This window comes from Hibiscus syriacus, unplaced genomic scaffold (assembly GCF_006381635.1).
Source record: "Hibiscus syriacus cultivar Baekdansim isolate YM2019G1 unplaced genomic scaffold, ASM638163v2 tig00008916_pilon, whole genome shotgun sequence".
In the NCBI taxonomy this organism is placed as follows: Eukaryota; Viridiplantae; Streptophyta; class Magnoliopsida; order Malvales; family Malvaceae; genus Hibiscus; species Hibiscus syriacus.
Window position 1 is genome coordinate 18,534 of NW_024062177.1, and position 64,645 is coordinate 83,178.

At 34.8% G+C, this 64,645-nt stretch overlaps 4 protein-coding genes, 1 non-coding gene and 2 pseudogenes across 5 annotated transcripts; 3 read left to right on the forward strand and 4 right to left on the reverse strand.

Moving 5' to 3' along the window:
• Window positions 1-22,387: 22,387 nt before the first annotated feature.
• On the reverse strand, window positions 22,388-24,368 carry LOC120202546 (probable receptor-like protein kinase At5g38990). Its single transcript, XM_039202969.1, has 7 exons — window positions 23,942-24,368; window positions 23,633-23,865; window positions 23,423-23,549; window positions 23,282-23,353; window positions 23,022-23,205; window positions 22,810-22,945; window positions 22,388-22,706 (listed from the first exon to the last, which is right to left on the reverse strand). The coding sequence occupies exons 1-7, from the start codon at window positions 24,087-24,089 to the stop codon at window positions 22,455-22,457; spliced, it is 1,152 nt and encodes a 383-aa protein (XP_039058900.1). The 5' UTR covers window positions 24,090-24,368; the 3' UTR covers window positions 22,388-22,454.
• Window positions 24,369-27,905: 3,537 nt separating this feature from the next.
• LOC120202548 (serine/threonine-protein kinase PBL27-like) lies at window positions 27,906-46,784 on the forward strand. The gene is given in 7 exon segments (XM_039202970.1): window positions 27,906-27,917; window positions 43,634-43,857; window positions 43,860-43,916; window positions 44,532-44,731; window positions 44,900-45,089; window positions 45,551-45,942; window positions 46,010-46,784. Coding segments are annotated over 6 exon segments (1,542 nt in total). The 5' UTR covers window positions 27,906-27,917; window positions 43,634-43,772; the 3' UTR covers window positions 46,628-46,784.
• Window positions 28,145-32,323, forward strand: LOC120202549 (probable serine/threonine-protein phosphatase 2A regulatory subunit B'' subunit TON2). The gene is made up of 12 exons (XM_039202971.1): window positions 28,145-28,323; window positions 28,895-28,986; window positions 29,087-29,149; window positions 29,246-29,344; window positions 29,499-29,657; window positions 29,882-29,953; window positions 30,092-30,224; window positions 30,329-30,393; window positions 30,504-30,579; window positions 30,795-30,896; window positions 31,495-31,687; window positions 32,068-32,323. Exons 1-12 carry the CDS (start codon window positions 28,182-28,184, stop codon window positions 32,306-32,308), a joined length of 1,437 nt encoding a protein of 478 aa, XP_039058902.1. The 5' UTR covers window positions 28,145-28,181; the 3' UTR covers window positions 32,309-32,323.
• LOC120202551 lies at window positions 31,833-31,943 on the forward strand. The gene has a single exon (XR_005523741.1). It is a non-coding gene; the product is annotated as a small nucleolar RNA snoR104 (small nucleolar RNA).
• Window positions 35,303-37,354, reverse strand: LOC120202550 (annotated as a pseudogene).
• On the reverse strand, window positions 37,460-38,544 carry LOC120202542 (26S proteasome non-ATPase regulatory subunit 12 homolog A-like). The gene is made up of 2 exons (XM_039202964.1): window positions 38,458-38,544; window positions 37,460-37,942 (listed from the first exon to the last, which is right to left on the reverse strand). The coding sequence occupies exons 1-2, from the start codon at window positions 38,542-38,544 to the stop codon at window positions 37,460-37,462; spliced, it is 570 nt and encodes a 189-aa protein (XP_039058895.1).
• Window positions 46,785-47,160: 376 nt separating the features above from the next.
• LOC120202547 lies at window positions 47,161-53,366 on the reverse strand (annotated as a pseudogene).
• Between the last annotated feature and the right edge of the window lie 11,279 nt (window positions 53,367-64,645).

The window sequence follows — 64,645 nt, forward strand, 5'->3', positions numbered from 1 at the left end:
AGATTAGGGTTCGAGTCTTGTGTCATTCATCCCCTCCTCCAAATTTGTAATTAAAAAAAATAGAGGGATTAAATTTCAAAAGTTCGAAGAGTATAAGTGACATAGGCATAATTAGACCCATATGCATATATTTTTCAATGTATGTTAATTTTTGTATTTAATACAAAATTAGTACTTTAAATAGAAAATTAATTAAATTTAAAACCCCCTTGGAATTTTGTGAACAAAATTCAAAGGTCAAATTTTGTCATTAGTCCATGTACCATGTATAAGTTATAGATTTAGTCTATATATTTTAATTTAATCAATTTTAGTTCCTAAACATTTTGAATGTTGAAATTTCAGTCATGACCCAAAAAAAACAAGGACATTATGACTAGGTTATAAGGACTTAAAATAATTAAATTGGAGTAGAAATCAAATCTACAACATACGCATAATATGAGGATTGATTGTAGAATTATATCATTGAAGAAAAGACAAATAAAGATGGCCTCGAGAAATATCGGGAAACTTTTCAATCTTGTCTTTGTTCTTTCTACAAAAGCGAGAAAAATTAGGGTTTAGTCAAAAGGGTAATCAAATTAGGGCTTTAAAGAACAAATTATAAAAAGCAAAGGTTTTATCATATCCCCTTTAATTTCAATTAAACTTGGGTTTCACATACGTTGGGAAGGGGGGGAGAGTAGTCATAATCAAATGGATCAACCCTAAACTTGATTGAATAATGGATCAAATAATATGTTTTAAGTTACAAGTATAAGAGATCGTTATTCTCTTTAGAGGACCCAAATTTAAATAGATGTCTATGCAGGTCGCGTGTGCTTTGTCAATAGACTAAAAATATGAACATATATTATCTTATAACAATCTCATACTATTCAAAAAGATTTGAATAAATTAACAAATAAACATGAGATCAAAATATTTAATTATGAAATAAATGATGATCGGTTTAAATAGGGATGAACCGATAGAGTGTTGAAGGAAGCAATTGTACTATTTGAAATGTAAATTCTCATAGTATTTTATTTTTGTTCTATATAGAGGATTTTTTTTTCGCACCCTCTAAAATTTTAATATAACCTCGTAAAAGTCCGTACCCTCTATTATTTAGATATATTCTTTGAATTTAAACCTATTTAAGCATGTTCAATGTTAGATTTAAGAGCTTGAGAGATTAGAAACATTACATAAAAATATTCAAACATTTTCTAAAAATGAAAAGGATCATAATATTTAGTGAAATATATTCAAGTTTGTGAGGTTGGTCCAAGGAAAACATCTTCTTTTCCTCATATTCTGGTTAGACCAAGAAAAAGAAATGTTTGGTTTCCATGGAAATGCCACATGCAAAACAAGACATTGGAAAAGCATTGTCTTTTTTTTTTTTTTTAATAAATGAAGTCCTTTTAGCCTGGCTTTGCATGAAAGTTCACTCATGGAAGTTACCATTTGAAGAGAAGGGAAAAGCTTGGTCAAGCCTCTTTTCTGAAAAGATGTGAGTCCAGTTAGACTATATATATGGAGAAGTGTAATGATTTGACACTGACTAAATTGATTTAATAAAATAAAATAAAATATAATTTTATATAATTAACCAGGACAAAATTTTAATGATCAGAAGAGCAATAAATAAATATATTTCAATAAATTTAATTTTTAAATTTTATGATGATATATATGATCTAGTTAGCTGACTATGCATATAATTATATCTTGTTAATTGGTTAAATATCAATATGAAATTTTCAGGATAAAATTTGTACTCAACCCTATGTAAATATATATTTTTTGTTTATATTAAGTAAAATAATGAAGAAATATGAAGTGAATCTTATTATAATTATCTTTAAATATATAAATCTTTATAATATTTGATTTAAATTAATCAATTAATAAATAAAATATTAATAATTAATAAAATAAAATAAAAAATTATGCACATTCTAAAAAAACCCATCAATTTTTTATTATTATTTCTCTAGTACTAAAGGTAACCCGAATTTAGGGGAAAAGATGATTGTCTTTCATAGAACTTTGGACTTTGACTTAAAAATTGAAAATTAATTTAATTTAATTTTTATCGTGAAATATTTCCATTTTTGCTGTGATTTTATTTTACTTTTAATACCTTTTTGGTTTAGTTTAGTTTTGGCTCCCTCTTAATTAGTCAATCAGTCAACACACACTCGCGGCCTTCCACAGAACTAATCAATTTGCTTTTATTATTTTAGTCCCTAAACAAATATAAGAACTTCATCTTGTCCCCCACCTAATTAGGTTACAAAAGAGGTGCATTGGATTAATTAAGTTGAGTTTAATTTTAGAATTGAGATAAAATAAGACATAGTTAGCCACATAAATGCAATTTATAGAAAAAGTATTTGAGGTTTTTTATTAAAAAAATTATATATGTTAATTATATATGATCTAATAGATTAAGACGTTAGTCCTTTAAATAATATCTTAGATTCAAATTTAAGTATTATAAATAAGGGTAAAGTACACAAATGATCCTCCAACAATAGGAAATTGCTTTATTGAATCCCTCGACTATTAAAAGCTACAAAATTATCCCCTGACTATAGGGAATTCCTTTGTTGAGATACTCGACTATTAAAAGTTACAAAATAGTCACCCGGCTATTCATTATGTTCCAATTTTGTCATTTTTCGTTAAAAAATTAACGGTCATCTGGACTGAAAGTTAACATGTTGATTAAGATATGATAGTCGTTTGAGATTATGAGATCATATTTTTTTTCATGTCTGAGTAAATAGGTTAACCTTCAGCTCAGACTGTCGTTATTTTTTTTAACGGAAAAGGACGAGTTTGGAACATAATAAATAATCGGGTGACCATTTTGTAGCTTTTAATAGTTAAGGGACTCAACAAAGCAACTTCCTATAGTTGGAGGACTATTTTGTAACTTTTAATAGTCGAGAGACTCAACAAAGTAATATCCTATAGTCGGTGACTATTTATGTATTTTTCCCTATAAATAAAATAAATTGGATTCAGAATGTCGTTCTTGAAGACACCAAATTTTATCCTTTAACATTATATAATATATTTACATTATAATTTATATATATATATATATATATATATATATATTTTACATATGGTGCATACATATTTACACACAAATCTGTTACATTTGCAGGCCTGCTACACGAGGCCCAACTGTACACAACCCAAACGTAGGAGTCCAAACGTGTGGGGTTTTCAGAAACCCTAAACATATGCTCTCAAACCCTAGCCTCGTCAGCGCCGCTTCAGCTACCTTTTCACGCGGCCAACACCGAGTTTCACGGCAAGACTCCCATCACCGCACGTCTCGCCTTCAACGACCGGGACTCTCGGCCACGCAAAGAAATAAACAACAACAACATCAGTGTTTTACTTTAATTTAAACTCTAAAATAGCCATTGTTTTGGGCTATAAATATTATGTAAAGCACACAAGTTTAGGGGGAGAGATTACTGCGAATACACACAGAAAGTCACCATAGCAAGCACAAAGAAAGTCAGAACACTTGTACAACATTTCGAAACAAGAAATAAAAGCGAGGTATATTAGTTGTTTACCTTTTGGTTCGCTTGATCCTTTGCACGTCAAATTTATCGTCCATCGTGTTGTTTTAAAAAAAAAAAAAATCTTTTGGCCGATGAAAAGGTGTTTTCGTTCGAGATCGTTTGTATAGATCTACGAAAACCCGAGGCCTATTTCAAAAAAAAGGTTTGAGATTTGAGTCAAAGGAGAGAAAGGCTTTCAGAAAAACCAATTTTTTATGGGTTTGCCGCCGATGATCGGTGGCCGGCGCCGACCAACGGCGGCCGGCGAGGCGGCGTGTGGCCATGTCTGGGATTTTACGGCGGCGTGTTCTTCATTTCTGAAGAACACGCATGAACAGATGAAGGAAACGAGAGAAAGAGAGGAGAGCTCTCGGGCGAGGAAGGGAGAAATGAAGATAAAAAAAAGGTTTTTGGGCTTTATACATAGCCCGTGCGGTGACCCGCGCGTCAACCCGACCCGGGGAAGGATCCGCGTGTTTTGTTAAAAGGGGTAAACTTCATTTTGGCTCCCTCTGTTTTGAAAAACATTCAATTTGGTCCCCAAACCGGTTGGGTAAACTTCATTTTGGCTCCCTCTGTTTTAAAAAACGTTTAATTTGGTCCCCAAATCGGTTTAATTCCCTTGGTTATATTCTGATTCTGCCATCTAACTTTATTTTGTTTCATTTACCCCTTTATACTCATATATTTTATTATATCTCGTATTTACTCTTTTATACATAGATATTTGGATTTTTATTTATTTACACTATAATATATTATATTCCTATTAGTTTATATATATACATTACTTATTTTTCTTTTATTACATGCTATTTATTATATATATATATTACTCATATTTGCTTTTTTTTTATATTTTTTATGGATGTATATTTTTTACCTATCTATTTATATTTTTATATTTTTTTTCTTTTCTATTAATACTTTTTGTTGAGTTTCACAAATTATTATATTCGTATATATTATTTTTAATTTAACTATTACTATTATCTTCTTTTTACTAATTTATATATATATATATTTACGTTATTATTATTATATATGTATACTTTTTTTTCTTCATTGATTATTTTTGCTTAATGTTATATTTTAATATATATGTATATATATATATATATCTATGTATATACTTGTAATAGTTTATTTATATATCTATTATTATTATGTGTACATTTCAAACATTTTATTCGATTACCTTTTTCTTTACTTTGTTTTTATTTCTTTGATGATTATCTTTTTATTCATTGTAATTTATTTATTCGTTGGTTGTATGTAGATTATCAATGTTTCATTTATTTATTTTACTCTGCTTATTAACCCTTTTTTTTTCACTATTTTCATCTTCACTCTCGTTTCCCTTACTTTTCATTTTTTTATTTTCGTTCTTTAACGTCTGTATTGTTAAGGGAATTTCAATCAATCAAGGGTAAGTAGTTCAAATCGATGTTTTACCTTTTTAGTTTAACTTTCAATTCTCTTAATTAAAGACAACTGGAAATTACATAGTACCGAAAGGGCAGTTCAAGGGTGCTAATCCTTCCTTGGCTGTAATCGATTCCCGAGCCCGACATATTTCCGGTAAGACGCAGATCAGGTAAGATGGTGTCCGACCCACCTAAATTCGTTTTAAAGTGGTCGGTGGCGACTCCAATCCACATTTTTCAAGTCGAAGCCCAATTCCGGGGCCCAACCGAAAGACGGCTACGACAGCTTGGCGACTCCGCTGGGGACGAGGTAAGCGAGTCAGGCTAAGGTAATTTCCAGTTGTCTTTTTAACGAAAAGGGTAAGTTTAAATTTTAAGGTAAAATTTCGATCCTTATTGCTTACTTTTGATTATATTTTTCGAGTAAATAGTTGTACTAATCGTTTTCTCATGATTTCAGCTTTCCAAACATTTTTCATCTAAGGCTCTAAACCCGAGCTCCGAACCCGTTTTAAGTGGGGGTGAAAGCGACGCCTTCGTGTGAATTTATTCACCGTATGGGCCTAGCAAGTAGCCTTCGGGATTCATATACCTTATGCCTTCGTGTGAATTTATTCTCCGTATGGGCATAAGGGAATGTGTCCCCTCGAGTTTAACTTAGTCCACACAAGCCTGTGATGGGTTTCGGACTAAGGGTCTGGTCGGTCCAAGGGGACGCCAGCAAGGAGAACTCGAGTACCGTTTTTAGAACCCAAACCGGGAGGCTTTGAATATATAGAGCCTACCCCAGAACCACATTCCAAAACCTAGGACATTTCTTTCCTAACCTTTTTTTTTTATATGTTTTTCATTTACCATTTATTTTTATTTATTTTACTAACGTTTTTTGCCTTTGCGTTTGTTTTCTAGCATTTGCATCATTACAAGAGGCTATTGATCCCTAAAAAACGTTTGTTATACACAAAATAATTCGAGTTAATGGACAAAGGTGTTGTAATACAAGAGATTGAAAACGCTGAGGCACGACTATGGTCCGAGAAGGCTCAGAAAGAGAAGGGAGACAGTCTTCAGGGAAACTATGTGTCAGAACTGGTTAGTTATGCCGCTGTCAGCCTGAAACAGAATAATGTCCAGGAGCTGCGAAACATTTGGGACAGTTGGAAAAATGACAGAAAGCAGAAGTTCAGCCAACGATATGGTGATATCGCCCTCTTGCTCCATGTCAAGACTGATGAGCCCTTACTTCGAGCATTAATTCAATTCTGGAATCCGGGATATAGTTGTTTCACCTTTAACCAGGAAGACATGGTGCCTACTATCGAAGAGTATACTACTCTACTACACTGCGAAAGCATCAAGCTTGAGCGAGCCTACATTAAACACATCAAAAGTCAGCCCTTCAAGAATGCACTGGCCAAAGTTGCAGGAGTAGATGAGAAATGGGTAATCGATCGGACTCAGCGTAGAGGCAGTGGAGAAGGAATTGAATGGATACATAAAGCAACTAATGAAAACCACCCTGATGAGTGGAAGACTATAGACCTTTTTGCACTAGGTCTGTACGGTTTGATTATCTTTCCGAAAGCTTTGGGGTGCATTGACGTTGCCGTGGTGGAACTATTTGAGCAACTTTCTAAACGAGTTAACCCAGCACCGGCCATCTTGGCCGAGACCTTTCGATCGCTCAACCATTGCCGAAGAACTGGCGGAGGAAGATTTACCGGGTGTATTCAGCTCCTTCAGGTCTGGATTCACAGCCACTTCTGGAAGACTAACGGAGTTGCCTACCGCCGTTTCAGCACCACCTATTCACCTCTAGGTGAATTTATTACCTTAAAATGGCATGAAGGCGCCTCGAAAGAAAAATGGATGAAGGTCTTTACGCATCTTCAAGACCGAGATATTGTTTGGAGAGCCCCTTGGTTATTCCTCAGTGATGTTCTTTTTCGGTGTGGTGACTCCGACACTGTGACCTTACTTGGACTTTGGGGAGCAGTCGGGTATGCTCCGCTATTAGCACTTAGACAGTATGGAGCACGTCAGTTTGTCCCAGTAACATGCGGGTTAGCTAGGTCAGAGTTTGAGTATCACGGCGACAGCTATAAGAAGATGATCAAAGAGGCAGCCGAATCATGGAGGAAAGTATTCCGGATGGATGTTGTAGCTGCCAGAAGCATGCTCACTCCGGATTATATGGAGTGGCGAAGATTGAGAAAGAATGACAACATCCCTGTGCCCGACCGTGATGACACCCGGACCATGGAAGAACACCTCATGCATGTCCCTTCTGAACTCGAGATAGCCAAGACCGAGTTTGAAGCCGTGAATAATGAGCTGAAGCAAAGAATAAAGGAACTTGAAGCTGAACGTTATCAGTGGAAGCTCGATGCTGACTCTCAGAAAGATCGGGCAGAGAAACTGGAAAAAGAACAAAAAAGAGTCCGTTTTGAGCTCGAAGACTTGAGAAAAGGGTATCAGGATAAGGTCAAGGATAATTCCAAGTTGAAGGTAACCTCTGAATACTGGAAAGACGAAGCTCATAGCCTGAAAAGGAAGTTTGAGGGGCCTGATGAGAAAGCTTGGAAGGAACAGATGAAGAATGCCCAAAGACGCTTGGCAGATAGTCAATATCAGAACCAACGCTTAAGAGTTCGGGTAGCTGACTTAGAAAAACAACATGAGAAAGATGGCAAGACAATAGCTGAGTTAGAAGCTATTATAGAGGGGTTCAAGAGGCAAGTAAACGAGCTTCAGATAGTGCCTTTCGACGGAGGATTACAATGGCGTTTCCGTTGGGAACAAGCACAGCGGAGGGTGAGGGCCCGAGACGCAACCATCCGAGATTTCCTAGATCAAGTGCAAAAAGCAGCCCGTCATCTTCACGGCCTAGCAAGGGAAGCGGGTGTGGTTCGACAGGGCATTCAACCAGTGACAGATGAAGGCAGAAGACTTGTCAACCTACTGGAAGCTGTTCGGGGTCTAGAGGATTTAGTCCAAATGTACCTTTAATCTGTTTTTATGTCTCTTAAAAGATAAGACATTTTTGTCTGAACAAGGGTTATTTATAATAATGGACACTTTTCTGGATCAATGCCTCCAATTGCGTACATCATGCATTGCATTTCTTGCATTTTATATTTCATGTTTGTTTATTTTATGTTTTTTCCATGTTTTTACATTCGTATTAACTAACAGAACATGTCTCAGACACCGAGCTTACCACCACAAGCGTCAGATACACATCACCCGCACAACACTCGAGCAAAAAAGAGACAAATGGAAGCCAGAATGGAGAAGATCGAAGAACACATGGCAAGACTTCAAAAGGAGCTAGAAGATAAGATGGCTCAGAACAGTGAAAGTACTCTTGAGTCCATCAAGAAAAATCAGGAGTCCTTGGTCGACCAAATCGTAGCCAAGTTGTCAGGTCTACAGCAAGCTAGTGCATCAGGGGGCATCTCTTCCGAGGGGGTGGCCATACCACCAACCCCGCAAGTGGTTCTCTCACCCGGAATATTACCCGGGGACGCATCTGCTACTAAAGGGAAAGCAGCACTACCCGGGGACTCATTCGCTACCAAAGCAAAAGTTGCACCTGCTGTGAAGATACAAACTTCTACAATCATCCCTGATGATCATCCGGATGATTATAATGTCCCAGACTTTGACGAGGAAGATAAAGCCAAAAAGATGGAAGAAAAGATAAAAATATTAGAAGATCAAATAAAGATGGTCCAGGGAGACCATGATTATTATGGAGTGGACGCAATGGAGCTAAGCCTAGTTCCAGACTTGGTGCTTCCACCAAAGTTTAAAATTCCTGAGTTTGAGAAGTTCGACGGGAACAGTTGCCCTTCAGCCCATATTACTATGTTCTGTCGAAAGATGACAGGATATGGCGGGAATGACCAACTCCTTATCCATTGTTTTCAAGAGAGCCTGTCCGGTTCAGCTATTCGGTGGTACAACCAGCTTAGCCGGACTCATATCAAGACGTGGAAAGACTTAGCCAAATCTTTCTTGGAACAGTATAAGCATATCAATGATATGAGACCAGACCGGGTCATGTTACAAAGCCTAGAGAAGAAACACAATGAGAGTTTCCGACAGTACGCACAGAGATGGAGGGATTTATCTGTGCAAGTTCATCCACCTTTGGATGAAAAGGAAACTAGAAAGCTGTTTGTACAGACCCTGAGGGCACCTTACTTCGGGCATTTGGTAGCAATCACGTCGGGGAGTTTTTCAGATTTAGTCATGGCCGGCGAAATGATCGAGTTGGCCATTAAACAAGGAAAGATTGAGGGAGGAGACTCCAGTAAAAGGCCTCCCACGAAAAACAAGGAGCGAGAGATCAACAATGTGAACACCTATAACGTCAACAAGGGGGTTACAATCTCAAGCTCAAATTCCACAGCAGCTGTACCATCCGGTACTTCTAGACAGAACCAGAGAGAACCGAGAAGAGAAAGGGAAAGGGAGCAGTTTGACCCCATTCCCATGACGTATAAAGAATTATACCAACAGCTCTTCGACACTCATGCAGTGTCGCCTTATCCTATGAATCCAATAAATCCCCCTTACCCGAAATGGTATGACGAGAGCGCTCACTGCGAATACCATGGCGGTGTGCAGGGGCATTCGATTGAAAGTTGTCTTGCATTCAAGAGACTTGTGCAAAGAATGAGAAACAAGAATTGGATCACTTTCAACTCCGGAGCACCAAACGTCGCTCAGAATCCCTTGCCCAATCATCAGGAGACAGGAATCAACGCCATTACTACTGAAAGGGGAAGGAGAATTAAATCAAGTGTTTCAGAGATCAAGTCTCCTTTGGCTTGGGTATGGAGCCAAATGGTGAAGGCAGGGCTTCTTGCACAATATCCAGATACGACAGAAAATGAAGATGGTAACCATTGTTGTTACCACAACAAAGAAGGGCATAAAGTGCAAGATTGCCCAGAGTTCAAATTGTTAGTCCAGCTCATGATGGATCGAAAGGAGTTGGAATTTTACGAAGAAATTCAAGATTCTTGGGAAGCAGATGTTTGTGCCACCGGAGAATCATCAGATAGAAAATTTGGTAGGGGTAGTCCTTTGATAATCACCCCTAAGGCAAGCATGACAGTGACAACACCAGCCAAGGTGGTAATCTCCGCACCGCGGCCTTTTCAATATAAGGACAATCGGCAAGTGCCATGGAAGTACGAGTGTCAGGTGAGCACTTCCGGAGGAGGTAATAGTAAAGTGGGGCAAAGACCACTGGAGCCATTCAAAGAAGATGTGCTAGTCGTCAATGAACCTATAAAGGAGAAAGAAGCTAAAGAGTTCCTCAAGATCTTGAAGCACAGCGAGTACAACATTGTAGAACAGCTCCACAACTTACCTACACGTACTTCAATGCTAGCACTATTTTTAAGCTCGGAAGCACACCGAGAAGCGTTGTTGAATGTCCTTAATCAAACGTTCGTGCCACAAGACATACCAGTCAGCAAGATGGATCGACTGGTGAACAATATTCAAGCTGATAATCTCATCTCGTTTTCAGATGATGAGATTCCATCCGGAGGAAGAGGCCGAACGAAGGCGTTACATATTACTACCTATTGTAAGGGGCACGCTTTACCAAGTGTCTTAATCGATAATGGTTCAGCCCTGAACGTGATGCCTTCGACTACATTGAAGAGGCTACCAGTAGATACCTCTCATATGAGGACTTGTCAGAATGTGGTCCGAGCATTTGATGGGACCAAAAGAGAGGTAATTGGAAAGATTGAGGTACCATTGACCATCGGACCAGCCACCTATGATGTTGAGTTCCTTGTGATGGATATCATGCCGTCCTATAGCTGTCTTTTGGGAAGGCCGTGGATTCATCAAGCAGGTGCAGTACCCTCCACGTTGCACCAGAAAGTTAAATTTGTCATTGATGGGGCCTTAGTAATTGTCAACGCTGAGGAAGATATCGTAGCAAGCGTGACCACAGAGGCTCCATACATCGAAGTAGGCGAGGAAGCGGTAGAATGTTCGTTCCGTTCCCTGGAATTTGTGAATGCCACATTCGTGGCAGAAGGAAAAAGAATCCCAAGACCTCGACTCTCCAAATGCACAAGGATGGAGATCAAGCAAACCCTAGGCCGAGGCGCAAGAACCGGGAGAGGTTTTGGAAAATATTTGCAAGGAATGATCAACCTTGTACGTCCTATCCCAAAATTAGACCAATTTGGGCTCGGTTTTCAGCCCTGTTATCATGAAAAGAGAAAGGAGATCCAGAAGAACCGGGAGAGAAGGATAGCCAGATTGACTGGAAACGAACTCCAATGGAAGCCTATGACATTCCCGCCGCTCTTCAGAACATTTAAGTCAGGTGGTTATGTGTTTGAGACCACCATGTCCGAGTTACAAACGGCTCTAGAAGATCTGAGCGTTAATGCCGTGACCACAGAAGATGTTGACAACGGAGATAGATCCGGGATATGCCTTCTGCCACATGGGTTCGTGCCTAGCAGTTGGTCGGTGGAAGAACTACCTGTGGTTTACAAGAATCTTTCAGAGTAATATTCGAACTATCCCTATTTGCCTATACCCGGGGCAATAGGTGATCTTTTGTAAGGGTGAATAAATGTTTTGTTTAAGTTTAATAAAGGATGCATTTTTCTTTTCCATGGCAAACAAATTTTTCTTTTATTTATTATCTATCTCCCTCATTCCAGTACTTCATTTCCAGTTACTCTCAAAGTTAGTTCTTGACCATTCCGTGTGGGATATTATCCTCTCACACATACACATCTTCCTCCTTTCAGGTTCCCAGATAACGATAATGTGGGCACTAATGACCCTGATCCGGAGGTGGATTTTGAATCAACCATTTGTCTTGGGGAATTTGACGAAGGCGATAATGAAGAAGAGTATAACTTGCCTACCGAATTGTTGAGAATGATAGAAAAAGAAGAAAAGCAAATACTGCCGCATGAGGAGGCGATCGAAATCTTAAATTTGGGCACTGAGGAAGATCGAAAGGAGGTTAAAATCGGCACAACTCTTTCGACTGAAGCAAGTAAAAACCTGATAGCCTTACTTCAGGAGTACGAAGATGTGTTTGCTTGGTCGTATCAAGACATGCCGGGACTAAACACAGATATGGTAGTTCATAAACTGCCAATCAAACCAGAATTCAAACCTGTGCAGCAAAAACTGAGAAGAATGCGACCAGAAATGCTCCTTAAGATCAAGGAGGAAGTCAAGAAGCAATTTGATGCCGGTTTTCTCCAAGTGGCTAAATACCCTGAGTGGGTGGCCAACATAGTGCCTGTGCCGAAGAAGGACGGGAAAGTACGCATGTGTGTCGATTACCGGGACCTTAATAAAGCCAGTCCCAAGGACAACTTTCCTCTGCCACACATAGACACTCTGGTGGACAATACGGCCGGGAACGCCTACTTTTCATTCATGGATGGATTCTCGGGGTACAATCAGATCAAGATGAACCCCGAAGACATGGAAAAGACCACTTTCGTCACAATGTGGGGAACTTTCTGTTACAAAGTGATGCCTTTCGGATTAAAGAATGCTGGGGCAACATATCAGAGAGCTATGGTGACCCTATTCCACGACATGATGCACAAAGAGATCGAAGTTTATGTTGACGACATGATTGTTAAGGCACAAACCGAGAATGAACATGTCAAGAATCTGAAGAAGCTCTTCCAGAGATTGAGAAAGTTCCAACTGCGATTAAACCCTAGCAAATGTACCTTCGGGGTAACATCTGGCAAACTATTAGGCTTTATAGTCAGCAGGAGAGGCATACAGGTCGATCCTGATAAGGTTAAGGCTATCCAGAATCTACCTCCACCACGAACCCAAAAAGAAGTCCGAGGTTTTCTGGGCAGACTAAACTACATAGCTCGATTTATATCTCAGTTAACCGACAAATGTGACCCCATCTTTCGTCTCCTCCGAAAGAATAGCCCTGGAGCATGGGATAAAAACTGTCATATTGCATTTGAGAAGGTAAAAGAGTACTTGTCTCACACTCCTGTCCTGATGTCCCCTATCCCAGGAAAACCTCTGTTTTTGTATCTCTCCATATTCGAGAACTCCATGGGGTGTGTTCTGGGTCAACACGATGAGTCTGGGAAGAAGGAAAGAGCCATCTACTACTTAAGCAAGAAGTTCACCGATTGCGAGGTCCGATATCCTCCTATTGAGAAGGTTTGTTGTGCCCTGGTATGGGCTACAAAAAGACTTCGACAATACATGTTGTATCACACCACTTGGCTGATTTCCAAGTTGGACCCACTAAAATACATGATGGGTGTACCTGCTCTATCCGGAAGGTTAGCCCGATGGCAGATGCTTTTGTCTGAATTTGACATCGAATACGTGAGCCAAAAAGCGGTAAAAGGCAGCGCCATATCCGATTTTTTGGCAAGCAGAACTGATGAGAGCTATGAGCTGCTGGACTTTGATTTCCCAGACGAGGACTTAATGGCCATATCTTTAGAGGAAGCAAGCATCTCAACGGACGGTTCCTGGAGAATGCACTTCGATGGGGCATCAAATGCACTAGGACATGGCATCGGGGCAATTCTAGTCTCCCCAGAAGGGAGTCACTACCCATTTACCAGCAGACTGAACTTTGATTGTACCAATAACATGGCAGAATATGAAGCCTGTGTCTTGGGAATTCGGGCTGCACTGGGGCAAAATATAAAGACTTTACGGGTGTATGGAGACTCAGCCTTAGTAATCTATCAGCTCCGAGGAGAGTGGGAAACCAAGGATATAAAGCTGTTAGAATACCGAAAGCTAGTGTTAGATTTGCTCGAAGAGTTCGACGAAGTTACCTTCCACTACGTGCCTAGAGAAGAAAATCAGATGGCTGACGCTTTAGCTACCTTGGCAGCCGCATTCAGGGCTGGTGGGGAGTCTGAAATGATGCCAATCAACATGCAGTCGTATGAGTACCCAGCTCATTGTTACCAAATTGAAGAAGTAAAAGATACTAAGCCTTGGTATTACGACATTCTGCAGTATATCAAGCATCGGAGTTATCCAGAAAAAGCCACTGAAATCGAGAAGAGAACCCTTAGAAGGTTGGCAGCTGGATACGTCCTTGACGGAGAGGTTTTATACAAGAAAAGCCATAACCAAGTTCTGTTAAGGTGCGTCGATGCTGAAGAGGCAAAAATGATAGTGGAAGAAGTACATGATGGAGTTTGTGGAGCACATGCAAATGGGCATATGATGTCAAGACAAATAATGAGATGCGGATATTTTTGGTCCACACTGGAAAGTGATTGCATCAACTATGCTAGAAGATGTCATAAATGTCAGATTTATGGAGACAAGATAAATGTTCCACCCTATCCACTTCATGTAATGACGTCACCATGGCCTTTTTCTGTGTGGGGCATGGACGTTATCGGGCAAATCCATCCAAAGGCTTCGAATGGTCACCGTTTCATTCTCGTAGCAATTGATTATTTCACGAAATGGGTAGAGGCTGCGTCATACGCCAGTGTCACTCAATCCACTATTTGCAAGTTTCTGAAGAAAGAAATTATATGTCGGTATGGTCTACCTGAAAGGATTATCACCGATAACGCAACAAACTTGAACAACAAGATGATGAGTGCTGCTTGCGAACAGTTCAACATAAAACATCACAATTCCACTGCTTACAGACCAAAGATGAACGGAGCAGTAGAAGCAGCAAACAAAAATATCAAGAAGATAGTGGAGAAAACAACTGAAACCTACAAAGACTGGCATGAGAAATTGCCTTTTGCTTTGTTCGCTTATCGAACCTCGGTACGTACATCGACTGGGGCAACTCCATTTTCACTAGCCTACGGAATGGAAGCAGTGCTACCCATTGAAGTCGAGATTCCGTCTCTCAGGGTCTTGTCAGAAGTCAAACTAGATGATGCAGAGTGGGCACAATCCAGATATGATCAGCTTAATCTGATAGATGAAAAAAGACTGAAAGCCATTCATCATGGTCAAATCTATCAGAAACGAATGATCAGAGCACACGACAAAAAGGTGCGCCCGAGAATATTCCGTGTAGGGGATCTAGTGCTAAAAAGAATTTGGCCAGTCCAGAAAGATTTCCGAGGAAAATGGACGCCAAATTGGGAAGGTCCTTATGTCGTGAAAAAGGCTTTCTCCGGAGGAGCCCTTATCCTGGCTGAAATGGACGGACCTGAGCTGCCACATCCCATTAACTCGGACGCAGTCAAGAAATACTTCGCTTAGGATGAAAACCCGAGAGGGCGTCCTAAGTTGAAAAAAAAAAAAAAAAACGTTTAGGGTGAAAACCCGAAAGGGCGCCCTAAATCAAAAAAAAGAAAAGAGGAAAAAGAAGAGAAAATAAGGTGGGTTCAAGATGAAAACCCGCAAAGGGCGTCTTGCAACTAAGGATGGGTCCAAGTTGAAAACCCGGAAAGGGCAATTTGGATATCAACGGTGGAAACATCCCGGCACATGAATCTTCTACGAACCCAACAAATCGGAGAAATGTCGCACCCTCCCAAACGTTGTCGCATTTTCAAAGATCCTTTGGCAAAGGCTGCATTCAAAGTCACCAAACGGCTTTTCAACTCAGAAGTGCCCACGTTATCAAGATCTAAGACATTCATTTACACATCATTGTGTATTCGTTTTCTAGAATGTTTGCCATGTATTATTTGTTCTTCTCCTCCCTTATGAATAAAGACCATCTTTCCTCCAATTCCTTTTGAGCATCTTGAATTAGATTTAAACCTAATGATTTATTTATTTTTATGAAAGATAATCGCATATTACTGTACAAAGATTCATTGAAAAGTACAGGTACCCAGAAGCCGATCAAGGCTCATGCACATGCTTGAGATGGTTGAGGAGCATCTTCAAAAAAAAAAAAAAAAAAATCATCACCAAATATTTGAAGAATTCAAGATCAGAGATCGGAACTTCAAGCTTTCAAAGTCAAGAGTCAACAACGACAGGCCACCGGAAATCAAGATTTCTCTCCAGAGCCCGTAATAACATATGTTGCCCATACATTTTAGGCATACCTAAGAGCATGACATCCATACCATCGCATATATGCATATCTTTGCAGGTTTTACCCAGAGCCAATTTCAACTTCACAACGAAGGATATTGGACTCCAGACAACGCAAGTTCAACTTCGCGACGAAGGGACCGCTGGTTGTCAACAAACATTTCTCAAATTCAGAGCCAACTTCAACTTCACAACGAAGGATATTGGACTCCAGACAACGCAAGTTCAACTTCACGACGAAGGGACCGCTGGTTGTCACCAAACATTTCTCCAATTCAGAGCCAATTTCAACTTCACAACGAAGGATATTGGACTCCAGACAACGCAAGTTCAACTTCACGACGAAGGGACCGCTGGTTGTCAACAAACATTTCTCAAATTCAGAGCCAATTTCAACTTCACAGCGAAGGATATTGGTCTCCTGACAACGCAAGTTCAACTTCACGACGAAGGGACCGCTGGTTGTCAATAAACACCTCTCAATTTCAGAGCCAATTTCAACTTTGCAACGAAGGATATTGGACTCCAGACAACGCAAGTTCAACTTCACGACGAAGGGACCGCTGGTTGTCAACAAACATCTCTCAATGTCAGAGCCAATTTCAACTTCACAGCAAAGGATATTGGACTCAAGACAGCACAAGCTCGACTTCACAACGAAGGGACGACTGACTGTCAACGAATAATTTCTCAATTCCATAGCCATTTCCAACTTCACAAACAGATTGACTCAATTTCAAGACGAAGGAGTCATCTGCAAACACCGAAGCTTTCAGGTCAAGTTCCACCTTCACGACGAAGTATCTTGAGCCAGGAGACGATTCAGAGGCCAATTGTCAAAAAGCTTTGAGCTCGTTTTCAACTTCACGACGAGGGATATTGTGCTCAGCATTTTTCAGTTTAAACTCAACCTCACGGAGAGGGAGTCATTTCGACAATTTCAACTTTACGACAGAAAATGTTCGATATAGACAAAATTTGTGTCTTTTAATCTTTGCTCTATTTTCGTTACACGATAATGAGCAAAGAGGGGCAGCTGAAGACACCAAATTTTATCCTTTAACATTATATATATATTTACATTATAATTTATATATATATATATATATATATATATTATTTACATATGGTGCATACATATTTACACACAAATCTGTTACATTTGCAGGCCTGCTACACGAGGCCCAACTGTACACAACCCAAACGTAGGAGTCCAAACGTGTGGGGTTTTCAGAAACCCTAAACATATGCTCTCAAACCCTAGCCTCGTCAGCGCCGCTTCAGCTACCTTTTCACGCGGCCAACACCGAGTTTCACGGCAAGACTCCCATCACCGCACGTCTCGCCTTCAACGACCGGGACTCTCGGCCACGCAAAGAAATAAACAACAAACAACATCAGTGTTTTACTTTAATTTAAACTCTAAAAATAGCCATTGTTTTGGGCTATAAATATTATGTAAAGCACACAAGTTTAGGGGGAGAGATTACTGCGAATACACACAGAAAGTCACCATAGCAAGCACAAAGAAAGTCAGAACACTTGTACAACATTTCGAAACAAGAAATAAAAGCGAGGTATATTAGTTGTTTACCTTTTGGTTCGCTTGATCCTTTGCACGTCAAATTTATCGTCCATCGTGTTGTTTTAAAAAAAAAAAATCTTTTGGCCGATGAAAAGGTGTTTTCGTTCGAGATCGTTTTGTATAGATCTACGAAAACCCGAGGCCTATTTCAAAAAAAAGGTTTGAGATTTGAGTCAAAGGAGAGAAAGGCTTTCAGAAAAACCAATTTTTTATGGGTTTGCCGCCGATGATCGGTGGCCGGCGCCGACCAACGGCGGCCGGCGAGGCGGCGTGTGGCCATGTCTGGGATTTTACGGCGGCGTGTTCTTCATTTCTGAAGAACACGCATGAACAGATGAAGGAAACGAGAGAAAGAGAGGAGAGCTCTCGGGCGAGGAAGGGAGAAATGAAGAGAAAAAAAAGGTTTTTGGGCTTTATACATAGCCCGTGCGGTGACCCGCGCGTCAACCCGACCCGGGGAAGGATCCGCGTGTTTTGTTAAAAGGGGTAAACTTCATTTTGGCTCCCTCTGTTTTGAAAAACATTCAATTTGGTCCCCAAACCGGTTGGGTAAACTTCATTTTGGCTCCCTCTGTTTTAAAAAACGTTTAATTTGGTCCCCAAATCGGTTTAATTCCCTTGGTTATATTCTGATTCTGCCATCTAACTTTATTTTGTTTCATTTTACCCCTTTATACTCATATATATTTTATTATATCTCGTATTTACTCTTTTATACATAGATATTTGGATTTTTATTTATTTACACTATAATATATTATATTCCTATTAGTTTATATATATACATTACTTATTTTTCTTTTATTACATGCTATTTATTATATATATATTACTCATATTTGCTTTTTTTTTATTTTCTTTGTTTTTATATTTTTTATGGATGTATATTTTTTTACCTATCTATTTATATTTTTATATTTTTTTTCTTTTCTATTAATACTTTTTGTTGAGTTTCACAAATTATTATATTCGTATATATTATTTTTAATTTAACTATTACTATTATCTTCTTTTTACTAATTTATATATATATATATTTACGTTATTATTATTATATATGTATACTTTTTTTTCTTCATTGATTATTTTTGCTTAATGTTATATTTTAATATATATGTATATATATATATATATATCTATGTATATACTTGTAATAGTTTATTTATATATCTATTATTATTATGTGTACATTTCAAACATTTTATTCGATTACCTTTTTCTTTACTTTGTTTTTATTTCTTTGATGATTATCTTTTTATTCATTGTAATTTATTTATTCGTTGGTTTTATGTAGATTATCAATGTTTCATTTATTTATTTTACTCTGCTTATTAACCCTTTTTTTTTCACTATTTTCATCTTCACTCTCGTTTCCCTTACTTTTCATTTTTTTATTTTCGTTCTTTAACGTCTGTATTGTTAAGGGAATTTCAATCAATCAAGGGTAAGTAGTTCAGATCGATGTTTTACCTTTTTAGTTTAACTTTCAATTCTCTTAATTAAAGACAACTGGAAATTACATAGTACCGAAAGGGCAGTTCAAGGGTGTTAATCCTTCCTTGGCTGTAATCGATTCCCGAGCCCGACATATTTCCGGTAAGACGCAGATCAGGTAAGATGGTGTCCGACCCACCTAAATTCGTTTTAAAGTGGTCGGTGGCGACTCCAATCCACATTTTTCAAGTCGAAGCCCAATTCCGGGGCCCAACCGAAAGACGGCTACGACAGTTCTTATTAAAAAAATTATGTGATATTAATATCAAAATAGTCAAATAAATATAATATAAATTGTTATACCTACAAAATAATTTTTTATGTCAATGAAAAAAAAAGGATATTTTTAAATAAATGTACTAATTTTGGCTTTACCCTCTTATTATGCAAAAGTTTAAAATTTATACTTTAATTTTATATAATATGATCTTTACTTTTATAATGTTATTTGTAGGTCCAAATTAATAGCAAAATTAGTTACTTTGATTAAATAATAACCATAATGTCAATTTTTACCTTCAATATTTGCATTAATAGTTACTTTGGTCCCACTTTTCTAAGCACTATGTTCTTAACATTTTATTTTCCTATCAAAATAATTAAATTTTATATAAAAATCGTTAATTGACTAACAATCTACACTTTTCACTAACATAACATATCTTTCGTATCTAAAATATTGTTATGATATTATCATGTCTTAAATAATAACATTACATATTTTACATATTCTAAAGGTTGACGTATTATTTTCACGTGTCCCAAATATTAACATGATATTTATCATGCTCAAGTATTCATATAATATATTCATTTAGTTTTGTTCTTTCTTGATGTCTTAATTCGAACAGTTGTAAGGTATATGTGTATTGTTGATGACTAAATTTTTTTGATAGACTACATTATAATCCCTTTAAATTATTTAAAGATATAATATATATCTTTAATTTTAAGTGCTAATATGATATTATCACGTGTGGTTATGTACTAAAATTAGAATTGGATCGAAAATAAACAGATACGTAAGAAGAAAAAAGAAACGCGGATTCCACGGTCAGACATAAAGTTAGACCAATAATGTAAAGCCACGTAAATTCTTATGCCACCAAACACTGAATACGACTACTATGTAGCATGCATGATGTGACACGTGGAAACTATTGCCACATCATCCCGTTACCATTCCCTTAGTGAATCCGCCGTATGATGACGTGTCGAGCGTTAGGAGCCGCTACTTACAGCCGAATGATGAACGGGATGACGTTTCGGGCGTGGGAGGACGGACGTGTCAAAAGAGGATCGGAACACGGAGAACACAGCACGTGACGGATACAAGTATTAGATCGACGGCGGGGATTGATTTGGAATGATGGAAATACAGTGAAAGCGAATCTAAAGTAGAGGGATTGGTCAAAGATTCATCGAAAATAGTGTGATTGAGATTCCACGGCTGATACTGACACCATCCTTTGTCCTCAATTTAGGCCACATAACACGAGATTTGCTCTCAATGCAACTTGCAAATTCTCTTACATTTCCCCTGGTCAAATTATATTTTAATCCCTATCTTATCTTTAAATTTTCTATTTAATCACTATATTTTAGTTTAACATAATTAACTTCTTTACTTTTCTAGTTCTGTTAATTAATTCAAATAACTAACATTAATAACTAATTTTGTTAAAATACTAAACATACATTAAAATTGACTAAATAAGTAGTTTATCTTACAATCAATTAGTGTGTTTATTTTTTATTTGACTTTTAAATTTAAAAAAAGACATTAAATCTTGTTTAATAAAAATATTAATTAAAATATTAAAATTTAGGGAAAAGTACAAAAATGGTACCCAACTATATGGAACTACTTTTTTAAATCATTCGATTATTAAAAATTACAAAATATTCCCTTAACTCTAGGGTGCTACTTTGTTGAGTCCCTCAACTATTAAAAATTACAAAATAGTCACCTGACTATTAATATGTTTCAAACTTATCTTTTTTTGTTAAAAAAAATGATGATCATCTGAACTTGACACTAAACCATTGACTAGGATATGATAATATATATCTTAGAATCTCAAGCGACTATACAATTCAAACGACTCTGGGATTAGATTTTATTATATCTCAGTTAGTAGGTTAGTGTCTAGCTCAGACGACGGTCATTTTTTTAAGAGAAAATGATAAGTTTAGAATATATTAATAGTCAAGTGACCATTTTGTGACTTTTAATAGTCGATGGACTTAATAAAATAATGTCCTACAGTTAGGGAACTATTTTATAATTTTTAATAATTGATGGACTTAACAAAATAATACCATATAGTTGGGTGACCATTTGTGTACTCTACCCTAATTAATAATGTTGACGTGGTAACTCATGTGGTGGTTAAGAACGTGTATTTCATGTCAACATGTTACATTTATCTTAACATGACACATCTTAACTCGTGTGATGGTTAGGAATTTGTTATAACTTTGAGAAATACATACTTATATTATTATATTAATAGATTTCATAATAAATTATTCTATAATTAATATATTTGTATACTAATCTTACTTATATCTAAATACATAATTTATGATAAAATGTTAATAAAGATTTTATAATCTTTCAATGGCTAGTGGTACCATTTGGTCATTTTATCTTGGTCGGCTCAGCTCCATGTTCAATACTCAACTATATTGGTTACACCAGCATTCTTGTCGACTGCTCCTCTATCGTCTTCTTCGAATTTATCTCCGGATATCGAACCTCTGCTCTCTACTCCTAAAGGCATGACATCGGCTGAATCATCTGTTTTAAATGTATGAATGCATGCATGCATGTATGGGTTGATTAGAAAGTGATGAAAAAGAAAGTGAAAAATCTTGATGGAGCACTGAATGGTAGCGATCGAATCTATCGTTGGAGAAAGACGAGAGATTCTCGTGGGCAATCAAACTAGCTTAACTTTGTCATTTTCCTTGTCTTTGCCATCTCTGCTGCAACTGCACATGCTTTGATTTTAATATCTTTCGTATTTGTATTACTCTTGTCGATGATATTATCTCTAGTGTTTGAACCTGAATTCTTTCCTTCTAAATCATTTATCGATTATCATTTTGATCCCTTTGGAGAGACCTTTCACGTTGGGAATTGTTTAACAATTCTTCATGGAGCACTCAGCTACATGAAGCAGCACCAGCTAGTGAAGTTTAAACAAACTCGTGTCCACTTTACAAATAAAACTGCTCGAACACGAATTACTTAAAAAGACAACATGTCACCCTTTATCCATTTTCCTTATAAACAGTTTGAATTGTTTTTCATATCGATGCAAATAGCTCACTGCCTAGAGTGATTTTTGCAGTGCCCTCACCTCTTACTGTTGTCATTTCCATCTCTTTTTCATGGATCCGTTCAAGTTCGACTGAAACCGTGTTCATGTCCGGCCGCCTTTTCCTTGGGAAACTCATGCATTGTAGTGTCAGCTTGATCAATTCCCTAATGCCATCCATGGTGAAGCTTCCGGCTAGTCGACTGTCCACGAAATCATTGGAACGCAGCCTTGATTGTACCTTCAACATGTTAGTGAGTTAGCTTCATTAACCTTGATCTTAGCATTGACAGTCGTCTCTATGTTACTCGGACTCGAGAGTATATTTATCGAGGTACACTTACCCATTGAATTAAGCTCTCATTGGATCTAAGGTAATTCCTATGCACAGCCTGCTCCTGTCCAGTTACGAGCTCCAAAAGGAACACCCCGAAGCTGTAGACATCACTCGATTCCGTGAAACTCCCTGATACTTCCACCCTGACAAAACTCAATAGGTTAAGGTTGCTCTTTTAACAACCGTAACAAAAATGAGATCAGAAAGGTTTCAGATTACTCTGGATCTCGGAATACGTTGGCACTAGACGTATAAGATGGACCAACTTCTTCGATCTTTTCAAGTAGCACCGAGGCCCCTGCATCTGCAACCTTAGCGATGAAGTCCTCGTCGACCAAGACATTGGCTGTTTTGAAATTCTTGTGTATCAAAGGAGGTTTCAGGCCATGCAAATGGCATAAACCTGCATTCAATAAAACACAATCTCCTGAATCTGAAACTTGTTATGATATTCTTGAATAAGTTTCATTTAAGTTAACCTCTAGCTGCCCCGAGAGCGATCGATAACCTCTGCTTAAACTCTAATCGAGTTGGAGCGTCTCGTCCGGTATCTGCCAAACAACAGATGAATTTGATGCATTGCATTGCATTGATGGTGATGAATTGTTAATGAATCATACCATAGAGATGATTGCACATGCTGCCGTTTGGTAAATATTCATAGACAAGCACTTGAGATCCACTTTCTTGACAGTAGCCTAGAAGACTAACCACATTTCGATGTCGAATCTCAGACAAATACGTTACCTGTTCGACCCTCGAATATGTCACATTCTATACACATATATCAATCAGACATAAACTAAATAACTGAACAGAAGAGGTTATACCCCTGCAACGAACTCTGATCGGGGAGCACCGGGATGTCTTTTGATAGCCACGACAATGTCACGAAGCAAACCTTTGTATACCAGACCGAAACTTCCGTATCCGATGAGATTACTCTCGGAAAATCGCTTGGTAGCTTGTTCCAATTCCTCCAATACGAACTGCCTTGCTCCTTGTGGTCCATACGAAGATTGGTCAGCTGATGAACTAGGTCCAGCTCCTCTGTTCCACCCCGCTGCAATGTCAGACCTGTAACTAGCAAACACGAATCCGAATAACAAAAGCTAGCTCAACACAACGAAGAACCTTACCTAATGCAGAAGGATCCGACGACCCGGTCTCCGATGTCGAATTCGAAAAGCTCTTACAGGACTTGTAAAACCAAAAGAATCCCATGACTACGGCCACGAACACGACTGCTGCTGCTGCTCCTACGACAATTGGTGAAATCTTTACCATCTTAGTCACCGGGCTCAATCATCAAACCTATTAAGAACCATAGAATTGTGAAGTTGAAGACTAGTTTTCAGATTTAGGAACTCAAAACATCATTGCCTGCAGGAACCACTTGTCCTAATGGCATCAGAGCATTGCCAACAAGTCCCTAGTACTGTTGGTGCAGACAGAACACTCAGAAACCAACAGGCCTGATCTCAAGTTAACAACTTGGGAAACTGATGTCTGGCAAGGTTCAATGCTGCTGAAACCTAGGATGAGATAATGATATCATGAACGAATGTAGAATTTTATGTTAGGAGTTTTACAAAATTCGAGAGGGAGCCAATCAAAACATCAATAAAAAGTACCTAAATTTTATAAGAAATTGAATTTTTAAAAAACGATAGCCGCTGCCAACTCTCTATTCTTCTCTGATGATTAGGATAGTAGTCATAAGACAACTCATTTTCTTGTCCACATTAGCGTCCCAAAGTATTTAAAGCATCTCATCTCATCATAGAGTGACAATGGAGACTGCTGATAGACTCCATAGCCAAAAGAAAATCTAAAATTGCCAATAGCTTAAACAAGGTTGTGTGGTTATATGTCCAAGAACTTGCTGTCATGCAAGAGAAAATTGATGTCCCCATGTGAAAATGATAATATTTACTACCACTACACTCCAAAAAAAAACACGAACACGATATGAACATAAAGCGAAGACATAATTATTGAAGGATGAAAAGAGAAAAAATGGGGAAAAGGTAGTTATGAGTGAATCAAAATGAAGTGTATTCCCTGAATTAACTCTTAAGTTTCCTTTTATTTGCTGTCATCTGATCTGGAAAGGAAAGAAAGATACCTGTTTTTAGAAGAGAGAGAGAGGACTGTTCCATAGATGGGGTCATTGACAGCTGCACAAAAACAACATACACTGCAAGTATTACAGGCTCCTCAGTTTCCTTGCCAGTACCTTCTCTTCTTTCTCTTTTTATTTTCTCAACCCTCTAATGAGTTTATATATATATATATATATATATATATATACTGATTTAAAAATATTTTTTAAGATGGATATATGTATTAAAATGTATAAATAAAATTTAAAAATGAACATTATTAATAAATGAATAATTAATATAAATAAATTTAAATTTTAAGATAATTATGTGTCCGTCCTGGAGACACATGCATCCATCACTATAAAACACTTAACGTCATCTCCTTTCAAATCGATCCGAGTGATAAGAAATTCAAATCTGGATTCAACCACGTAAAATTAAACTATAGAAGCTAAGTTATTTAATTTAAAAATTGATAAAATTCTAATAAAATAATTATACTACAAAAATCAAGTAATCAAAACTTAGTTTTACTAATTTAAAAACTGACAGTCTTAAAAAATAAATAAATAAAAGTTGGGTCATGACTTAATTTATGATATAATGTCAAAAATAATCTCCAACGTTTATCAAAATGGTCATTTTGACTCCAATTATTTTTTGAGCATTTTGACCCTGGTAGAGCACAAGGTTCTTAACCTTGAGGTCGTGGGATCGAGTCCCACGGAGGTCATTTTATAATTTGGAGGTCTCCCACTGAAGCTGCTCTCAACCTGGCGTTGGGGCAGTCTACTATCTTACCTCCCTCTTACCTCGTTACATATGGGAATAAGGGTAAGCTAATTTATACCCCATTACATATGGGAACAAGAGAGAGCCATTTTTATTTCACTTTGGGACAAAAAACTCTTTATAGATAAAAATTATTAGTTAACACACGATTAATACTCCAAAATATGAGCATTTTTTAACATAAAGGAAACATTGAGGGCTAAAATGCCCCAGAAAAAAGTATAAGAGACAGTAATTATTTTATCAAATGTCAAGGGCTTTTTGTTCTAAAATGAAACGTTGAGGGTAAAAATACTCCAAAAAATAAAATAGGTGGCAAAATGATTATTTTGGTAAATGTTGGGAACTAATTTAACATTATACCTTAATTTAATAACTTAAAAATTGAAAAATCCCTCAAAAGGTTAAACATAAAAATATCGGAATGGGAAGCATTGAATGACCTAACGATAAAAGTGAATGTTATTTTCCCTAAATGATCTAGACTCGAATAGTTGTGTCTATAAGGTGTATAAATATTATTAATAGGTTTTAAAAAAATTGAACGATGATTCCTTCGGGACCAAAGTGTTAATTAAACCAAAAATAAGGGTGGAGCTTTCACTCCAACTCAGCTTGGGAAAAAATATCATTACCTTCCAAAATTGCAACATCAAATCATTTCAGCCCAATGGGATTTACCAATAATACCTTAGGGTGCGTTTGGTTCACGGAATGTGAGATTATCAGTGAGAATAAAAGATTACAAGGGAATATGATTACTGGGAATGCTGTATTTTGTGTTTGGTTGGTTTAGCAGGAATGTAAGATTACCGTGTTTGGTTAAAAGAATAAAAGATTATTGGAATGTATATTTGACCAAATTATCCTTATTATATATTTTTTAACAAGTTGGAAAATATTTATATATTTTCTTTAAAAAAATTTAAATTCATAAAATTTATATATATTTTTACAAAATTGAAAATATAAAAAGTTAAATGAAAGGGTAAAATTTTGTTTTAACCCCTAAACTTCATATAAAATTTTAATTATAGATTTTTTTATAAATCTAAAATAGTTTAAGGATAAATTTGTAATTTAACCTTCGTAGAATTTTTATTATTCAATGACAGAATAAGGATATTTTTTAAATAAATTTTTTTAAAAGGACATTTAATCCAAAACGCAGGTAATTCAACAATACCTAAGAAAAGAGAGGTAATAACATTCCCGGTAATATACCCCAAAAAATCCACTATTGGTAATGTAAGATTACCGGGAATGACATTCGCGGCCAACCAAACGGGGGAATGTGGATTCTATTCTCATGGGAATCTCACATTCCCCCAACCAAACACACCCTTATATCAATATTTTACCCAAAAAAGTATTTTATAATATTTCAAAATCCAAATGATTAAATGGTTATTTACTTGTATTATTAGAATTTAAGGAAATATTAGGGTGTAATATTTCTATAAGTAAAAAGTTTAGGGACGTTTTATAAAATTTCCAAATTAAAGCAGATCAAATTCTATAGATAATCCCTATCACAACCGTCAATAATATACTAAGCCTTATATCCGCACCAAATAAGTGTTTAACCTATATTTATTATTTATTTTAAATATCTAAAATTTATTTTAATAAAATAGTTATTTGACGTTTATTTCGTTATTATTTAGGATGGTTAAAATTTCATTTCGTTATCATTTTAAAATTAAATAACAATGTAGTTTTACCGACAAGGACGAACAGACGATGATTGAGTAAAGAATATTAATTTTATACGATAAGGTTTAGGGTTGATGTGCAACTACATGTGATTTCGGATGACGATATAGGATGCTAAGGGATGACCAATCAATGAGAGTCGAACAATCGAAAAAGTAAGATGATAGCTAATTTGACGATGACATATAAGATTTAGAGATTTTAGATTAAGGATTTCGAGGATTTAAAATTTTTGATTAATTCAACGATTTTATGATTTTTAGCAAATAATAATTTTATGATTTTTAAAATAAAATTAAAGGAAATTAAAAAGTACGTTGCATGTCAAACATTGTTAGATAACATTTGTTTTAATAATCGTTAACGGTTAAACCCCTTAAACGATAACTTTAAAAATGTTAGACACGTACTTTTTAAAAAAATACCTAAAATAAATAATAAGTATTTCGACATATTTTAATCAATATATAAATGTTTATGAACGTATAAGTTGATAAAGGTATTTTAAACCGATTTTTGATTTTTTAATCTTAACTATTTTATTTTTCTTTTACATAACTATATTTAAAAATAAATATAATCATTTAATTAGATTATTAAAAGTAACTAATAATGTTAGGGACCAATTTATAATTTAACCTTTTCTCTTTCTATTTCAAAGCAATTCTTTCCTCATATCAGAGAAACAGGGGAGCTAGAAATTTAGATTGAAAATATAACCGGTGCAAGTCGGCTCAGATTGCCTGATCGGTGAAACACAGCCATGTATAGTGGGTCCAGTGATGGCGAGAGCCACGAGGCAGCCGCGCGACGGAACATACCGCCAGCTTCGTCGATGCTTTGGGTCCGAAATCTTCGTCGATATATCGGATCCGGTACCGGACTCGGATCCGAAGCTTCAATGGGTACGTTTCTCTTCTCTCTGCTCTTCATTGTTTTTTAACTCTTTCCACAATTCCATCCTTTTGTAGTTGTTAATATACATTCAAAGTTTCTCTCTTTTATTGAAAAATGTAAGCTTATGGTGATTTATTTTTTTTGTAATTTTGCTGAAGTGGGATTAATTTGGTTTCAGACTAAATATTTTTAGGTATTTCCTACTCAAACTTGTTTACTTGGTGCTTAAAATTTTATAATTTTGCATATTTGCCTACGCGTTGAAATGTGGAAATGTAAGCTTGTTATTTAAGAATGCATGTGATTTTGATTTTAGTTATAATTCTAGGTTGGAACTTATTTGGACTTTTAGCATTTTTATGGAACTAGGCCTTTTTCGTAATTGGGCAATATTAACTCGTTGGTTCTTCAATATCTCATATACGTATTGGTTCATGATGCTTACCTTCAGACTTGTTTGCATTTTTGGTTAAAGATTCTGGTTTAATACTTGTTATTTTACCATTGAAATCTATTCGTGTTCCGTGATGGCATTTCTGAGTTTTTTTCTTTCATTTTTGTTGTTTCTATCCATTGTAGAGCTTGAGACAAAGAAGATCTTGCTTGATTTATTTAAACAGAAGCAGCAGAAAAGTGCTGGAGTTGGTACAATACCAAGTTTCTATAAGAAGGCATGTTACTAATATTATTTGTTAGTTTTATTAATCTTCCAATCTTCTTTCATAATGGTTTCTTTTGTTTCTGTTTTATTTTCGTATTTGCTTCTTTCAGAAGCCTGAAGAAGGATCCATCAGTAATAGGGTTCAAAGGTTAGCAAAATATCGATTTTTGAAGGTAGTATTGGTCTTTCTTTGACTTTGTATTAGTTCCTAAGCTTATAGTGATCTGCTTTAATCATTGCTAACATTCTTAGTTTTTTTTTTTTTGCAGAAGCAATCCGATATTTTGCTAAATGCTGATGATCTGGATACCATGTGGGTTTGCCTAAGAGAAAATTGTGTTATCGATGATTCCACTGGCGCTGAAAAGGTTTATTCCTCGCCATCATATTCTCCTCTAGTTTCAATGAAGTGCTACTCAAAATAAAAAATGATGAACTACTTTTATTCTGTTGTTCACAATTAGTACATTATCCTTGCCTTGTTCACAACTTGACTTATGTTTTGAACTTGTAAACTTGCAGATGAACTATGAAGATTTTTGCCAGATTGCCTCCATATGTACGGAACAAATAGGTGCGAAATGCCGTCACTTCTTCAGCCCATCCAACTTCATGAAGTTTGAGAAAGATGAGTCAGGGCGAATAGCCATATTGCCCTTCTATCTTTATGTGATGCGCACAGTAAGTCTTTGTTTCTTTAATATTTCAAAGTATTACTATTTCCCCCCTTAATTATGTGCAAATCTTAGATCTGTTCCTTGCGGATTGTTGCTGCATTAGCTAATGCTGTTAGTCCTAAAATCATGACATTCGAAGAAACCTAGATATCACCTGCTTTTACTTATTAATTTATTCTTATTGAGGAAATGGTTGCTTGACTGCTGCTTATTGTTATTATTCTTCAGGTTTCTCTTACTCAGGCCAGAATAGATATGAGCGAGATTGATGAGGATTCAGATGGTTTCCTCCAACCTCATGTATGAAGTCTTTCCATCTTGAAGTATTTAAATTCTTCTTGCCTTGTGATCTCTGTTCGGATTGAATACTGCTATACAATCAATTTGTTTTTCATCATCTCACACGAGTAAAACTATAGTTACTTAACTGGCATACAGGAAATGGAGGCCTATATTCGTGGTCTTATTCCTAATTTGGCACAACTTCAGGATATGCCTGGCGCCTTTGTTCAAATGTACTGTCGCATAGCTGCACACAAGTTCTTCTTCTTTTGTGATCCTCAGAGACGAGGTCTGCATGACCTAAATTTGCTTACTATCACAGAATTGATATCCTCTCAGTGGTAACTGGTTAAGGTTTTTCCAATACAATGTTAACAATAGTATTCCTTGCAGGAAAAGCCTGCATAAAAAAGGTTCTGCTAAGCAACTGTCTCCAAGAATTAATGGAACTACATCAGGTGCATTATTGATGAATACATCTTCGAGATATTCCGTTCCCTTTTTGCCTTAGGTTTGAAAAATATTATTTTGATTTTTTCTTCTTTTCCCTCATTAAAATTCTGTTCAGGAAAGTGAGGAAGAAGTCACTGACAATGAGCACGCTGAGAATTGGTTTTCCTTGACATGTGCACAACGTGTATGTGGTGAGTGCTTTTGAACATTCTCAGTTCTGCCAGAAATCCTCTGTTGTTATTGTTTTAGTATATCCTCTCTTTTCAAAATGATAGTGATCTTTGATGGTTTAGTGGATCATAAAGTTTCTTTCTAGCTATTTGGATAGTGCTTGAGCATGTGAATAGTATTTGAGGAAAGAGTATTTGCAATAATAAATACGAACCTTTATCTTATTCTTTTGTAGATGTGTTTCTTGCCCTTGATAAAGATATGAATGGAACATTGAGTAAGCAGGAACTTAAAGAATATGCAGATGGAACGCTAACTGAGATTTTCATTGAAAGAGGTAAGATATGAGCTGTTGTTTATTTTTAAAGTACATGAGAATTCCTTATATTTGGTGTTAGAGTTTGTGACCTGAATTCCATTTTGATCCATCCCGAAAAGTTTGCGGTGCAACCCACTTGGTGAATAAATACAGCTGGGAGAAAAAATGGGGATCTGTGGTGGATGCGGAGGCTCTTGGCCTTTTTGCACATCTAATTCGTACAGGAGTATACGTCTTCTGTTAGCACTTTTGATTGAAAGTAGGAAACCTTGTTAAAGTGGATTTCTTATCATTCAAGTTTTCTTTGTAATCAAGTAATTATTCGTACAAATAGATACTAAGGATTAAAGATAGGAGTTAGCCGATTAAGCCTTGAAAGCTGCACATAGCCACAATTCTTTGGTATTCTTGTTATTTTCGACATTAGTGAATTTCTTCTCTGCCCATGTTTTTTCTCGTTTACATAAAACCTTGGTGTTTTGTTTTATTGTGCGACTGTTTTTACTGGCATTATCTCCCGTACAACATATGGTTCTCATGCTACTAGTTACTTTAAAGTCTGCATATTGTTTCAAGTTTCTCTACTCATTTGTTGCATTTATGATGCTTTGAATAGTATTTGATGAGCATGTCCGTCGTGGCAAAACTGGTGCTGGAAATAATCGGGAGATGGATTTTGAAAGTTTTCTCGACTTTGTTCTGGCCCTAGAGAACAAAGACACTCCGGAAGGATTAACATATTTATTTCGTTGTCTCGATCTTAATGGTAGGGGATTCCTCACAACAGCAGATATTCATTCTCTTTTCAGGTGAATATTTCTTTCATAAATCAAATTGATGTTTTATTTTGACTATTATGGTTCCCGGCTTTTGTTTATTATGTATATTGAGCTGTTGCTAAGAATTGAGTTTTATGAGCTACGAAACATTATCTCGAAACATGGAAGCGAAGAAGGGAAGCATCAAAGAGATGAGATGCTTCCTGATACAATCTTCCTACATAAAAACTCTGATGTTTCCTTGCTTATAGTAACTCGTGCAAGTCACAAACCTCCAGAGACATGAATGATGAAGATGGTTTAAGACTCGGAATCGAATTCCGATCTTTACTAGTAGCTCTCCTTGAACTAGGACTTCCTATTTATTTTAACATCAGCTGAAAGAATTTATCATTTTACTCTTGAAACAGAGATGTACACCATAAATGGATCGAAGGGGGCAACTACGAATTGTGCATCGAGGATGTAAGAGACGAAATATGGGACATGGTGAGGCCGGTCGATCCGTTGAGGATCACACTGGCTGACCTCCTGACCTGTAAACAGGGAGGTACCGTGGCGAGCATGCTAATAGATGTGCGAGGATTTTGGGCTCATGACAACAGGGAGAATCTTCTCCAAGAAGAGGAGCCTGAATTAGAAGCTGAATGATTACATAAATTTGACCAAAAAAATAACAGTCAAGATTATTACAACTTTTTTCAAGTAATGGAAAAGCTATTCCTTAATAAATAGTTATTCTTTTTTAAAAATAATTTACAATAATTAGTATGAAAAATTTATAAAAATTAATGAGATATGGCATTGATGCTGAAAGATGATGCGATCATCTGATCAAAGTTGGTGGATGGCAGGAAAACAATGGTCCCAAAAGTTAAAACAAGTTTTCACAGCGAAACTTTTTCTAAAGTAAATGTGAAAGAACATTTTGGTTTTGATCCCTCTATCATACTCAAATATGGGATTTAGTCACTCTACTTTTACTTTGACATGATTTAATATTCTATTTTATAATATCATTTAATTAGTCTAAATTATATTAATTTTTTTAATTAAAATTGATATTGGTATTTTCTTAAAAAAAACAACCACTTCAAACATCAAAAAATTTATGTCAACATGGTGAATTTAAGTTTAGTTAGTATTTTAACTATAATAATTAACAATATTACTAACAATTAGTAGACCTACTGAGATGAAGTGTTAGGTTAAATTCTAATACTGTAAATAGAGCAAGTTAAATTAATAGATCCCTACCTAAACGTATTGATTAACAATAAATTAAATATTAATGATTATATAAAATTTAACTATTTCAGCTAACTAATGGTAATTTAAGAATGGGAAAACAAAATTGTATTAAATTAAAATATATAGATTAAATCATAGTTTTAAACATAATAGAAGGACCAAAACAAAAGTTTGACCAGAAAATAAAATATACTGACAGCATGTGGCATCAAAGCTACTTCCTCAAGAGTCAAGACTCTATATTTTGGGTCCGTTTGGTAAGATATAATTGGTTTTTTGAAAAATAATTTATAAAAAATCAATTATATGAAAATTGTTTTACGTAAAACAAATTATATGAAAGTTATTTTAAGTAAAATGAATTATATTTTCTAGAAAAAGTTTCCGAAATTATTTTACGGTGATTTGATGATATTTCGTAAACCCTTTTTCACTAATTGTTTGAAACGCTATAATTAATTTTAAAGAAAATGATTTACATAAAATGAACAAAGTTCGGTACGGTTTAATATTTTTTAAAAAATAGGATCAATTAACGGTTAAAGAAAAAAGTTTGGTTAATTTGGTTAATGGTAATTCAGTTCGATCGATGGTCGAATTAACCGTTTGAACCCCTAATTTTAATTATTAATATTTTATTGACATAATAATAAATTATTATATTAATATTAAATGTATAAATTAATATTGCTCATTATTAATGATTTAATAATATTATATTTTTAAAAATAATAGATAATATTAATAATAATAATAATTTGTTATATATTATTAAATTAAAAATATAATACCATATGTTATTATAATATAACTGAGTTCATATTAATATAATATTAAAATTATATTATATAAATTAAATATTTTAATAATTAATATTTTCATTAAAATGAAAATATTACATTAATATTAAATAAATAAAATACTATTCAAAGCATCATAAATGCAACAAATAAAAGTATCGGGCAAAGGACCTGTCAGGTGGTTTCCATTTAGGAGCCTGTAAACAAAAGTATCATATATAAATAACCACACAAGTTCTGAAGAATTTCAAAATGACCTACACAACTTACAAGAGTTCCAGATAAAATCCCTTCGGTAAAGTCGGAAGAAAAAATGACAGTGAAAAACAAACACTGTATGCTACGAGCATTCAAACCGTTGAACTTTGATTTGTTGTTTGCTGGGTAATTCAAACGGCTCAATAGCAAACAGTTTCTTCCATTGTAACTCATGACACCTCAGCAATTTATAAATGTTATAAAGTTTAAGGACTAAATATTGATTTATACCAAAGAATGAGCCAATAGCATAAACAACATACGAGACAAAAGCGACTGTTGACTGTTGTTCTCCCATGTTCCAACATGCTTGTTGCTATCAGAGTCGAAGTGTTTACAACGACTAAATGACACAAATGCCCTTTTTGTTTACTTATTTTGTACGTCATGTTTGGTAGGCATTTTAGGCAACTTACATTGTACACGTCATCTTCATCTTGATCCTGTTTGGTAGGTATTTTAGGTAATTTATATTCTATATTGGCTTAATAGAAAAATAAGTAACTAAATAACACTTCAAAAAATGTTTTCGTATCTAAAGAATTTTTTATTAAAAATATGTGACTAATATTTTATTAGTTATATTTTTTAATTATTTACCGTTATATTTTTATTTTTAAAATTTTTAATAATAAAAATATTATTTTAAAAACTTAATTTATTTATAAAACCCCTAAACTTTTAATGAAATTATAAAAAAAACTCTAAAAAATTAAAATATCTCATTTCAAACCCCATTACCAACAGTCGCTGGCCAATTACGGCCACCTGATCACCAAACACTTGTGTTTTGATTGGAATCCCACGGTGATTCGAATGGTGGTGGCAGTGTGGCTTATGGACGTCGGAATCGACGAAAAAATTGACGGTGACTTAAATCCGACGAATCTTTAAATGTTTTTCTACGACAAACGGTGGCACTTTACGACGAACGACCAACGGGAGTTTGGTCAGGGGTTGACGTCGGTGTCGATGACGGTGACAATCACGGATGGTTGACCGACGACCATAGAAAGAGGAAAGGGGAAGGGGGAAAAGAGGAGTGGGGAACGCGGGGCAGCTAAGTTTGTTTAATAAAAAATATTTTTAATTTTTAAATAAATTCTTAAAATTACTATAACAAGAAACGTTAAGCACTTATTTTTAAGGACAATTTTTTTAAGCACTAAAAAGTTTTTCAAGGCAAAGTTTAGCCACTTGTTTTTTGTATTAAACCTTCTATATTGACCATTTCTTTTATCAAATATATTAAAATCGATATTATCATAAATTTTACATTAAAATTCATCAAAGATAATGTTCGATAATAATTGCATTGATGCAAGTATATGTGGTAATGGAATAGAAACAACTCTCAGTGCCGATGATATAGACATCATTAACTCAGGCATCCATCTAACAAAACATGAATACAGATGCAAAAGAGGAGGCAATTTTAACTCCTGTCATCAATTGTTCATGCAGAATAGAGGTGTACCTGTGTGGGTAGTCAACAAGCAAAACACCAGCAAATCCAGCACTCCTTGCATATCTTGTAATTAACTCACACTGGGCTATGTTTTCAGGATATATTTGAAGAACAGCTCTTGCTCCCCTTGCTAAGCATCTATATAATGATCCGAAAAATGCCCTAAAAAATCATGAGAATCATCACACATTAAATTTACGGAGATACGTTTTCCATTTGCATGTATGTAAAAACCTCGGTTTAATTAAAAAAAAAAAGGTATATAAGAACCCAACATACTTTAATCTCAATCTTGGCTCATGAGAAGACTTGTCAGCATTGCACAACCACTGCATGTCAAAGCAACAAAAGGGGAAAAATCATGAGCAAGAAAAGTCTTTTAACTAATTTGCCTATGAATTATGAGAACAATTTGGATAATACAGCTTATGAAGGTTCTCAGAAGTTAAAAAAATAGCTGATGGTAAGTTGCAGGCTTTAGTTGCATTTATTCCCTCCATAAAGAGAAATTTTACAAAAAGAAAAAAATGTGTCATACAAACCCGTAAAAATTTAAGAAAAATGATCAAGTCTTTCTCCATCGAATCTCCGAGCAACATTTGGTATTTTACTGTAGTCCGTAGAAACCATGAGACACAGTACACAGAATTTATTTTTATATAAATAGTGTAATTGTGCTTATTGCAGAAGGCTTCGCATATAAGCAAGGTTGGGAAGGTCCAAATAAATACAGCATTCTCGGCATTTACAGTCACAGATAGGATGCTTAACGATCTGAAAGTGGTTTGGAAGTGTACACCCGACCATTGTGCCAGGCACAACTTCAAAATCGAATTTAACACTAGCAGATACTTGATAATGACCCAAACTAAACTATTATCTTCTTCCACAACCCCAGAAATCTAAGACAAACAACAAATCAGGCTCCCATTGGATATGTGGGGAATTCTAAAGTAACATTTATTTACCTGAACAGCAGAAATACTTATAGCCCCATCAATAACTCAAGGTCGAAGTCCTAAGCCCTGTAACATAAACATGGCATAATGAAGTCTTCATTCCTGAAACATTTGTCGGGAAACAACAGCGATACAGTCAGTTTAATTTGAAAAGATTTAAGGATTCGGTAAATACCTGGCCCATATCACCAAGTAACAAATCACCCTTAACCTCATTTTGCAAAGCAACATCTACAAATCAAAACCAACAAAATGAAGAAAAAAACCCTTAAAAACACATACATTATAATTGTATCATCAAATTAATTTAGAAAACTTACTAAGCATTGAAGGGGAAATGTCTAAACCAATCCATTGGTGACCATTCTCAGTTATTGTCTCCCCACTAAGCCCTGATCCACACCCTAAAATAACAACGAAATATTCCAAATTAAATATTCAAAATATCTTGTCACTTCATTTTATATTTCGTTTGAGAAGAGAATTAAATGTACATACCAATATCAAGGAGCAGCCTGGGGACTCCATCAGGCAAAGCGAGAAGCTCCAGTGTTCTCTCAGAAAGCTTTGCCTATTTTTATCCACAAAATGTCAAATTTTGGTACTTTTTTAGTTCGACTGCTAATATAATCCTAAAGAAAATAAAAAGAAAAATAATATATTTTCAGCTGAACCTGTATCTCAGCAGTACGTGAAGAGGAAGTGTATCTCCGAGCTTCCGAATCGTCGTAGAAAATCTCCGGCGGGGCTTGCAACTCAGGCCGACTCGACATCTTATTCACTCAAATTCTCCTTTTTATAAGAGGAAATTTCGGTGGAGATCGGGAGAATGTAAAATGAAAAATAGAGGGTGAAACGGAGGATAAAGCAAAGGTTAGAGGCAGCACTCCAGCAACGGCGGTGGCGACGCGAGAGAGTTTGAGATAGTGAAAAAGGACGGCTGGAGGTTTTAAGGGTTAAACACGAAACCCACAATTAGTTAACTTTGTCACCTTTTTAAAGTTAAAGGTTAATTTTACCATATATCCTCAAACTATAATCTAAGTTCTTAAATTGGTCTCAAATTTTAAGAATTATGCTCTACAACTCTAATTTTCAAATCTTGTGCTGCTTTGTCCCCCTCCCCCAAAGAGCCTCCCAGTAAGTCATCTTCAAAGTCACTCCTATATAAATTCCATAGGCTTGTCCACTTGATAATGTCCTTTCCAGCAAACTTTTGCAGATGCCACTTAAAATTTGGAATCTCGGTAAAATCTTCTGTCTCCAACGTTGAACGAAGAAAGGTTGATTTCACTGGATTAGATGGAGCCAGGACTATGTACCAACAGATTTTTCTCAAAATCTGTTTACGCATGGCTCCATCTTCTGTGATCAACGGAACCCCGTACATTGCCTTGTAGCAAATGCAACATTCAAGGTAGCTACTGTTATGAGAATGAAACCTATGCATCTGCTCATAATAGATGTGCTTCAATTCAGGCAGTTTAGGTATACCAATAGTGTTGGGTCTCTCTTTAATTGGAAAGGTTCTAGAAAGTTCTAGAGCTTTCTGGAGAAGTGTAGAATTTTCTAGAACATTCCGGATAACTCTAGAGAAGTGTAGATCTCTCTAGAAGCTTGTGGAAGAATGTGGAATCCTCTAGAATATTCTGGAGATGTGTGAAACCTTATGAAAGAGTATGTAAGGGAGTGGAAGAGTATAGAGTTTCTTAGAGTGTGTGGAGCATTCTAGATAATTAATCTCCACCCTTGGACGTAAGTAATCTCCACCATTCATTGTGGAGGTAGAGTAGTATAAATAGGGGTGAGAGGCTTCTTTCCCAATCATCCAAGAAATCTAAGCTTGAGAAACTAGAGAGTTAGAGAGCCTCTTTAAGAGAGAAGAGAGATAGCTTGAGAAGTCTTTATCCTCAAGCTTAAGCGAGTCACCAAGTATGAGTCAAATTTTGTGAACATATCATTGTAATCCTACTATTCTTTTGTATAGTGGGAGAATTTCCAAATTGGAGAATTATACTCTTGTGCTCTATTTACTATCCTTAATCTCTAAGTGCACATTTTAACTTCACGAAGCGGGAAAGACCGTGATTCCCAACAAGCTAAAGGTTCATCTACATCACCACCAGGAGCCTTCTTCTCCTCCACGTCCATACTTGTGATTGGATGTAAGACTGGTAGTTTGAATTAGAACTTCACATATAAACATTAAATTTGATTTACAAGCTAAACTCTGCATAGATGTACAAAGAAAGTAAAACAAGCTAAGCTCGAGCAGTTTTTCTACTAACAAACATAGCAATAAAAGTAAAAGTTAGCATACACGAGAAAATAGATGAAAATTGCACATAAGAATACTGAAAACCTTTAGTAATCATTCATCAGATGAATATAAAAGTAAAATGAAAGATGTTTGATCGAATATGTTGAAAAGAAAATTATTCATCCCACAAACTTCACATATTAACACTAAATTTGATTTCTCCAAAGCCCGGTGTTAATAGCAATTCTGCAAATATGAGAATCTTTAAACTAAAACCTCAAAACCCCACAATCAAAAGATAACATATAACCTAAAAATGGTTAATAATCCATCAAAAAGATCATGAAACTGGATTCTTTTAGCATAAAAGACAATCTTGTTGACAATCAAGTTCCTGATTTTCCAATACAAAGCTATCTTTAACCCAATTACTAAAGAAGCATCAGCTAAATGCTCTGTTTCTTGGATATTCAAAGAAAAATAACAAGTCTTAAGGCCTATGTTTCTCAATTCTTCCCTAATAATTAAATAATGTAATTCAAGAAATCTAATTACACTTAATTCAACGACATATACATTTGGGAATAAATAACCATGAAAAAATAAATTTAAATAAATATCAAGTTATCGATTCAATTTAAAGAATTATTGGGATTAAAGGAATGCCTTATCACTGCTAAACGTCTGGGAATCAGCAAGCTAATTGTTGAAATGGACGCCAAATTTCTCGTGGAAGCTCTAAACTAGGATATTACCGGAAATGACCATCAAGCTCAGTTGGTAGAGCACAAGGTTCTTAACCTTGGGGTCATGGGATCGAGTCCCACAGAAGGCATTTCATAATTCGGAGGTCTCCTACGGAAGCTGCTCCTAACTTGGCGTTGGGAGCCAGCCTAACTATCCTACCTCCCCTTACCCTATTACATATGGGAATAAAGGTCAGCTAATTTTATACCCTCCTAAACGAATGTGAGGATTTAAAAGACGGGGATTGGATAACATAAATCAGGCATATTAAAACAAATGTGCCAGATTTATTGGCCCTGGAAATGGAAGTATTTTCATAAAGACCAACCTGAGGAGTTAGTTAATTCCATTACTTCTAGCTGAGAAAGCAGTTTGAGAGTTAATTCCATTACTTCTAGCTGAGAAAGCAGTTTGAGATTGTAACTGAAAAGGGCATGAAAATAAAAAGGATTTGATTGTAGTTCCTCAAAATATTTAAAAAAAAATAGTGGGAACAGAAAATTAGTTGAAAACGTGTTAAATTTATTTTTATCACTTTTTGTTATTTCTGGTAGAAAGAAATTAAAACCTTAAACCTGCCTACATTTTTATGTTTTTCTTTATTCATAATCGAAACATGCTACGTTTATTGGTCGAAACATTATATAGGATTAGATTTATATCGTAAAATTAAATATAAAATTCTCATAAAACAGACGAAAAAGTATTGAACAAAAGAAATTCATTCATGATCATATGATTAAAGTTACGGAAACTAAACATTTGCACATAATTTATTTTCTCTCTTATACAATTATAATCATATAATTTATATACTGGATTTTGATTAATCCATTTCTGACCACACTCATGTTTCTCAATCCAAGTTACTGGTCAAAGTCACTCCGGTTGAAGACGGCCATACATTTATGGCGATGAATTGATTAAATCAGGCATATTAAACGAGAGTGGAACAAATGTGCAGATTTATTGGCCCTGGAAATGGAAGGTTTTCTTAAAGACCCACATGAGGAGTTCGTTAATCCCGTTAGTTTGAGATTGTAACTGAAAAGGGCGGGAAAATAAAAAGGGATTTGATTATACTTCCTCAAAATATTTAAAAAAAAATAGTGGGGAATATGGTATTAGTGATATAGACTCGTCTTTGAAAATTAGTTGAAAACTAGTTGAAAACGTGTTAAATTTATTTTTATTATTTCTGGTAAAAAGAAATTAAAACCTTAAACCTGCTCACTTTTTTATTTTTTCTTTATTCATAAATCGAAAGATGTTATGTTTATTGGTCGAAACATTATATAGGATTAGATTTATATCGTAAAATCAAATATAAAATTCTCGTACAACAGAAGAAAAAGTATTCAACAAAAGAAATTCATTCATGATCATATGATTGAAGTTACGGAAACTAAACATTTGCACAATTTATTCTCTCTCTTATACAATTACAATCATGTAATTTATATATTGGAGTTTGATTAATCCATTTCTGACCACACTCATGCTTCTCGATCCAAGTTACTGGTCAAAGTCACTCCGGTTGAAGACGGCCATACATTTATGGCGATGAATTGATTGATCGCGACTTCATCGCGCCCTATAACGTACAATTCCGGTCACGTTATCCTTCCGGAAGTTCCTGCTCCGGGTCCTGAATTCGCATACATGGCAAAGTACAACAATTTTGAGTAAGCCCATTTTCCGGACCACTCGATCCAACCTCCGGAAACGATAGCATTGTCTATAGTCGATTCCATCACGATTGCTCTCGAATATTGTTTATTGGGCCTTCCTAGCTATGAGTTGAAGCTATGCATGAGGGGAGAAGAATTTGCATTTGGCACGATTCGGCAATTCAGAATTACAAAGTCGGTGTTTTGTCAAGGATCTGACCTCCCATTCGCTATTATCACATTGTAGCTGCCACTGCGAGGACGTCGAAGAGACAACGTGCAGCTTTGGAAAACCGCGGCAGCGTTTTCGAATATGAAATCGGTTGTGCCGTAAATGTCGAATTCCCTATAGAAATGATGCAAAGAAAGTGCGTATAATGTGTCCTAGTACCCTCCGATGGTGCACCTCTAGAGCTAAGGCTTGTTCTCCTGGTGGACCGGCCGTGTTTTGAAATCTGATATCCCGAGCCATAAATCCGTCCCCTGTAATAACTGAAAAATCAAACGGAAATTAGAACGTGATAGCACATGGAGGACTCTTGACCCCATCTTTCTTCGACATTAATGATACTCTTGATCTTCTAAGATCTTGTTAATTAATGATACAAATTATACATTTGGCCATTTACTAAGGACCACTTCATTAGTTTCAATTAGTATCATAGAAAGATCAAATCGTTTAGAAGATCCCTGTACAATGGACTTTTGGTGAATTTAATCCCTCTACTTTCCGAGTTTTGTATTTTTAGTCTCGAGGCCAACTATTTTCAGTGGATTTTATCAGATAATTTGTATTTAGGACTGAAAATACAAAAAAAAAAGCGTAGAATTATAAATTTTCAAATTATAAAAGGACTAAATCTCCAAAAACACAAAATACATGGACCTAATAGAGAATTTGACCTTTAATAAAGAGAGAGAAAAAAATCTCACTAAATGTGGCGGACCCGGGCATGCCAGAGCCACCATAGACTCTACCACCACCGACGATGATAGTGTTGTATTTGTCATCTCCGATCAACGTAGTACTATCTTTATGAGTGGAATTTTTTTGTTTGTGGGACATGCTCAGCAGCTCTTGACAGTATCCTACATGGTGGAACATTGTGTTAAAAGAAATTATATAGGTCAAATTATGGTTTTAGTTACTTTAGTTTACTCGATTTACATTTTCAAAGCCAATTTTTTGGGTCTAATAATAATTTAGATCCTTATGAATTTAAATATTAAATAAATTAGGAGTTGTGCACTTTGAATAAAGAGTTTAAATATTAAGCAAGCCTATATTTGCACTCTCGGTCTTCCCCATATGCCCTTTTCTTCGAAGACATCCCCAAAACTAACCATTTGAGCATCAATCCACCGCCAACAAGACCTAATTCTCTAACTAACAAACTCAAATATTAAAACCTACTATTTTTTATTAGTTCGGGTCAATTCTAATTGTTTATTAGTATTTCTAAATCGTTACATACACTAATGGTCCCGTTTGATAGGTTGTAATTGATTTTTCTAGAAAATGGTTTAATAAATTACCTGAAAATTGTTTTGCGTAAAACATAAAAATTGTTTTACATAAAATGAATTATATTTTTTAGAAAAATAAATTTCGAACATTTTTTTACGGTGTTTTGATAATATTGTGTAAATCATTTTTCACTAATTGTTTGAAACACTAATTAATTTTATAGAAAATGATTTACATAAAATGAACAAATTTCGGTATGGTTTAATATTTTCAAAAAAAAACGGTTCAATTAACGGTTAAAGGAAAAAAATTTGATTAATTTGGTTAATGGTAATTCGGTTCGATTGATGGTCAAATTAACCGTTTGAACACCCTTAATTTTAAATATTAAAAATACTAATAATTTATTATATAGTATTAAATTAAAAATATAGTATCATACAGTATTATAATATAACTTAGTTCATATTAATATAATATTAAAAATATAATAGTATTAAAATTATATTATATATATTATATATTTTAATAATTAATATTTTATTAAAATATTACATTAATATTAAATAAATAAAATAATATTTTTTGAGTGATTATAATTTAAAGCGAAAAGTTAGGAAAATATTTTACCGAAAATCAGATGATAAAATATTTTATAAAAAATACAGAGGAGTTAGTAAATAAATTATATTAAAAAATCAATTATAACTATCAAACACCAAAAACATTTTATTTTGTAGAAAATACTTTCCAACTATCAAATAATGAAAAATATTTTCCAACTATCAAACGACCCTAAGCCAAATCTCCCACCCTAATATTTTGATTTATTATTTACAAAATACGTGATTATGGTAAAATAAGATTGAAGTAAAAGGTAACCATTGGTAATTAATTTACCTATCACTATACGTAAGCCACTGCTTTATTTTCCTTTTAAAATTTAAATTTCCATTGAATTAAACTTTTTTCTTCCCTTTTCTTTACCTTCTCCTCTTACACAAAGTAAGTTTGTTTTTTCCTCGATTTGTTGATCTGCCACTCGATCATAGAGAGAAGATAAAAACAATAAACTGATATTGAAGTTGGTAAAAGGCTGAATTTTTAAGTGGAAGGAAATACAAAGATGGGGTTTCTCTTAGGGTGTGAAAGTAGATATGTTTTTGGAGTAAAATTGTTGAAGAGTTGTGTTACAGTTTAGGGTTTTCAATTCTGAGTTTTTGTTTTTATTAATATGGGTGGGTGTTTTCCCTGTTTTGGATCATCAAACAAGGAAGGGAACAACAATGGTGGGAGCACTCTGAAAGAACTCAGCAAGAAGGTTCAACTAAAGATGGCTCAGTTGCACAGTCTCAGCATGTTCACAGAGTTAGCTCAGGTGAGAAGGGTTTTCGTTTTTCTTAGTTTTTTATAAGCTGGAATATGTTGAATTCTGTGTTTTTCTTAGGTTTGTTTTCAAGTTTTTGATGATGAATGGATAGTTGTTGGAGTAATTTGCTTGTTTGTTCTGATTCATTATGGTTGTTTCTGGGTTTTTGATTGATAGCACTTTGAATTTTGCTCTATGGAGTTGTTTGGGAGCTCTTCTCTTAGGTTTCGGAACGAAGATTTTCGCGTGCACGCATGCACTATTGTACCATGATTGTTAAGCTACCGTAAGCTAAATGCTATAGTAAATGCATTGTAAGTGAGAATTTGGAATATTCATAAAAATGACGTAGAATGTAGTCGAATAAAGGTTAAGAGGTTTGCTTAAGATTTCCCGTATTCGGCTTAGGATGTAAAATGCGGTGTCGGAGTCATATACCCGATCATTCGAGACTTCATTATTGGGGCTATTTTCGTGTGCTAGAGAGATAAGTTTACTTGTTCTACTTGTAAGTGGTGTATCACAGTGCTCACTGTCAGCCGCAATTACAAGGATATGACCTTTAACTTTTGTATCTTCCGGCTTTCATTTTATCTAATGTATCTGATTCCCTACTTTGGACAGACAAATCGAAATCTCGGACCGGTTCTGATTCTAAGAAAGAACCTGCAGTGCCTAAAGATGGACAGACAGCAAATATTGCATCACAAACATTCACCTTTCGAGAGCTTGCCTCCGCCACAAAGAACTTTAGGCAAGAATGTCTATTAGGAGAAGGTGGTTTTGGACGTGTTTACAAGGGTCGGTTGGAGAGTACAGGACAGGTCCATTACAATGCTTGAACTTAAGTATCTTGCTCTATTTGAAAGACTTGGGATCCCAGTCTTGTTAAATTTGCCCGTTATAAACTTTGTAATGTTTTACTTATTTTGAATTATGGATGTGAATCATGTAGTTTAAGCGATTCTTTAATAACTGTTCTATCATTTCAGGTTGTTGCCGTCAAACAGCTTGATAGAAACGGGATTCAGGGAAATAGAGAATTTCTGGTTGAAGTTCTCATGCTTAGCCTCTTACACCACCCGAACCTTGTCAACTTGATCGGCTATTGTGCCGATGGAGACCAACGCCTCCTCGTCTATGAGTTTATGCCTTTGGGTTCATTGGAGGATCACTTACACGGTAAGGATGGCATTTGTAATACTTTACAATCCTCTAGCTTTTGGTTTGGTTGCACTTTCGACTTGAAAACCGAAAGACACTAGGATTAATTATAAAATAGTTCCATGTCGGTGAACATACATGCTTTTTTTTTCTTTTGGCGGTCTTCATGAGCTTCAATAGTTTGGTTTAATGAATCGTAATGTAGGGAGAACGGTTTTTGTTCCACTGCACAACTGATTGATTTTGGCTTCATTTATGCTGCTAGACCAATATATAACTCGACATCCATTTGCATTGGTGACTGTTCTCTTCCTTGAGCCGGTTTTGAGCTCTCAGAAGTACGGGTAGCTATGGATAAACGAACTTGCGACTTTATATTGGCAAATTCTGCTTTGGTTAGCCTGTTAGCTTGCTCTTGTTTAGTTATTTAACTAGTCAGGTTGTCAAAATAAAGTGCATTGTGTTAAATTTGTTTTCAGATCTTCCGCCGGACAAGGAACCTCTGGACTGGAATATCCGAATGAAGATTGCAGCTGGTGCAGCCAAGGGATTGGAATACTTGCATGATAAAGCTAATCCTCCTGTTATATATAGGGACCTGAAATCATCCAACATCCTTCTACATGAAGGCTATCATCCTAAATTATCGGATTTTGGGCTTGCAAAATTGGGTCCTGTTGGCGATAAAACCCATGTCTCCACACGAGTGATGGGCACTTATGGTTATTGTGCACCGGAATATGCAATGACTGGCCAGCTCACCCTAAAGTCTGATGTCTATAGTTTTGGAGTGGTCTTTCTCGAGCTAATCACGGGACGCAAAGCCATTGATAATACACGTGATCCTGGAGAGCATAATCTTGTTGCATGGGTATCTTTTTTCTTCTAAGTTCTAATGTCTTATGCAGAATGCCTCTTATATTTTATTTTGTTTGTAGGCACGGCCGCTTTTTAAAGATCGTAGGAAGTTCCCAAAAATGGCTGATCCACTGCTGCAAGGTCACTATCCGGTGCGAGGCTTATACCAAGCTCTTGCAGTTGCTGCTATGTGTTTGCAGGAACAAGCTGCAACGAGGCCTCTAATGGGTGATGTTGTGACAGCCCTAACATACTTAGCCTCACAAACCTATGACCCAAATGCGCCTAGCAATCAAAGTAACAGAGTTGGTCCATCAACTTCGAGACTCGAGGATGATCAAAGGAGTATGGAAGATGGGTTGGACAGCCCAAATGAGCGTGTACAGCACAGTTCCCCTTCGACCCACAGGAATTCACCCGATTACAGGAAGAGAAATCATGCTAGGGAAATGAGCACCAGTGCACATTTGGGTAGGAACGAAACCGGTGGGGGCTCAGTGAGGGAATGGGGTTTGGATGATTCAGAACATGAATCTCACAGTAACTGCCCTCTGAGTGCTCTGAGAGCGAGGGAAACTCCACGTAATCATGATCTCGACAGAGAACGTGCTGTTGCAGAGGCTAAAGTATGGGGTGAGAATTGGAGGGAGAGAAAACGGGCAAATGCAATGTGCAGCTTTGATGGTACAAATGACTGACGTTGCTGAATCCATTCCATTTTGCTCTTTCAAGCATATACATGTTGCATCGTTTTAAGGGTCGTCAAAGGGAAAAGAAGAAATGTCAAATCCTTACCCGTCTCCACTTCTACCTCCAAGAAATTAGAGCTTATCCCTCCTATAATCATTCTTCTTGTTGAAAGAACCACAGTTAAGAATGGGACTAAGAGCAGTTGACTTATTTGGTGCATTAACAAGTAATTTCCTCTGCCATGACAAAATGCTTTATGCGACATATTAATCGAATGGGACTAAGAGCATTTGACTTATTTGGTGCATTAACAAGTAATTTCCTTTGACATGACAAAATGCTTTATGCTTGGTTTACTTCTTTCTTTTTTCCCTCAAGATTCATGTTACAGGAGATGTTGGAATATCTCGTTGGTGTTGTTGCATCTTTTGTAATGGTACACCTTTTCTTATATATGGATTTGTCGTCGGTCCTGCTTTAGTTTATACAAGAGTTTTGAAGACGACTGTTTACTTAAGTGCACCAATATGAACGTGGCATATCATACAACTTTCTTAACCTAACAAAACTAACGCGTCAAAGATACTAATTAGACCTTTCAGGTAGTACAGGATAATTAGTTTTGTCCAATCATTCTGAAGAATGTAAAAGCCCATACCAAAATTGCAAACTCCACCCCCAATTCCTCATCATTCATATTTCTCCTCTAAACCCCACAAAATCTGAGGCTTTTTAAACAAAAAAAAGTCATTTCTTTTTTCCCTGCAAAATGAGACATACCACTGTTATATTAAGGAAATAAAGGAAACAATCTTGATCATCATATCCTAAAAGTTTCAGGTGAGAATCGAACCGAGACCACATAATCATCCATCGACAGCTGTTTCGGCCTTTTTAATTGAGCAGGACTCTCCGTCAGCTGCCTACCACTGCGCTTTGATGGTGTCATGTTCTGAAATGTAGAGATGCAGAATCATGATAAGAAAAAAAATCCCAACTAGAATAAACATAGTAACCAAAGATATACACAACCTTGGCAAGTTTCTTCTCCTTGCGTGCTTGTCGCTCCCTCTCATCATATTCTTGGTTTTCCTTCTCAACCAATCGGATGAGGGTATCACATCTCCTTGCAAGCTCTTGAGTTGTCCGTGACTTCACGAACCAATCAAATCGAAACATGGGAGACGCTCGGAATGCTGCCTTCAACTCATCCCAATTCCCATATCCAAGCTTGTGAACCATGCAGATCTGTTATACATACGAAGCAGAGGCATAAATAACACAAATAATTTCAAGTTGGACCGAAAAATAAATCATGTGATGGAAGAAGACTAAAAGACAAACCATGAACCGATCACATTCTTCATTGTACAGCTTCCCTTTGTTTTGACCATACTGGATCTTCATTTCCAGCCATGGGTTCTTGTAGCGATCCAATTTCTTGCCAATTGCTTTCATGATCTCATCTTTTCTAGTAATCCTGGCTTCCCCTCTTTCAATGTTTTTAATTATCCTATCATAATCTGTAGTATGATAAAACTCGATAATTATTATTGTAGCACTAAAACCTTGTTCAGAACCTAGGAAAACGATTACCGGTTAAGGGCACTTGATTGAAACCTTTCCGAACAAGGCAAAAGCAACATGATATTAGATACCACTTACCATTTAACTCCTTGTATCGTTCTTTAAAAACTTTAGCATATCTTTGAACTTCCTCCTCGGTTTTCCCTTCCATTTCAGAAGCAATACTTTTTATATCATTTCGTCCGTACTTCTCACAAGCTCTGATGAAAGTATTGAAATCTCTTCGGCTCCATGAAGAAAACCCCTGATGCACCCAAACATTAAGTAACCAATAATATAAACATAACCTAGTCTTGGCTCAGTTGGCACGTTGCTGCTGGGGATTTGAGGGGTTTATGGATAGTTAGAAAGTATATATACATATATAAACATAACACAAATGCATTCCACTCACCTCTTCTAGTAGTTGTTCCTTTTCTTCCAACTCTTCAGCAGTTAACGGATCCCCCCCTGCTAAGTAGAAGAGACTTAATTAAACAGGCGTAAAGAAGTTAAGATCGTGTAACATAAAGAACGGAATATATGGTAAAAGTAAAATACCTTCAGGTTCAGCCTCATCAATTGTGTCCTTTACCTGGTTCTTCTGATGGGTTTGCTGATTTTAATGAAAACAATCTGGTCAGAAAATCAATAACAACCAACAGCAATTCCATGGTGGAGAATATGGAAACTGGTATTTGCTCAATTCATGCATACCATGAGATAGCGTACTTCTTTCTCGTACAACTCATTCAGCCTCTGAGTGTTAAAAAACTGGAAATCGTGCCTGAGAAATTGAAATATTTTGTTAGCTACAATATCTAACTGAGCAAACTATATAGCAAAACATTAGTTTCAGAAAGGACATACAGTTGAGGCATGCGAGGAATTCGTGGCTCCTTTGGCTTTGCTGGAGCACCTTGGCGCATGGTTTGTTTAAAGTACTCAGATTCTGAGTAACTAATAAATGGAAACGAAAAGTATATGTCAAATACAGATTAAAGATGCGTAATGCAAAGTTTAAGTATAAATGCTGAAATTAGAGACTCACTTTCGCTTTCGCTCTCTTTTTGGAGGCTCAATCCAATTTTCAGTTGCAATTTTCTTGAAGTCAAACTTGTTTTCATCCTTCATCTAGAAGAAGCAAAAGCACCAATCAATAATGGGCAGTATAAAATGCTAGACTTAGAAGAGATCAAACAGAAAGATTTGGGACAAGAAGCGAGAAAGATGTTTTAACCTTGTCATCGTCAAAATCATACAGTTCAGCAGCTACAGAGACAAGAATGTCAAAATCTAATTATCTTTTATAACAACTTTAAATAAAATTAAAAAAAAACAAAGAAAACAAGAGCAAGAGAGGCATACTATCATCCATCTTAAATTTAATAGCATCCTCTGTAAACTTCTTCATCTTTGCATCAAGTTCAGCCGTTGCTGCTTCACCTTTAGCGATGATTCTATCAATGTCTTCATCTGTAATTGTGCTATCCTTGGAACTAAAGACCATTTCAGCACCAAACCTCACCATTTGAAGCAGCTCATCTTTGTTAACAGCTGCAACAAGCAAGAAGATATTGAAATGATACAGATATAGACTCAGCAAAGAAATATTGCATCAAGCAAACAATTGCACAGCAAGGGAAGTTGCTTACTCTTCTGCTCTGCTAACCGTCCTTGTTGAATAACCAGGGCATCTAGGGCAAGCTTTTTGTAGGCTCTCTCAATCACCTTTTCCTCAATAGTGTACTGTTTCATGATAAACAAACAAATAAGTATGTCATAACAAAGGATAACTTGTCAACTAGCATACATTGAGAATATCCAGACCTCTGTGCAAAAGCGGAACACTTGAACTTCCTTCTTTTGACCAATTCTATGAGCACGATCCTGGGCTTGCAGATCAACTTGTGGGTTCCTGCAAGATTCCACTTGTATCGCCAATCGAACAAGAAATAAACATATATAATAATAAATGAAGGAAGATGCTTACCAGTCACTATCATAAAGGATGACAACATCAGCTGTAGCAAGATTAATACCAAGACCTCCAGCTCTAGTTGATAACAAGAAAACAAATTTCTCACTTCCTGGCTTGTTATAGGCTTCAATGGAAGCATCACGGTCATCTCCACCAGTATTACCATCAATACGGCAATACTGGTACCCACGGAACATCAAATAATCTTCCAGAATATCCAGTAGCCTTGTCATCTGAATGGAATAAATACCCACAGCAAAATCATTAACGTGGAAATTGGAAAATAATGAAGACATGACATTTAAATGATGTAAATAAAAATAAATTAGAAGAAATCACAGGGAAATGTATCAATATACAAATAGGTAATTCTAGGCAACCCTAAAGATTACCTGAGAAAATATCAGAACCCTAGAATCACGCTCCTTCAGTTTTGGCAGTAGCTTGTCCAACAGAACCATTTTACCTGGAAATAAATAAGGTCATCTTTCATGCAACAACAATGGATTCAATAGTTCTAGGAAGTAAATTTACCAGCATTGGTTATAAGATGATCTCCTGTAGTATATGGAGGTCCAGGTTCAGCACCTTGGAAAAGATATGGGTGATTACAGCATTTACGCAGCTGCATTGCAATATTCAGAAGACGCTTACGCTCTCCACCAGCATTAACAACTTCAAGATCTTTTTGCAGTAAAGCCTTATAGTATTGTTTTTGCATCTGGGACATTCCTACTTTCAGGATAGTTCCTTTTTGGGAGGCAAACCTTTCTCAACATCTGATTTCAATCTCCTAAGGAGAAATGGCCGAAGGACCTAAAGATGTGGAGACAAAGAATCTTAATTATCTGTACAAAACCATAATCAAGACATTAATAGGTATAAGATTTTAAACTTGCCTTGTGAAGCTGTTGAACAACTTCCTGCTCATCATTTTCACCAGAAATCTGAAACCACTGATCAAAAGTTTCTGCAGAACTAAAAATCTCCGGCAGTAGAAAGTTTAGAAGAGCCCAAAGTTCATGGAGATTATTCTGCACCCCAGAGAGAAAAAACCAAGATTACCACATATGCTAGAAAACACCATGAGTGCAAAACAGAATTATCAAAATCCATTCAGTTGGCAACAAAAACTGATCTCTCCAAGGAGATATGAGATCAAAAAAAGGTACAATTTAAATGCAGGTTCAGTACCAGAAAGTGACTTAGGAATTTATACTGCAACTATGCAGAGCATACATCGTGAATGAAATGAGGCTTATAAACTCAGTAAGTACTTCCATAGCAACACATTCTAGTGCATACCTGAAGTGGAGTACCAGTAATAAGAAGACGGTAGTTAGTATTGTAGAGCCTCATTGTTTTTGAAAGGAGTGAATTCTCATTCTTGATTCGATGGGCTTCATCAATAACTATATAGCGCCAACTAAAACGACGTAAGGCAGTTTTCTCCTTAATGGCCATTTCAAAACTCGTGACACAGACATCAAACTTCCCAGCAACCAGTAACTCCTCACGAATGTATCTCTGTAGAAATTAGAAGACATAAGAATCATAATAAAGAGTTAAAATAAAGAGTCATCACTGGAGCATTCATCAAGCAGCTTACTCTTTCTTCAGGATTCCCAAGGAATTTTACAGTTCGCAACACTGGGCAGAATCGACGAATTTCATTCACCCAGTTACCAAGAGTTGATTTTGGAGCAACAACCATGTGAGGGCCAGTAATTCCTCGGTACTCATGCAGATAACCCAGTAAAGAAATAGTTTGCAAAGTTTTCCCCAGTCCCTTTATTAAAAAATTTAGTAAACAAACATCAGCTGGTGAAAAATAACAAGATAACTGTTGATATGAAAAACAAGCTTTGACAATGAATTTAAACAATATGTGAATCACTAAAAGCCACGGATGCAACACATACCATTTCATCTGCAAGAATTCCATTTATACCACTCTCATACAGTCGTATAAGCCAATTTAAACCAGCTAGTTGGTAGTCCCTCATCTTTCCCTGAATGCCTGGAGAGGAAACAAAAAAGAGCAAAGAACATTTGAAGAGATGAAAACAGTTAAATTGAGTTCTCTAATTGAGGGTTTCAGAGAGAAAGAACTTACAAGTAGGTTGAGTCACCAATCTTGTGTTTCCAGACAAACCATCTTCTTCCTCCTTGAGGTACTCTTCATCTTCTTCCTCTTCAGTCACTTTTGATGCATGGCGTCCCCTAAATTTAACAAATGGAAGAAACCATTAAAAACCAAATAGAAACAGCGTCCATCACTTACAAGTTATAATTAGTAATAACGTGAAAATACCACAATCAAGAGAAATTGCCCTTTGAACACCCTTAGCAAGGAGCAAACAAATACCTTCCTTTCGCCTTCTTCTGAGATGATAGGTCACTTTTAGAAAAATGAGCAAACAACTCTGTCTGCTGCAAAAGATACTTTAAACGCCCTTTCCCCTTATTATTCTACAGTCACACCAAACATTAGTAGCCCATAAATTACACTTAATATTAACAGGAATGTAACTTCTCTCCAGAATACACACCATATCAGCATCAATGGCAGCATTTTGAGCATCTAATATCTCCTGAATCTTATGCTTCTTTAGTTTCTCCATTTCTTTTAACCTCTCCTTTTCTCGCTTACTAATTTCTGGGTCAGACTCGCTAGACTCATTCTGCACGGAAAAAAGCACCTCAAAAATCATAAAACATAAATATAAATAATGAAAATCTTCTCGACAACTTATCAGATATCGTAGAAGCAAAATTCATACTAAAGTGGAAACACTAAAATTTTTAGAAAAACATATTTTTAATTGTTGGAAGACCTGAACAACAAACAGCAAAAAATATAGATCTAACGACTGAAACCATAAAATTTCGAAAGCGAACTAAGGAAAAATCGTAAAACTACCTCGTAAACGTCATCCGCGTTTGAATCGGGTGCGCCCTCATCTCCCTCGGAAGCTCCAGCGGAGCGAGCAACGGCTTCGAGCTCTTCCTCATCCTCCTCGTCGCCGTTGATCTGATCATCGACTCTCTCTTCCTCCGATGAACTGGAGCCGTTGGATATTGCTTCATCGGACGATGCCGGTTTCGATGATTTCGCCATCTATTTTCTCAGATTTGAGGAGTTTTTTGTTTTCCTTTTAGGAGATATTTACTTTTTCGTAAAGAAAGGAACGATGCCCTCCAAAATAAATGTGAGATAAAACGATGTTGGTGGGATTTTGGCCGTTGGATTTGGGGGAGTGGAGATTAAATGTTTTGAAGTGGATGGAGTGGCAAAATGAGGGATTCCCGCCAACTATACGGAAATAAGAAATTCCCGCCTAGTTAAGCCGCTGGCTCGGGGCTCACATCTAAGAGCGCGCGGGATGTTAGATGTACCTAGGATAAGTATTTGACCTGCATCCAAATTTATACGTTAATTTTTTTCTTCAAAACTTCAATTTAAATCGAGTTTTTGAAGGGTATAGTAAGATCGATTGAATTGAGCATGAAAAATATTTTACTCAAATAATAGTATAATTGATACATATAGATAATTAATATAAGGATAAAGTATATAAATAGTTCCTAAATTTTTAGGGCACTTGTATTTTGGTCATCCAACTTTTGAAACTTACAATACAATCATCGAATTTTTAGTTCGTTTTCAGTAAGATTTCTATCGTTACCTCCCATTAGTTTTTGCTAACGTGACACATAACCCCCCGTTAATCCCTTCTTTTTCTTTCTTATCTTATTCTTCTTCTCTCAAACATCCGGTCACCCCATCTTTGATCAGCGGTGGCTCACACTGCCATCACCATCGTCACCGACATTGCCTCTCGACCACACCCCAACCCTCGATTCATACATACTGTCCACTGTTCGTCCCAAATCATGAGAAGATTGTTTGAACACCTATCCCTTTCTCTGTCGTCAATCGCCAGTAATTGTCACTGCCATTACCAATAAGAGCGTCACCCCATTCCAACCAAAACCTCGCTAGCCACTCGCCAAGACTCACATTCGTTTGTCGTGTAGAGGGTCATGAATCTTGTCGAAAAACCCCAATGCCCTTGTTTTCTATTTTCATTCATTTTTTTACCGATTAGGTTGTCCTCTTGCTACACAACCACCACCGTTAGAGTCCTCACATCGTTCCGACCAATACTCAGTTGGTTGTGCCTCCTTGTCGTTGTTCGTCCTCCATTCGTTGTTGGTTAAGAATAAGGAGAAGAGGAAGAATACGGGGTTAGGTGTCACGTCAGCAAAAACCAACGGGAGGTAATGACATGAAACTTACTGAAAACGAACTAAAAGTTTGATGATTGTATTACAAGTTTCAAAAGTTGGGTGACCAAAATGCAAGCACCCTAAAAGTTTAGGGACTATTTATATACTTTACCCTTAATATAATTTTTTTATTTATATATTTTTTCAATTAAGTCTCTATTCTAACTATTAAAAAATAGAAGTATATACATATATATATATATATATATATATATATATCAATTTGGGTCAAAAGCGAGTTTTTACGTTAAAAATTGAATCATAATTTAAGTTAGGCAGAACTTTATTAAACGTGAGTCGAGTCGAATGAATGTTATATTTGGATCAAATTCGAATAAACAAAAAATTTGATTTATTCCAACCCACGACTATCCCAGTTGTACCATTATTATCATTAATGATGACTATAGAAATATGATTTTAAAATTATTTAAAATTATAAATTTATTTAAAAAATCATACGAATATATAAACATGTAAATTATTAAAAATTTATTCTTTAAATTTTAAATTTGAATGATTCAAATCTAAATCCTAATAAATATATTTTATAATTTAGAATCAAATTTCAAAATCTAAATTTACATTTATGATGATTTTAATAATAGATATAAAAAACATTCATATATCTCTATTTTAAGTTTATAACAAATAATAATTTTAATATTTAAATTTAAATATTATCTGAATTCATAAATGATAATTCAAATATAAGAATCTATAACCCAAATTAACAACTCTAATAAGAATGTTAAAAACTACCTATTAATATGGTGACATGTTCTTTGGCTGCTAACTATCTCGTGTATTAAATATTGTATCGATCACATATTTTTTCATATTTTTAAGATTGAATTATTTGAATTTATATGATATGAAAAATGTAATACCCATACAATTTGAATAGTGACTAAAAAGTACATTTTAAAAGTTTAGTGGCTCAAATATAAACTTATAAAAATTCATGGACCAAAGAGGTAATTTCCCAAAAATAGATTCTGTTCTATAAATAAATAGTCTATTTTTGAGAAATATTCTTTATGGAATTCAAATTTTGATTTAGAAATAGTGCAAAGAGCTATAAAGTTCATTAAAATATTCGGATAATCAGATCAAATCGAAATTTTATAAAAAAATTGAAGGATGGTAGTATGAGGTTAGAAATATTTATTTATTTTTAGTCAGTAGAACTTAACATGGAATAGTAGAATTAAGTGAATTTTCCATGTTAAAGTTGAACAATGGAAATTAAGTGACTAAATTAAAATTTTGGAAAAGTGTGAGGGCAAGGGTGGAAATCAATAAATATTATTTATAATTGATACGATGATGTAATTATGTGATGAAAGCATGGCAAAATGGTAGATATTTTGATTCATTAAGGGTAGTAGAAATGACTTTTGGACTAAAAATGAATTTTAAATTCATTTTTAATAGAATTCATACAAAATGTACATATATATTTTTGGGAGTTTTGTCTATAAATTCTCCTTCTTTTCCTATATACGCCGTGAAACCATGGAAGAAAAAGGTAAGGTGTTTCTTTCATTTTAGTATTTTTCCTTTTATTTTTGATTAAGTTATGAAATCGAAAAATGATCCATATCAATTCTACATCATTTTTGTTAATATTTCATTGTTTCCATGCTTGAATTGGATTTTTTTTGATATGGAAATGATTGTGAATGGATGAAAATGATGTGTTGATGATGAAATTATGCTTGAATTAAGTTGAAAATTAAGCTTGATATGTTTTAATTAATTCGACCTAAAGGAAGAAGACAAATAAAATTTTTGGAAAGATTTGATAAGGACTATAAATGATGTACGAGTGAATCTACATGCTTATAATATGATTTGAACCAATTTGGAAAATTGTAATAGTATAGGGACTTAATTGTATAAATTGAGAAATATAGAGAGTATAATGCAATTGTCTAATAATTGATGTATTATGTTGAAATTGAATGTTGGAGTGCTAAAATTGATGTTTGGATGATGATTTGGACCAAATTGAAAATTTTAAAAATTTAAGGACCTATTCGAATTTTATAGAAAATTTAGTGATTGAAGTGAAATTATTTAATAGATGATGTATTATGCTGGAACTAACAAAATAGAATGTTGAATTTAATGTTAGAATGTGAAATTGGATTAATTTGGAATTTTGGTAAAGTTTGGGAACTAAATTGTAAATTATGGAAAAGATGGGGACTTAAGTGAAAATTTTGATTGAGGTGTATATTTGAATTAAATGCTGATTTTTTAGTTGTGTTAATTGAAACTTGGATTGAATTAAATTTGTAAAGATTGGGAACCAATTGCATACGTGTAAATTATGGTTTAGAATGGAAATTGGTATAAGTTCATGAGTAGGAATTGAACATGTTGTTGGATTGTTCGAATATGTTTTATGACATTTGCATTTGGGATTAAATGGCTACAAGGACTATATTGAATAAAAAAGTAATGGAAGAAAGTTGAGGATTTAACCGACAATTGTGTAGTTATTTAAAATCTTTAAGTACTATATTGGAATTGAATATTAAAATAATGATTTAATGCTATAATGTTTATTTTGGGCGAGTTTGTAAATTTGTTAAAGCTTGGGAACAAAATATAATTTGCATAAACAGTGAGTTAAAAGTTATTGAATAAATATGAGTATTAAAATAATTGAACAATAAATAATAGAATGGTGATTTTGAAATTAAATATTAAATTGGAATTGAATTGGAAATGCCTATAAATTCAATAACTAAATTGTAAATATGGAAAAACTTATAGATTAAAATAGAAATTGTATAGAAAATATGTGAAGTATAAACAAATGATAATAGTAAATGATTTTAGAATGGTTTGGAAGAATAAATTGTAATTTGGAAAAAAGTTGTTAAGAACCTATTACATTTCATGAAAATTTGAGGATTAATATGCAAAGGTTAGAAAGTTAAGTTAGTGTGCTATTCTGAAAATTTACAGTTAAATGATGAAATATTGAAATTCCACTAATATGAGAAGTTGTATAAGTTAGAAGTTTATTTCGCAAGTTTTGGAAGTTGGTGGTAAAATGATAATTATTTAAAATTAACATATTAAGTTTGAATTAATGTGAAAAGTGATTAAATATGAAGAACGATATGAATTTAATTTGGATATTTGCGAAATGTTAGAGATATTTATAAAAAAACTATTCATAGTTAAATGTGAAATGTTGAAAAAACTAAGTAAATTGTCATGAGATCTAATTATTTAAGGAGTTGGATGGTTAATTTAATTAAGCTATAATTTGTTATCAAATTGGTGAAAGAAATTAATATAGAATATACTTTAATGATATTGTAAATATATATTTATATGAATATGAGACAATTATGTTAGTTGAATATATTAATATATGAATGAAACAAATATGAATGTGAAATTTTTTCTATAATATTATTATATATGAAAAAGATTTAAGATTTAAACAAAGTCTAATGTACAAAACTTCAGAGTCATGGGTACATGAGGTGGAGTTATTCTTTATCTATTTATGTACATTTACATCTATTATGCATTATACGTGTATTCTAGCACTTTAAGTGAAATATGGGTCTATATGTGCATTAGGGATTTCACGATGTTTTGATGTTGTGAGATACCAAATATGGTTGTGATTCGGTATAATGATGATGTGTTCTACAATAAATATAGTTATTAGTACTAAAACTACTATTTGTTACATACATAACACAAAAATGTGTCATACTGTTATTGCCAGTGTTATGTTCATACAGGGCTAAAGGTCATACTGATATGGCAAGTTATATTGCATACCGTGCAGAACCCTCGTTTTATGACTCGTACCATGTATTCACATGATTATATTTTGGGCTATAAAATGAAACAAAAGATAAAATACAATGACGATAGTATGAAAAAAAGGGATCATTATAAGAAGAAAAGTCAATAAGTTTAATATTGTAGTACAGTAAATTTTATATGTAAAAATTTACTTACCATTAATGGATTATATATTAGAAGATAAATTACGTCACTTATATATGAAAATGATATTGTTAATCTTATTTAATTTAAATGATTTTATACTATGTTTTTATACGCTATTTTATATTAAAATATATGTTACATAATATTGTTATGTGATTTGAAAAGTATAAAGTAAATAGATTGAATTCTTAAATTGTATATATGCATGTGATATATTAAGGGCATACCATATGAACTCAATTTAAGAAAATTTATGTGCCTAACGTGGAACTATGATAATTCGTTGTTAGTAGGTGGTTGCGTGACAATAGACAATAACTATAAAAGAGATGTTTTAATAAATTTAATTGTAGATAGTACAAATGTTATATATATATATGGTGATAGAAAAGTATATGATAAGAGTTGTGTTAAAACAGTAGAGTAATATAATAAGAGAAATCGTAGTAAAAAAAAATGAAAATATGATAAGAAACTAAGTAAATATATACGAGTTGTAATAAATTATATTATAAAGATTAATTGGAATTATTTTCTTGGCAGTGTTAAATTATGATATGAAATAGTATAATACCTGCATAATCGTCATAAAAAACCAAATGCGAATTAGAAATTAAACATTTCATTATGATTTTATGTGTTTAAATAGTTTAAATAACTGCTAAATTTGTGTTTCATCGGCTTGAAGTAGGAAATGTAGTACAAAAACAATGTGACATCCTTATCTTGTGTTCGGGTTCAACTGCGGGTTTAGGGTGTTAAAAAAATAGTAAAATAAAATAAGACCAAATCACCAATCTAGTCAATTATATCTAAATTTGGAATTTATCAGAATAAAATAATTTATATCAATACTAAAATAACATACAATATCATTAACATAATCGTTATATTATATATTTTATTGGATTCAAAACACCTATATTTAAAAAAATTTATTTACATGAATCCATCTTATATCATTATTATTCATTGATTTAAAAAAATTACTGAAAAATTATATAACAAAATGTTAGAAGATCTATTAATATAAAATTTATATTTAATATTTGATGATTTGGGTCATCTTAACCTTTTTCCGGTCCAAGGGTGAAGGGCCTAATAGAATACTTCTTACATACATACAATACGGTATAAAAAGGGTCAAGTACACTACAGCTCACAAACTATCGTAAACTGATTGTTATCACTGAAATTTCAATGTTATAAAATGATCTTATATATATCGAATAGTTACAAAATAGTCACTAAATTTATCAAACTATTACAAGACGATCATTAACTTTTACTGAGATATTACAAATAGTCATAAAATTTATCAAAATTTTCACTTATAATAGCATTGTAGTGACAATTTTGTATAGTTTGATAAATTTAATGATCATTCTATAATATTTTAAAATATATTGACCAACACGATCATTTGAGCATAGTTCAATGATCTCCTATATACTTTTCCATATAAAAATAGGTTTTATTATAAAATTTGATATATGAAATTGACAACTTTTCTCAATTTTGTATTTTTTTTCTTCTCAAATTGATATCTAAATTTGATTTTTTTTTTCAGTTAACAAGCACTAACGTGTTATCTCAACCAATGAGTTTTTTTATGTGGCTAAAATATTGATATCATAGGGTGTAACGTGTCAAAATTGTTGAAGAGTCATGACTAGGCCATATATAAGTTTTAGAATATTTTTCCAAAATCTAGATATCAATTTGAGACATAAAAATAAGTACCATTTTGAGAAAATTTGACAATTTTAAGTACCGATTTGTGTAATAAATCATATAATTATACATTTGAATTTTTGGTCAAAACTGAAATTGAAATTTCTAGCGCCAAAATCAAAGACAAACAGAGAGCGAAAATAGAAAATTGAAAGAAGATGAAACTCTGCGGGGGAAAAAAAAACTCCCTCGAAGTTCCGATGTCGGCAATCGCCGATCAAAGGGTTCTTCACTGAAGAGTGAAGAATAGCTCAAAGAAGGCAAGTGATTCTAATAACCAATAAAATCTATTGATTTCGTGTTCGCATTCTTTCCTCTGGATTGAGCGAGCTAAAATTCCCCCTGTTTCGTTCTTTGTTGTCATTGCAGTTTGCAGATTGCTCATAATAGGTTCAACCGAAGCGTTCCTTTACCAATCGGATATGTTTTTCCTAAAATTTGATTAATGTCTATTATTTCAGCTCTAATCAAGTTTTATGCTTATTTTTCTTTATTGTTCAACTGTTAATGAAATATAGTATGATAAATTTCCCTTTTAACTTTATTTCCTGTGAAAACTGTAGCTCACAGATGAATCAACACTTTTTTAAGGTTTCCTGTAAAAACCGTGATAATATGATATGATTTTTTGTGTTGGAATTGTGCTAACAGCAAAGGGTATAGTCTTGCACAAATAAATTTTACCATTTCTAATGAATTCGACTGATATTGCACATAGCTAAGGATATTAATAGGTTAGTGGATGTTTGGTTTCTAAGCTCTCTAGTCTAAACCGTCTCTGTATTGCACTATAAGCATTGACTTCTAAACATTCATCCCGTATCAACTTTGTGTATTTGCCTTCTTAAGCTTAGTTGGTAACAAGGCAAAGCTTCAATAACATCTGAAGACTTAATTTCTTAAACAACTGGGGAAGCTATTTGAACATCATATTTTCAAAAATTATCAATTTATGTTTTTTTATATAAATTGATAGTTTTTTTTTTTGTAAAGGGCATTTTGTACGATTATATTGTATGAATATGTACAAAATTAGACGAAAATAAATGTCTTATTAAAAAATCTCCCTAAATCTAAATGAAAAAAAGAGTGCAATGCTCGACGCCAATAAATGTTAGCCAAAGTATCGACCGTACAAAATAAAAATTGAACATCTCCAGCAAACACAAACAGACCAGCTAAGGAAACGTATGCAGAAGGACACACTGCAAAGGGCAAAGCAGAACATAAAAGTCCACTGAAGCAACAAGATGACAAAGGACCCAGAGAACAACACTCCAAACAACAATCTACAGTGTAACAGCAACCAAAGGCGCAGCAGGGTTGGAATAGGCGAGCCAAACAATCCACTCTTCGCGAAAACAAAGAACCTTTCTGGAAAACAGACCATCTATGGGACGAATCCAGAACAATAAAGCTTAAAATGGCTCTGAGAACAAGCTGAAGAAGCTAAAAACCAATCCTCCATTGTTAAAATTAACAATTCTTATATTGATATAATATGTTATGTCACATATTTTTATATTGCTTTTTTAAAATTTCATTAAATTGTCACCTTGCTTTTAAATTTTTTATTAAATTTTATTGTAAAAAAAATTATTAACTTTAGATGAAAGCAAGTTTTTTTATAAGACTGGGTTCGCCGGTCAATTAATGGAAGGCTGGAAGCCAACATCTCGAATCTATCCATCACATTTTGACACCTCACCGTCCCTTTCTAATTTTTTCCCCGTTAGACATTTAATCGGTGAAACTCTTTATATTTAGGTAAATTTCATCTCTCATATTTGTTTTAGATTAATTAAACAATTTAAAAATGTTAGGTGTTTATATAAATACACTTAAAAAAATATTATATCTCTTATTTGATTGAGTTACAAAATATTTTATTTAAACGTGTTTTAAAATATTAATTTTTTATTTGATTGTTATTTTTTTTAAAAATAACTCTCATGTAAAGCATTTAGCTTGATGAAAAATTAAGAGTGTAATGAAAGGATCGGAGCCGAACTCAAAAACCCACAGGGGAACCCCCACCAGCACATCCTGTGCTAATTAATCGGACCGACCAACAACATTTCCACCTCTCACCAAGGTCGCACCCACCTCCACAAAACCCAAAACGGATAATAAAATAATATGTTCGATATTTTAGCTTAATCAGAGAGAGAAGTTCAAAATCTTAAAAATATAATATTATTAATATTTGATAAAAAATATTAATTTGTAAGATTATATTTTTTATTCATTTGAATAAATAAGAGATACTTTTGTTAAAAGATAAACATGGGCTGAAATGAGTTATAATATTTCAACATTCGACTTGAAAATTAAATCTTTTTATTTGATCACTGACTAGCATTAATAGATGTTCGCTCCTTTTAAATTGTCTTGATTCTGAAATAAAATAATAAATAATATTATCTTAAAATATATAAAAAAATCATAATCTCAAGTGAAGATTTCTACTAAATTCATTTTCATTCATCTTCAATTATTTCTTTCACAAAATTTATCTTAAATTTAAATTATAATTTTAACTTTATAAAATAATCGGATTAAAACCATTAAATTAAGTAATTTCACGGTTTCAACATCCAAACCATATAACATAAAGATAAAATAATGAAAAAATATAGCAATTAAATTTAAATACTAAAATAAAGCAAAATTAAAGGTTAATTATAGTTTTAAAAAAATTTAAATACTAAAACGGATCAAAATAGATAATTTAGATATTAAACTCGTAATTTATCCTTAAATTTACGCCACGATTCATCCATTTCTTTATAATCCTTCTCCCTCTTCCCTCTCCTCTTCTTTCTATCTTTCATCTCAATTTCGTATAAATTCGTTTCATTCTGCAGAATTTGATTTGAATTTTCTTCTTCTTCTTCTCGTTTTCTGTTATAATTCATCGAATCATACGGTTCAAGGGAGAGGCAAAGAATATCAACGTGATTTGAAGTAGATGGCGTCCATGATACGAATCCAGTGACGAACTCAAACTCCGATCGAAGCAGCAGAAAGAAAAATAAGAAGAGATCATCAGCGGCATGTCAAAAGAGAACCAGCAGCAGAGCCACGCCAAATGGAAATCAGAGGCGCAGCAACAATCTATTCCTCAAAGCTGATTCAAGCTTTGAGGCAACTCAGTCTCAACAGCAGCAACTCTTCTTATTCTTCTCCTTCGGCTCCAAGCACTGCCGAGCTGTCCGTGAAGCCGCCGATAGAGCATTGGCCGTCGCGGCTAAGGTAGAACCAGGTGGAGCCGAGCGATTCTGACGAGCCGTGTTAAGCTCAAGTTTAGGAAGCAGAAGAGAAACGAGGATCTGCTTCTGCAGCGACGGTGACGGCTGCCTTCAGCGGGAGTAGCCGTCGAGGAAACCGAGATTTAGCGTCTCGAAATTGAGAGCGAAGAGTTACCGCTGTTCAAAGGAAAGTCAAGGTTCTTGGCCGTTAGTTCCCGTTGTAGAAAGCAACCGTTACCGGTTATTCTCGAAGAAGCACCGATTACATTGCGGCGCTTGAGATGCAGGTTTCGAGCCATGAGTGCTATCGCTGACTTGCTTTCTGGCGCCGGAGCTGCCAGCAGCTCTAGCTCACCGCGCCGCCGACCAGCCCAGTGACTCTCTTTTCGTTGCTTAATTGCCAAGTATCATCATTCTCTTTATTTTTATTTTTTCCCTCTCTTAGTAATCATCTCTCGTGACATGGCTTCTCCCTTTTTCCTTCTCAAGTGCTTTTCATCTCACAAATTTTATTTTATTCCATCGCTTTCTTTTCCCATATTATGTACAGAACTATTTCTCTGGAAATATATTCCATAAAAAACTGAAATGCTTGCTTTGTAGAGTATCACCGTTACTCCTCGATTTTCAGGCTTAAAATCAAGAAATCAAAGATTTTCCATTTAGATTAAATTTAGAATTGAGTTGAATTAAATCTATTTTAAGACGGGTCCCTTCTGTTGTTTCCTCTGCTCATAAAATTCGAATTTATTGAGTTCTAAGTTAGTCAGATTAGATCCATTTTGAATAACCACTTTAAAAAAATCAGTAATTTTACTACACTTTATTTTTTTCTGTCACAAAAGTCGAATTCGAAAAAAAACTTGGATAGATTTTGATAATGTGATGAAGAAGGGGCCAAACTAGGGAAGGAGACAAAGAGAGCTATGCCATGCCTGCTAAAAGCTAAAGCTGTTATAGCCAATAGGGAATAGCTACAACACTCCATTACTGTTTTGTATGTTGTATCTTGGGATGATATCCAAGATGTGTTATGCTTTCATTTTTCACTTTTTATGTTAATTTTGAGATATGACTTGCTTGTGTGTTGTTTTTGCTAGAATTTCACTGAAAACTCCAAATGACAAATCCAAAAAAATATTCTTCCTCTTCTTTTCCCCCCACTTTTTACACTATTAGGTATGAAAGTTTCTTTTACACGTGACACC

Excerpts from the sequence above, each read along its gene's own strand:
- LOC120202549 (XM_039202971.1), top strand. The coding sequence starts at position 28,182 with ATGTATAGTGGGTCCAGTGATGGCGAGAGCCACGAGGCAGCCGCGCGA. Across the intron at positions 29,345-29,498 it reads ATTCCACTGGCGCTGAAAAG|ATGAACTATGAAGATTTTTG; the intron begins GTTTATTCCTCG and ends GTAAACTTGCAG. Across the intron at positions 30,225-30,328 it reads TTGTGATCCTCAGAGACGAG|GAAAAGCCTGCATAAAAAAG; the intron begins GTCTGCATGACC and ends TATTCCTTGCAG.
- LOC120202546 (XM_039202969.1), bottom strand. The coding sequence starts at position 24,089 with ATGGTAAAGATTTCACCAATTGTCGTAGGAGCAGCAGCAGCAGTCGTG. Across the intron at positions 23,354-23,422 it reads CATGTGCAATCATCTCTATG|ATACCGGACGAGACGCTCCA; the intron begins GTATGATTCATT and ends GTTGTTTGGCAG. Across the intron at positions 22,946-23,021 it reads AACGTATTCCGAGATCCAGA|GGTGGAAGTATCAGGGAGTT; the intron begins GTAATCTGAAAC and ends GAGTTTTGTCAG.
- LOC120202542 (XM_039202964.1), bottom strand. The coding sequence starts at position 38,544 with ATGGACGTGGAGGAGAAGAAGGCTCCTGGTGGTGATGTAGATGAACCT. Across the intron at positions 37,943-38,457 it reads GGTCTTTCCCGCTTCGTGAA|AAAGCTCTAGAACTTTCTAG; the intron begins GTTAAAATGTGC and ends ACACTTCTCCAG.